Below are 72,089 nucleotides of genomic sequence, written 5' to 3'. Positions count from 1 at the left end.
TAGGGGCAGTGTCATGTCAGGGAAGGGTATTAAAGACAACTTCCCCAAGATATTTTCTGATCTTTCTAGCTTACTCGTGTTCCATTCCTATCCCTGAGGTTTTGGACCTGCCGAGGACGAAACCGTCCTCGGCTGTGTCTTCGGGCCATTTTTTACTTTTCCTAGTTTCGAGCTTGGGCCCTGGCCTCCTTCAGTTTAGGTCCGGTGGGCTTTCCATAAGCGCGTGGGCCGGACCTATAAACTATTGGACCCCACATATACTTTTATTAAAATCAATATACCCCCTTTTTCTGCCGAATAATTTTTTTTTTAAAATTTATAAAAGGTTAGAAAAATCCACCGAATACCCCTTTTGTGTGTGTGTGTGTGTGTGTGTGTGTGTGTGTGTGTGTGTGTGTGTGTGTGTGGATAGAATGCACCGAATACCTTTGTACCTTATTATACTTGTACTTTCATAAAATCAATATTAAGGGTTAGTGTTAGGGGCTTAATTAGGGTGCAACTTTTTGTGCAAATCTTTCATGTTTTTCTTTTTAGGCGAATTACACTTTTACATACTAATTAAACTATCATTCTAATTACACTTAGCCCCCTGAATCATCAAAACGCATGATTGATCCCAATTTAAAAATATATTACACTTAATTCTCTGCCATTTGTTTAGGTGTTGCGTTGGACGGAATTCATTAAAATACCAATTTACCCCATTGTCATATATGTTTTAGAGAGAATGATCAATTAGTCTTTCAATACTAAATTTCATCATACTTAACATCAAAAGAGATGGCAATGAGACATTGAAACAAAATTATAAATTGGGGGGGTCCATCGTGTGTTTTGATAGTTTAGGGAGTTAGTTAAGTGTAATCAAGATAAAAAATTAGGGTGACAAAATTTAATTTGCCCTTCCATTTTTACACTCCAAACCACTTGAATTCCAAAAAGGTAAAAGAACAATACAAAAATAAAATAAATCAATGAATAATAAAAATAATTAACATAAACGTTTCCTTAACACCGATCACATAACTTGCAAGGCCATATAAGCATTTTAGTCATTTTAATTTAATATGTTTTTAATTTAGTCCTTACGTCTAGTTCCATCCAATCTCATTGATAGTTATTATTATTATTATTTACTTTTTAGAAAGATTTTGTTTTGGTGGAATTAACGATACATATTGAACAGAATGACTACATTGAAAATAAAATAAAGTTAAAATATTGAAATAATAAAAAGAGTTGAAACTCCAAGGACTGAATTGAAAATACGTAAAAATTTATATGTAGTTTATAATTAAAAAATTTTACAAGAATTTAACTTTTTTTTAATTACAATATTTTCTTGATTCATTGCCATATGCCAATTGCTTATTGTTTTTGTAATAGTTTTACCAAGATTGAGGATCACACATCACGTTGTTAATAAATTAAATAAAAAACGCTTAATTTCTACACGCAGACACTGGTGACCAAACTAATACCAATATATATAGTTTGTCTGAATCCTGAGTTCTGTTGTATGTCTTTTCATTAGATCCAAAAACTTACTCACAGTAAAGATAATAATTAAAATAGGGAGCACATCAACGTAAAACATACAAAGAATCAAAGATATGTTGTTTTTTTTTTTTTGCTGAATAATCAAAGATATGGTGTTACTTTTAGATAAAGTTAAGTTTTTACATCAACAAAGACTGGACAAATCTTTAAAGGTGATGTCTAAATAATAATAAAAATTATTTTTATTGGTTGCTAGCTGGTATATATTTTGTAAGGGCGGGTTTTGGTTCCTACGCCCAAAAGATGAATAAATTAAGGCCCAAAGAGCCCAATACAATAAATTTGTAAAGAGTGAGCTTAAAATCTAGACTTCAATGGATCAAACAGCACGCACAGTGAATCAAAGATAATAAGAAAGAAAAGAAAAACAAGCTCTGTGCAAAGAAAACCTTCCTCGGCAAAATCCGAAAAGAGTGGGCCTTTTGTATATTTCTTTTAAACTGGGATGCAATTTTAGTTCTTGTTGTTATAGTGTTTTCTCTACAGATTTCATTATCCCCTCTCCCTGGAGGGTCTCTTACATTATATAGCTCCCTCTAGATGATCTTAGCCCTCTATTTGTTGACCGTCCAGGCCACTACTTGAGTGCTTGTCCCATCAGACACATTTCTAAACCCCTTGTGAGTTGTGACAACCAAGACAACACTGTTCAAAGTCTTCTCCACATAAATGCAACCAGGAGGTTTGGTGGGATGAATTAAATGTGGTAGCAGCTACCATCCCTTCAGTCATGTCAAGGCTAATCCCTTCTTCGAAACTCTTTCTCTACAGTATGACCTCCTCTGGTAACGTGCCACTGACTTGGCCTTACTGTCCAAGGGTGTGACCTCCTCGGTACGATAATGGCCCCCTCGGTCATGGGTATGACACATGGTGCAATTACCTTATTTAAATTATTGTACCCCACATATTTAATATTCCCTCCATCCTAATTTGTTTGTCCTCTATTCCATTTTGGAATGTTCCAAAATATTGTCATGTTTCTAAAAATAAAAGTCATTAATTTACTAATGTTCCTATCTTACCCCTACTTTATTTTCAAAACTATTTGAAAATAAAACTAACAAATATTTTAAAATATCAATCTAATTGGGTGATAAGATTCTAGTTCAGTGGAAGAAAGGGAAGAAGAATTGATATTTGGAACAAGGAACAAGGTAGAGAGAAAGAATAAGGAAGAAACAATGGAATTCTTATCTGCATGAGCTTTACAATCCTTACATTCTCCTTATAAGCACTCCTAAGTAACCAACTAACCACTTACTTGACACCCTGGCCTAACCAACTAACAACCCACAATAGCAGTACAATCCATTCTGCAGTACAGTCCAGTCATGTCACCCTCAAGCGCACCCCATGCAGGCACACACGCACCTCTCCGTAGCAACATATGCACCACTTGTGCAAAACACACGCACACTACCTTGCACACCCTTACACACATAGCTATCACACCCACACACACACACCATTTCAGCAATATACACACCACCTGTGGACTCTTACACCTACTTACAAATATCTACAAATATCAAGCCTACAATTGCCACAATGCCTATTTACAAATATCTATAAATATCCCCTTTACAAATATTTGCAAATAAGTCCACAGTGTCACACTACTTATCACACTACAATACCTATCATTGGGGCACGTTTTTAGTTGTCTTATTAAGAATAACTCTTTTTAAAAAAATTGATAAATTTATTTAAGGGTAATTTTGTAAACTTATATATTTTTATAAGACGGGCAAGATAATAAATAATATTCCATTAAAAAAATTGACTTTTCAAACAGGACAAACAAATTAGGATAGAGGGAGTACAATTTAATTTTATTGGGTGTTGATTTGCAGAATAAAAATACAATGATGCCTAACACTTGCAATAATTTTAAATTTTTTTTTTTAATTGAGAGGTAGAGAAGAAAAAGAACAAAAAAAAATATTGATTCTCCAAAATGTTTATACTGTTTTGTTTGTTTGTTTGTTTTTTTTTTTTTTTTTGGATGAAAATCTTGTAACTTTATTAAGAAGAAAATAAATTCATTACATCATAAGTAATAACTGACTTAATCAGGATTGGATTTTCCTCTATCGAAGTTACATAATTACCAAAGCTATCTATTTCGGCATGTTTTGCCAAAAAATGTACAGGTTTGTTTATACTGTTTTGTTAAGAAATGATGAATTCAATTGTTTAACTATAATATAATAATTATAGATTTATATTTTTAAAAATTATATATATAGTAATTGTGGGGGCCCAAGAATCTACGGGCCCGGCTCGCTCACTTATAGGGAATCCACAGGCCCCCAAACTAAAGGAGGCCAGGTCCCAAGCCCGAAAGTAGTGAGCTCGATATGGCTCAAAGACACGTCCGAGGACCACTCCGTCCTCGGAAAGCCCAGAACCCCACTGATGAAAATGGGATACAGGCGAGCTTGAGAGGTCAGAAAATATCTCATGGAAATAGTCCTTAATACCCTTCCTTGACATAACACTGCCCCTAACAGAGCCGGGATTTTAGGCTTTATGGATCATCTACAGCAAATTTGGGACTAGACTGATGGGACGGATATCTGTCCCGGAAAGATCGACCCTACACGTGGACGAAGGACAACTAACGTAGGCTAGTATAAAAGAGAATGTTATGTGACAAAAAAGAGGGGACTCCCATCTGGCTTCTGGAGAAAGACTTGATGAAAGTGAGGGTCTGGATAAGACACGCCGGACATCACCTAAAATCCCACCGATGGGTGACCGGGAACAGCGCCCTCACGCCTCGGATCATATCCGAGGAGCCAAATCCTCCTAGATACAAGATTGAAGGGCCTGAATATCCAGCCCGAAGCTCTTCCTCATGTCGGTATGCCTGTAGTCCGGCCCGAGATGCCGCCCCGCGACCCAACGCTGGCCTTTTGTTAAGCCCACTCTCTACAAATATCATTGTGAGGGATTTTCCTTGCGCGAGCCCAACAACGTTGATGGGCCGCTGAAGATTTTGTGTCCCTACAATTGGCGCCGTCTGTGGGAAAGGGCTTGCGCGTTGGCACGGGTGGCGCACGAGTCAGCTCTCCAGCAAACAGAGGCTCACGGGTTTTTCCCATTCCCGGCGACGTACGGTTGTTACTCCGCCATGAGCCACCGCTAGGAGCTGCGCCGTGCACTGCCAACGGAGTGGACAGCTCTAGGGGCTTGCGGCCTCGAGCCAACTCTTCCCTCTCTGGTCTAGGGGCTGACCTTCAAGGAATAAGTCAGTATAGAGAAAAGACTATCAACAACGAAGAACTCTTATAAGTAATGGACAGAACCAAGGCCTTGCATGGTCCTCGGACCCAAGCCTGTGGGGAAACCAAGTACAACGAAGAACTCTTATAAGTAATGGACAGAACCAAGGCCTTGCATGGTCCTCGGACCCAAGCCTGTGGGGAAACCAAGTACAAAGAGGACATCTTATAAGTAATGGACAGAACCAAGGCCTTGCATGGTCCTCGGACCCAAGCCTGTGGGGAAACCAAGTACAACGAAGAACTCTTATAAGTAATGGACAGAACCAAGGCCTTGCATGGTCCTCGGACCCAAGCCTGTGGGGAAACCAAGTACAAAGAGGACATCTTATAAGTAATGGACAGAACCAAGGCCTTGCATGGTCCTCGGACCCAAGCCTGTGGGGAAACCAAGTACAACGAAGAACTCTTATAAGTAATGGACAGAACCAAGGCCTTGCATGGTCCTCGGACCCAAGCCTGTGGGGAAACCAAGTACAAAGAGGACATCTTATAAGTAATGGACAGAACCAAGGCCTTGCATGGTCCTCGGACCCAAGCCTGTGGGGAAACCAAGTACAACGAAGAACTCTTATAAGTAATGGACAGAACCAAGGCCTTGCATGGTCCTCGGACCCAAGCCTGTGGGGAAACCAAGTACAAAGAGGACATCTTATAAGTAATGGACAGAACCAAGGCCTTGCATGGTCCTCGGACCCAAGCCTATGGGGAAACCAAGTACAACGAAGAACTCTTATAAGTAATGGACAGAACCAAGGCCTTGCATGGTCCTCGGACCCAAGCCTGTGGGGAAACCAAGTACAAAGAGGACATCTTATAAGTAATGGACAGAACCAAGGCCTTGCATGGTCCTCGGACCCAAGCCTGTGGGGAAACCAAGTACAACGAAGAACTCTTATAAGTAATGGACAGAACCAAGGCCTTGCATGGTCCTCGGACCCAAGCCTGTGGGGAAACCAAGTACAAAGAGGACATCTTATAAGTAATGGACAGAACCAAGGCCTTGCATGGTCCTCGGACCCAAGCCTGTGGGGGAAACCAAGTACAACGAAGAACTCTTATAAGTAATGGACAGAACCAAGGCCTTGCATGGTCCTCGGACCCAAGCCTGTGGGGAAACCAAGTACAAAGAGGACATCTTATAAGTAATGGACAGAACCAAGGCCTTGCATGGTCCTCGGACCCAAGCCTGTGGGGAAACCAAGTACAACGAAGAACTCTTATAAGTAATGGACAGAACCAAGGCCTTGCATGGTCCTCGGACCCAAGCCTGTGGGGAAACCAAGTACAAAGAGGACATCTTATAAGTAATGGACAGAACCAAGGCCTTGCATGGTCCTCGGACCCAAGCCTGTGGGGAAACCAAGTACAACGAAGAACTCTTATAAGTAATGGACAGAACCAAGGCCTTGCATGGTCCTCGGACCGAAGCCTATGGGGAAACCGAATACAAGAAAGCGTCATCGGAGTCCCCTATGTCCCAGTCAATTGCTCAGATGGATTGCTTAGAAATCATCAGCCTTGGACGATATTCATGCGCTCATCACAGAATACACAACTGATATCTCGGTCAGTTTCCTAAGTTCGATTTATTACAAATTATCGATGTAATACCTGATAGTACTGGTAGATGAGAGTTGGTTAGATTATACTTCAAAATAGCTTTGTTACAAATATTTTCAAAACAACGCATACATAGAGCACATTCGTTCACAAAGTGGTATTGCCCAATAGATCAACGCTTAAAACATGTAAGTCAATTTCCATTTTTATTACAACGAAGAAATAGTACAGAGTACAATGAAAAGCTGGAATCAGCCTACGTCAAAGCTTACTACAGAAGCAAGAAAAAGAAAAATACAAGAAAGCTGGAGAAAGCCGAGGAGGTATGTCGGAGGAAAGGTTGGCTACAGCTCCGAGACCTTATTCTTCCCCCGCGCTCCTACATGCCCATAACTCAGGCAGCCAAAGAAACCCAACTTGAGCCTGGCACCGTTGAAGGAAAGATGCAGGGAGTGGGAAACTGAGGGGCTTTCTCTAAATATTCGCCTGCTGCTAAGCAGAGGCGCTGATGGCGGAGAATCTTTCTTCTGACATACCAAAGTGCTGGCATGAACAGAGCCTGCTTCGGATTTTGACTAAAAGAGGGAGAGACGCCGTTCCCCCTCGGTGGAGATGGAGTACTCTTCTGAACTTGTGCTTCCTGTGCCCATACCTTACTGTTATAAGCCTCATGAGGACACGGCGCTTCTGCGGCGGAAAAGGTTCTTTCTTCCCAACCCTCGCTTTCCACATGTTATGCCAAGAAAGGAGAGCTACTGATATGGGGAGCGTGATACGAGAGAAAAATAAAAGGATGGGTGTATATATAAAGCAACCCTCTCTCCCTCCTATTTATTTGAAAAGACAAGATGATGGCAGTCAACTCACGCGGTGTCCCAAGGAACACTACAGACAAAGTGGCTTTGGCTCAACTTCCAACGTCAACTGCAGTCTAGAGACTCAAGAAGCCTCGTGAAGGCGCGCCTCGATCCCTGGGGCGTCAGAGAAGTACTGCGTGGCCAGAGTTTGCAGAAATGTATCTTGATCCGCGGGTTCTTGGCGTGAAGGCCTAGGGACACCCTGTTTGGCACCTCGGGAAATGCTCAATGAAAGGGAAGATCTGAACTCAAAGTCTTGGACAGAACCTAAGGCTTGCATGGTCCTCGGACTCAAGCTAAAAGGGAAAACCAAGTACTGATGCAGACATTGGTCTCGGACAGAACCTAAGGCTTGCATGGTCCTCGGACTCAAGCTAAAAGGGAAAACCAAGTACTGATGCAGACATTGGTCTCGGACAGAACCTAAGGCTTGCATGGTCCCCGGACTCAAGCTAAAAGGGAAAACCAAGTACTGATGCAGACATTGGTCTCGGACAGAACCTAAGGCTTGCATGGTCCTCGGACTCAAGCTAAAAGGGAAAACCAAGCACTGATGCGGACATTGATCTTGGACAGAACCTGAGGCTTGCATGGTCCTCGGACTCAAGCTAAAAGGGAAAACCAAGTACTGACGTAGACACAAGTCTCGAACTGAACCTAAGGCTTGCATGGTCCTCGGACTCAAGTTAAAAAGGGAAAACCAAGTACCAATACGGACACAAGTCTCGGATTCAAGCCTAAGAGAAAAGTCAAGTACATAAGACAAAACGCATAAGTCTTGAACAGAACCCAGATTTTGCAAAGTCCTCGGACTCAGGCTTCTTGGGAAATCAACTGCCCGAATGAAGAAATTTCTCGGTTTAAATACTGGAAAAGGTTAAGGCTCGCGTATCATGGAGATGGCGGAATAACCTAATGATCGTCAACCTAAGGAGGCCATTCACCCGGGGGGTAATATGTCCTCGGACAAGTACTTCCTACACCTTATCGAGCATTCAACACACATCACGGCTAACTTTAAGATAAGTCTCATTCTTCACTGGTCGGATTGTTATGTTGAATAGTAATCTCTTTAAAGTTATCGTGGCATCTTTTTATTAAGGATTACTTTGGTCTTAGTCATTATTGATTCAAATGCTATACTATTATGCCGAGCAGCGCTTTTATGCTTATTAAAATATATAAACAAGACACAAGAAGTAGAATAACAATAACTTTTATTAATATAACAAATGGTTACAACATACAAGGAAGGGCTTAAACAAGCCTATACAAAAAATGAACTGCTAAAACAATAACAATATCCGTAATACAAGTAAATAAACCATCAGGTGCCTTCTGCATTCGTCTTCAAAGTCTTTCTGAAATCTATGCCTCGGTACTGCTCCTATCAGGGGAAGATCCTTATACAAAAATAATGAAGGAGAAGGAAGAAGAATTGGAACACATGGAAGCACTTCAGCAAGCTCTTGTTACTGAAGAATGCAAGGGCAAAAGAAAATGGAGGATATGAGCGGGAAGGAGGAGAAGAAGAGTGAAGCAATGAAAAGAAAATAAAAGGAGCAAAAGAGGGAGAAGGGGAGCCTTATTAGGTATGCTCGTGAGAGAGCAGATGGAGATGACAAGGGAAGTTTTCGACTCAGTCACACCAGAACTGGGGTGTGACGAGTCCCTGCTTCGGATTTTGGCTAAAAGAATAGGGAAGCCAGTCTTAAGCCTCCGCCATCCTTGCCCAGACCGAGCCATCTCGAGTTTTGTTGGGATATGGCGTTTCTGGGAAAAGAGGGATTTGTTCATGGTGGATTACTGAGAAATAAGTATTATAGAAGAGGGAGCAACCGGAAGGAGAAAATGGACTCTGGGAAGAACGTGAGGGATTCTGATATGAAAAGGTCACCCCCTGTTTTCTCTCTTTATATAGAGGACGAAGAAGAGGGTATGTGACACATTTGGACCCTCAAGGAAATCCAGAGTACGACGCGTCGCTTCGTTCTCCCACACCATCAGTAACCGTTACATCTGAAAGGTCTCGTAAATGGCAAGGGATTAAAGGCACGTTGCGGATAACCACGCGGCATAACGGCAGCGTACGTAAATCTAGGAAAAATGACTCGTAGACCGGCGCATTCCTCGGGGAGGTGAAGAGTCACCAACGTTGATCAAGGGCCGAAATTAAATGAGCCGCAGTTCAGGCTCGGAATTACCGAAACCCACCTCTCCAACCAGGACGTTGGACAGCAGGGTTTCGAGGGGCTATTGTGGGGGCCCAAGAATCTACGGGCCCGGCTCGCTCACTTATAGGGAATCCACAGGCCCCCAAACTAAAGGAGGCCAGGTCCCAAGCCCGAAAGTAGTGAGCTCGATATGGCTCAAAGACACGTCCGAGGACCACTCCGTCCTCGGAAAGCCCAGAACCCCACTGATGAAAATGGGATACAGGCGAGCTTGAGAGGTCAGAAAATATCTCATGGAAATAGTCCTTAATACCCTTCCTTGACATAACACTGCCCCTAACAGAGCCGGGATTTTAGGCTTTATGGATCATCTACAGCAAATTTGGGACTAGACTGATGGGACGGATATCTGTCCCGGAAAGATCGACCCTACACGTGGACGAAGGACAACTAACGTAGGCTAGTATAAAAGAGAATGTTATGTGACAAAAAAGAGGGGACTCCCATCTGGCTTCTGGAGAAAGACTTGATGAAAGTGAGGGTCTGGATAAGACACGCCGGACATCACCTAAAATCCCACCGATGGGTGACCGGGAACAGCGCCCTCACGCCTCGGATCATATCCGAGGAGCCAAATCCTCCTAGATACAAGATTGAAGGGCCTGAATATCCAGCCCGAAGCTCTTCCTCATGTCGGTATGCCTGTAGTCCGGCCCGAGATGCCGCCCCGCGACCCAACGCTGGCCTTTTGTTAAGCCCACTCTCTACAAATATCATTGTGAGGGATTTTCCTTGCGCGAGCCCAACAACGTTGATGGGCCGCTGAAGATTTTGTGTCCCTACAGTAATAATAAAACTAAACTGGCTAATAAACTATATATAAATTAAATTTTCTATGTTTATTTTATGGGTACTGAAAGTAAAACATAAATTCACTAAAAACAAAGTTTTTTTTTTTTTTTTTTGAGAGAATACTAAAAACAAAGTAATAAGTATGCACAGTGAAGTAGTATCAGAAACCTCATTTTGTAATAAACCCCCACCAGAAAAGGCTGAAATCGCTAAATGCCATTTGTGCTAATACTCCTATCCTAAGTTAATAGCCATAGGTCCCCCACTAAATTGTGGACTAATATACGTGGCTTGCACTAAATCATACATATTTGTTTTACATCACGGGGAAGGAAGCAATAAAAGACAAGGCAACATATAATTGAGGAAGCAAATTAATTTAAAAAAAAAAAAAAAAAACATACAAAAAACGTCGGTTGATGGTCAAGTACTAAGAATCTACAAAATAATTAAAAAAGAAAAAAAAGAAAAGGAAAACACTATTTACAGACATTAAAATTATTTGAAAGTGCATCCATTAGGTATTTTTCGGATTTACTCAGAAAAAAAATATTAAAAAAGAAGAAGAAGGAAGCTCCGCACTTGTCCAAATCCGCCCAAATCATGTCTGAAAACTACTAAATACCCTCATTATTAATTTTATTTACACAAAAAAACAAATTAGGATTTTTATAACAAAATTAATTTGTTTCTCTATTTTTTAATTTACAAACAAGCTAGATATCCGGATATTTTCGAGTATCTAACTATAAATATAGTATAAAAGTGCTTACTAATAGTTAAATTTAGATAAATACCATTTTAGATGTTCAATTTTATGTTAACGCAACTTGATCCGAACTGATTTATAGTTAGATAAACAATAAGTTTAGAAGGGTTTGTGTTTTTCAAATATAAATGAGATGAATTTAGGATGAAATTTCTAATATTTATCAGGTTTGGTATGTAAAATATTTAGAAGGGTTGAGTCTTTTTTTTTAAGCCAACTCATAGCCATACCGAGAATTAATTAATTGGATAAATTTCATAAACTTACATGAGGTTTGTGATAATACCGACAAGATCCAAAATATTTTAAAATCCACCAATTTGGTCCTCATTAGACAACTTTATCCCTAATAGCCAAAAACCGTTACTTTTATTTACTCTTCTTCCTCTCTCTTTTTTGTCTTGTTCCTTTCCCCTTATTCTCCCTCTGTTCTGCGAGTTCTCTTTCTCAAAAATTAATTTTATTTGAGTAGTTATAATCCCTAACAGCCAATCATCGTTACTTTCTTAATACCCTTTACAAATAATCTTCAAGTACTAGAAAAATCAATCCATAAAAAACAGTATCAAAATCTCTACAAAAAATTATAAAAAAAAAATATCTTTCAAAACCAATAGAAACCCAAAAAAACCAGCAAAAATCCAAGCCAAAAAACACACAAATACCTTTGTAAATTTCTAATGAAATCTCCTAAAAATCCCAACAAAAATCCTAGCCAAACAACACAGAAAACTAGCACAATCCCAACTATCTTCATAAGAGAAACCAGAAAAAATACACCATATCACAAGATAGGCCATGCCGCGATCCACGACTCCGCCACAAGAGTTTATTAAAGGCAAGATCTAGATCGAAGCACCGCCACCTCTACTGCGTAGGTTCCGATCTGAGAGAGAGAGTCCGTTGACGGCATTGATTGCAGTGGGAATCAGGAAGATCCTTGCATGGTAGTGTTGTTGATGCCGGTGACCAAGCCATGAGTTTCACCAGGGCTAAGGTTCAGTTAGAGAGAGTTTTGAGAAAGAGAACTCAGGTCTCAGGTAACAGAGAAAGAAGAAGGGGAAAGGAACAAGACAGAAAAGAGAGAGGAAGATGAGAAAATGAAATTAACGGTGATTGGCTATCAGGGACAAAATTATCATTTAAGTACCAAATTGGTAGATTTTAGAATATTTTAGACCTAGTTGGTATTATCACAAACCTCATGATATATTTGTAAAATTCACCCTAATTAATTATAGACATACTTTTGCTTCTACATCAGTATTCTAGAAATACCATATACGGTAGAAATTGATATATTTCTCTAATACATAGGAATTGATATCGCTTTAATACCAACTAGCGAGTCTAATGACTATTTTGCGGTGATTCTTGACAAGCATAAAAAAATTGCTGTGTGTACTGCACACTTTTTGTGGGAATTGAAAGATGTAATTGGTAGGCAGCTTTATATAATTATATCTAATTTTGAAGTGATTGATTCTCATTATAACAATTTTTGATAATATGGACAACCACACCCATTTTAAAACAATTAAGTAAAAAAAACAATAAAAATATTAGATCTTGGTGCAAGTGCCCTTAGGATAAGGAATGAATTGTGGGTTTGAATTTGAGAATTAGCTTCTCCAAAAATTGGGAATAAGAATAACTACCAACCATCTTTTCAAATTCTATAGTAGTGAAATCTTGTGCACTTGTAATCTTATTATATTACTTTGGATCCTTATATGATTGGATGGTCACTCATTATACTCAAAAAATTAATTCTTCGATCCTTCTTCACAAGTAAAAAAATTGACCGTGTTCACTCATTTAAATAATTTATCAAAATTGTTAATAGCATTAACATTGAGTTTTCACTACTAAATAAATCATAGATTAAAAATAAATAATAAAAAAAACCCGATTTGCCAAAAATTTAACAATATCTAAAACTATTTGTTCGAGGAAAAGGTTAAAAAAATAATTTAGTCTCACTTCTATAACTAGTACCCACTATAAGATATTTAACCTCTCACCTAGCCACTAATATGTAAACTACTCCAACAGATTTTTTTCCTCATCTTAGTATAGGCTTACTATCATTTTGCCAGAGAATTCCACTAGTACCAACACATATGCCGACACCAATGACCAAACATTGTATATAAGGTTCTAAAACCAAAATTATTTAATTTTGGGTGCGCATAATTGTTAACTCAAGCTTACCTCTATGTGGGTGACAAGTGCCAAGACAAGGTCTAGGGAATGGCCAACAAAGCCAGATTAACTGATTCCAAAAAGAACAAAAAGGTGAAAAGAAGATGGATATAAAGAAAGAAAAGGCTCTAATAGTGAGATCCTAGAAATAACAAATCAGCCTTCCCCACCCACCTTCATTTGTCAGGAGTAAAGCATTCTCACTACATTAAGGTGACCAACATCTCGATCTCTTTTCATAAAAATTCTGGAACGATATAAAAATAAAAGGTGGAGATACAATAGATAGTGACTTGCGTCCTTAATCCTTAAAGAATTGAGTTAAAGAAATTGAAGCAAGTCAGCAACAGCAATGCAAATAACCTGATGAATTATGGCATATTTGAAAATTATGCCACTGATATTTCACACTAAAAAAGTGGTTTTTAGGTAAGTTTCTAGTGTCCTTGTGGTGCACCTGAACTAGCCAGTGCAACCCACAATCGAATGTTGAAAGAAAACTTGCCTTCAATATTGTGCTGGAGAGATTGATGGGCAAGAAACATGAACATGAAGGAGAGTTTTGGATAGGGAACATTTAAACAGAAGTTGCCGCCTTTTGTTACATTGTTTAATAAGAAATGAACTACATAACTTATCATGTTACAGCTTTTGTGATATGCATCTTTGACAAATCAAGACAGATTTTAATTTCTTGATTTTGATTCCCCTCTTTCGATTCTCCAGATCCTCCATGTTTGACGATAGAGATGTGGCAACACACATTAAAATTAAAAAAGAACAAAAAATAGTAATTTAATTGATATGACCCACAGCTTTAATTTTTAACATAAATTATAAAGTACCACAAATTTTGAGAATCAACGAGTTAAATTTCAATATGGAATGACTTAGTTTTTCTTCATTCATTCCCATCCAATCAACAAGGCTTTTTTTTTTTTTTTTTTCATCCAAAAAAAAAAGGCTTTTTTATTTTTTATTTTATACTTTTAATTGGATTGGTTAACTTTCTAAACTTAATGAATTGTGAGGAAAAAAAAGAATTATTTTGTTGATTGGTTAAAGAGACACTAGGGTACCTGAAAGAAACAACTGAACATAAAGAAATAATAAAGAATGACCAAAGTTCAAAATTGAGCTTGTGCTTTCCCTAAAGATTTTGGTAAACTTCCACTCACTATTTAACAAGAATAAAACCTATACAAAATTCTGAAATAATGTTGTTGGTAGTTCAATTTGGTGGGTTTTTTTTTTTTTTTTTTTTTAAAGGTTAAGAAGGAATTTAAACTTTAGATGTCTTTCTTAAAAAGACAAAGAGATACCAACTAATTGAGCTACAAGTTTATATCGCTTTTGGCTTTATTTTGATTATTTTGACTATTTATTTATCTCGTAAAGTTTTCAAATATTATTTTAAATACATATACAATCAAATAAAGCCTACCATCCCATGTCTCAAACCCCACTTGCTTTGAAGTTGAAAGAATTCATTTCATGGAAAAGATATAGTTCTTCACACATCTAAAGATTTACACCTATATCATATCAATTAAAATCTCATCCAACCATATAAGATATAATAATCAATATTAAATAATTTGATAACATATTCATTATTCATCCATGAAATATTTAAAATATTCGCTATAAAATGGACCATCTCCAATTCAGAACCAAATAAATAGGATATTTAATGATAAGTCCCTTTTTATGTCAAGTATGAGGCTGAAAAATCAATTAAGGCTAAATCGACCTTTGCACCAATCAAAACAATTTGATAAATCTACAACAGCCTGGAAGATACCCCATCTAAACAGATATTAATTTGAAGCCTAGGTACTGCAGTCCTCACCTGTAAATTAGAACATGATTCTATCTTCCAATAACATAGATGATAGCCCGTGGTATATTGGCCGATTGACCCAAATGGCTAGGATTTGAGTCCCCGGGCCCAACTGATAAGTCGGTTTGGGGATAAGAATTGAGTTGTGAAGAAAAGAAGATAAAATATTTTTAAAAAAATGCATAAATGATGACAATGACATGACCCATTGATAAATAGATAACGAGGAGAAGGAAAGGGATAGGAATGATGGGGATGTTTATGAAGAATTGGGCCAAAACCAGGCTTTGCATCTAATTAAAAAAAAAAAATCTCTAGGAGTAAATTCTATCTTTTTTTCTGTATTAATTGAACGAGAGTAGGCTACACAAAGGAGGGTAGCCTTCCCCCTTTCCCAAAACCTTTGAGCTCACATTGAAGAGCTACCACTTGCCTACCTAACGCATACCTAAGTCAGAAACTAGGAAACATGACGAAGAAGTTCCGTGTATGATATGCAGGATTCTTGAGCGTCGCTGTTGAATTATTCATATCTGGGACAAAGCTTGGCTTCTGAACAATGCCATTTCATCACCAGGGGTGATGCATGCAAGCGAACACTTCAGCTGGCAACTTGTGTTTATGCGCTTATTTTCATTTCTTTAATCCCTCTTTTTCGCAGTTTACTTCCTTTGGAATTGACTCGGCCTTCTCAAAGCAGATATAGAAAAGTTTCCAAGGCATCACTATACAAGGCCACATAATGTATAAAATGGAGATGCTACATACATCATCATGCGAGTAAGTAGAAGACTTGCGCTTATCAAAAATAAAGTCGGATTAACCCAAATTAAAAATAAAAATAAAAAGAAAGAGGGAAATTTGTGCTAGGAGAAGTGACTTAACTATTCAATAGGTCAGTTTGTTCTTTTAGTTATTATCAAATGCATTGATTGAGTCTTTAATTTCAAGGAGCACTGGAAATCTCATTAGCCAACCCAACACAAACAATCTAAGACTTAGCTGAGCAAGGCATTCATTAATGAAAACTGTTATTCACAATAATGGAAAAAAGGGGAAAAATACAATGAAAGATGTAGGGAAAGTCCGTCAGTTTCAGCCAAATGATTTCTTCCAACAACATTCTTTTGTTGTTGAAAATTGTAAGCCTCCCAAAATTTTCTCTGAAGGAGCTCAAAACTCACTCTAGCCGATCAACCAACCAAAGTTCCGCAGATATCAAAGATGCATGATATGAAACAATCAAAGAACGTGTAGAAAAGGGGGTAAGCAGGAAAATAAAAGTGAGAATTCTCGTTACTTTCCACTAGAATTTGCATGCTTATGGAAAGGCCAAAGATTTACCAGGCGCTCAAGCATACTTTTTGCGAAATAGCCAGAGAATCCTGCAGGGGTCGATGGCGGAGGGAAATCTTCTGCTGGCATGGCAAAAGGATGAATCATTTCTTCCATTTTGTCTAATGTGAGGTATGATCCTACTTCTTGCAGCCTTTCTGGACCCATAATTGGTAGTGTGTGCTCCTGGTGCAACGAAGCAGCCTCGCTGTCATTTTTCTGCCAATCAAAAGAGAAACAGCTTGTTAAACAAGCAAAGATCACATATAACTAATTACTGACCTTGATGTCTTAACAAAACCCATCTTGAGGCTTTTTGATATCCCTGGTATCAAACAATGTTTTGAAATAAGGCCAATCAGGCATATAAAAAAAGTTCCATTAATACAGGAAGAAGAAACTCAAACCATTAGTTGAGTGGATGTGTCAGGGAGGTTGGTATATTAATCCAACCTTAAACAAGCTTTTTTCTGATAAAACACTAATATGATTGTCTGGATAGCATATTCAAAGAAAAACCATTTTAATTCTTCTAAGAGAATATTTCCCAGAGCTCAAACCTCTCTCTCTCTCTCTCCACAGCAAGAAAGGAACACAATCAATAGAGGACAACATTTTCAACCCTGCTCGGGATGGACAGGTCCACTATTAAGTATTAACTATTTTTAGATATTCCTTTCATAACAACTTTACCATAATTGAACATGCATTACCTCCAAAGGGGATAGATCTGCACCACGGCTAAAGGTCATCTCTATGCGGAACCTTTTTGGGTCCTCTAACTTAACCTGCAATTGCAATTTCAAGAAACATTTCTCAGTATGATACACCATCAATAATCTAAGAATTCTTGACAAGCAGAAATAAAACATAACAATCTAATAATTATAAATTGCACATCTCATCATTCTAAAGTATTTCATTTGCAGTTTATGTTGCCCTTTAGGTTTAGTATAGTCTTAAGTTGGGTCATCACTTGCTCTAATAACATGACCACTTTCATGAACTGATGGACAAGAAGGATTGCCTGACTAGTCCAGATCAAAACATGGAACACCAGTTTATCAGTCAAACATCTAGTCCACGCAGGATCTATTTACACAGGCTCTAAGAAAATGACTTTTTAGCAAAGAAAGGGTTATATGAACCAAATAGAAATGACCATTCTAGCAAACACACTAAATTACCTACCGCTGTGTTCTCAAACATCCTCAGCACAATATAACTCATGTAGTCAAGCTCCTTTGTTTTATATAGACGCTCCAAACCATTATGGCAAACAAGGCTATCCTCCCCTAGAAGAGATTCATCCAGGTTACAGTAACGGAGAACATTCATGACAGAATGAATATGAGATTCCTGTCATCAAAAAGAGTAAATGGCAAACACTTGATATCAGCTGATGAGAAAGTTAAACTGCACATCAGTACAAGCCTGCACAACACACTTATACAATCCGATTTGGGGAATGACACATTCAGCTTATTATTAATAAATTTTCCAGTTACTCCACATGAAAGAAAGGACATTAAGCTTACAATAAAACCATAAGAGGAAAGAACCTGAAGAGAAATATTTTAGGGAATCCACTAAAGGAATGTCATTCTAAGCTAAATACTTTAAGTTCCATGTTTTTATTGATAATTAAAAGGGTCATATATTTTAAAAGAAAGAAAAGTCCTTGGAAGAAAAATAACTATTCATGTCAATGTATTGATGCAAGTCAAATGAATGAAGGCCAAAGATATTAGAACAGTCAAATAATGAAATTTCATATAACTATAAAATTTTTATTTCAAATTTAGCAGCAAATTTTAGCTACAACTCTCCCCCAAAAGTAAATGGGTTGTGGGCCCATAACCCACAGGTTCCACAATTGGACGCATGGTAGGGCCATAAACCATAGGTCCCAGGATTAGAACACTTAACTTTGATACCATGATAAATTTCCTATTGTCCTAAAAGCTAAAGCTAGTGAATTTAATCATTTAATTAAGATTCTAATAATAAATAAAATCTTATTCGAAATCTCTTCAATCCTTACCTAAATCAAAGTATTCAGTCCAAAAATAGATATAAAGAATTTAAACAGTAGTTGTTTGAATCATAATTTGTAAAAATTATGGAGAGAGAGAGAGAGAGCTTCTTTAGTGCAAGTTATTGTAATAGAGAGAATTGTACTCACTGATGTGAAGTAAAGGCGTGTCCGCACATGGCGTTCAGGTGACTTGACATTGGCATACCTGACAGAAAATAAGGAAATAACTTGACATAATTAGTTGGAGCTTAGAGAACATGTGACAAAAAACAGAGTCATAAATTTACTTTGGATCCAAACGATATTTGGTCTCCTTATCATCATCATCATCTTGATCCAGTGATATATCGCTTGTGCTAGTTCTTCTCATGTCATCATTCTTAATGTAGAGCTTTGATTGATATTCAGTATCTTCCTTTTCAGCTTTTTTGGATGTAGAATCTTGGTCTCGATTACTCTTTAATTCAGCAACACTGATGGCTTCTTCACGAGTATTCCTCAGATCAATCAAAATTTTACCCAACAAACGGCGAGCAATCTGAATTGCCAAAATGTAAAGTTAAGCTGCAGCCAGTGGGTCCACAGAAAATGTAATATATGGGATACAGATATAACTGTACAACAAGCAATATTGACTTCACATGGAGAACCCAAGACGCATGCAAAGGAAAAGGACCATAAGTTAATGTGGAGGTCCAAACTTCGTATAATATTAGTGCCTATGCTCTTTTATTTTTAGTTGATAATATTAGATGGTCCATTGAAGCATTAACGTGACAATCAGATGATGTTCACAAAGACTTCGAACAGTAAGAGGTCAAAACTATAAATTTTCAAGTAATAAGGGCAAAGATCTTGAGCTAGCTCTCATAGAAGTACTTTAGAGTGTCCTAACAAATGTTTTCTTGTGTAAGAGAAAATCTATGAATGATATTGTGATGCCCCAGATCTGATTTGGATATTGATTAAGAGTGTAAATTGTGTGGGTGTGTGATAAGTCCCACATTGGGCATATATTGGGTAGATTTGGGCTTTATTAACAACTACAAGAAGTTTCAAGTGTGACTAGTCATTTTGAGGTATAACGCAAATGTGGCTAGCGCTTTTCATTGGATTGTTACAGATATGTTATTGGGTCAATAAAACCCAAAAAATCTCGGGGATTCAAGTTCCACCTTTAACCCCATTACATTTGTTGGCTGTTTCCTGTTATATTAGAACAACAAATTGTTCAAAGGTGTAAACATGAACCCATCTGCTGCACACAAAAAAAAATAATAATAAAAAGATAATCTTTTTATTGGTGCAAAAATTTAGACTACTTCCTTTTTTTAATCCTTCTTTCATATTTGTTTCCTCTAAAATCTCATCTCAAGTCAAACAATGTATGCAGCAAAGGACAGCATATCTGAACTTTTTGCTGCATTCAGAGCAGTTAACTGAGACTAGGCCTGTATGTGAGATCTGACATATTGGATACACAAAAAACACCCTGATATAGCATTGTAAATTGTCAAGCATATACATTTTTCATTTAAAAAATTTCAAGTACCGATATATACAGTATCCTAGGCAAGGGTTGTGTTTCATAAACCGGACTGGGCTCACTGGTCCCACAGGTTCAACAGAGAGCCAGGACCTATAAGGCTATACCAGTCCAGTCCTAGCTTTATTATAAAAATAAAAATAAAATTTTAAAAAAAAGTCCAGTCCTAGCTTAAAACTGAAAATTCATGAAAATATATTAAAACCAGAAAAACTGGAAGATCAACCATTATAACTGGGAACTGGAACTAGTTTTGACCAGTGAAAATAAATAACAAAGGAAAAAGACTTACACCAAAGGGGTTGGGGGGATGAAATGCACCAAGCAACAAGCCCAACATTGAACAAAATATACTAAGGCTCACACAAGTGTTAGCACACACATTTAATGCTATTTGTTTAAGCATGGTATTTATAGAGGAAAAAATATAACATCCTTCTTTATTTTTCCAATGTGGTACTCCCAACAACTGTATTTACAAAACTGATGCGAGAGATGCAAGAAAATTATTATTTAGTATTATTTATGTTTGCTAGTCAATTGTATTTTTATGTTTTAGGTCCTATTAGTTTATTGGAGTATTAGTATTTTAATTTAGAAGCAAGGGTATTTTTGTAATAAGGCAATTAGGGTTTCCTAGCCAGCAAGGGTATTTTTGTAATAAGACAATTAGGGTTTCCTAGCCAATTAGAACTAGGGTTTAGTAATCCTTTATAAGCAACCTATTGTACTCCTTGAGGAGTTAGTTGATATTTTGATGAATAAAAACAATAGCCGTTTGGTCTTTCTTTGGTCTGGTGCTGACTCCAGGTCTACCCTAGGTGCTGACTCCTAGTGATTTCCCCGCTTGGTGCTGACTCCAAGCAAGGCCTAGATGCTGACTCCTAGGTCATATCTTTTAATTTTTCGTTATTTCAATTTTGTTCTGGTTGTCCTGCGTCAATTTTGGTATCAGAGCAAACACCGATCCGTTTGAAGCATCATCGCAAGTCAATCCAGAACCAGACACAAAAAAAAAAAAAAAAAAAAAAAAAAAAAAAAAAAAAAAACTTTCACCGTATATTTTCCACTACCAGAGAAGCCAGCCACCACAACCCACAGACAACCAAAAAAAAAAAAAAAAAGGCGACCCATCAACCACTAGCCGCCGAAACCCATAAGATCAACACCCACCGCCTCAAAACCCATCAACCACCAGCTGCTGAAACCCACAAGATCAACACCCACCGCCCCAAAACCCAACAGCCACCAGCCGCCGAACCCGTTATCACGTAGACCACCGTCATGTCTCATGCCGCCCCCTTCCCTGTCGGTGCACCGCCACAGTTGTCAACCCCTAGCCCCGCAAGCCCATCGCCGAGCAACCTTCTTTCAATTTAGAGATTCCGCTCTCTTTCATTAGTTTCTGTGGTTTCTTTTTCATAAGTCTGTACTTTGAGTCCGTGTCTTTCAATTTAGAGTCTTTCGTTTGACTTTCTTTTAAAGTCCGTGTCTGTAGCTTCTTCAATTTTAAGTCCGTGTACTGTATTTTATTATTTTGCACAAAAAAAAAAAAAAAAAAAAAAAAAAAAAAAAAAAAAAGAAGAAGAAGAAGAAGTAAAGTCTTGTTGCTGCCAGCCCATTGCACGTATAGGCCCCAAAGTTGTTATCCACAGTTGCTGCCAGCCCGTGACTATAGTACAGTAAGTTGGCTGCTGACAAGGAGAAAATCACAGCAGCTATTTGTTGAAGCACTATTTTAGAGAATCATGGAAATATTAGAAGCACCTTATTTTGATGGTTATGAAACTTATCCACGAGATTTTGTCAACTGGATGAATGGGATGGAGCGATTCTTTGAGCAAGCAAATTTTGCAGATAACAAAAAGGTTAGGTATGCCAAGTCGAAGTTAATAGGTAAAGCACAAAGGTTTTGGGAGAATCTTGAACGTTTCCGCTATATGGATTATGAACCTGCCATTACTGTGTGGGAAGATATGAAAGAAAAACTTTGTGATGAGTATTTGTCACCATACTATCGAGCTAAGTATCTACCCCAAGCTCAGTGTGGTACTTTTCAAGTTGAAGCAAATACGATGAAATCTCATCCTCATCCTATTTCATGTCCTCGGTGCACTTTTGAACACTCTACCAAGGAATTATCTACCAGGAAAGTAAAGAAATTACCTGCAAAGCTCATGAAAGAGATTCACAACAGGATTGCTCAGATGAAGCAAATGAAGACTCAACCCGATTCAATTGGAAAACCAAGGATAATTGATCACAATAAACTTATTGCTGCCCCCATAAAAGACAACATTGATAGTGATATCTTGGTCGTGGAGAATCCTTCAGCAACACCAAATCCTAATGTTGACATAGACGTACATGCCTCGACAAGTGTTGCTTTAACAAGCGTGCAAGGAAATGAATCTATTGAAGAACAGCAAGGTGAAAAGATGGTGCCTAAAGAGAGTATTATGTTAGAGGGTGCACATGATGTGAAAGTTGAAGTTGTTGAATGTGCTTCTGATCAACCCTCCACAATCCTTGAAGATCTACATCTTGGTGAAGTCGAAGAGGTTGTAACCAAAGTGCTTCCTATGGCTCATAAGGTTCAAGAAGAGATTATACTGATTCCACACATTGATTTTGTTATTCCAAATGAGTTTGATGCAGTGGAATTCAAGGTTTTTCTTTTCCCTATACTCCCTAAGGTGATTTCAAACTTGAAGCAAGTGTTGTTTGTCAGCATCCTAATCCTTCAATGCTTTAAAACTCGAGGTCGAGTTTTCTCCAACCAGAAGAGAATGATGCGGGAGATGCAAGAAAATTATTATTTAGTATTATTTTTGTTTGCTAGTCAATTGTATTTTTATATTTTAGGTCCTATTAGTTTATTGGAGTATTAGTATTTTAATTTAGAGGCAAGGGTATTTTTGTAATAAGGCAATTAGGGTTTCCTAGCCAGCAAGGGTATTTTTGTAATAAGGCAATTAGAGTTTCCTAGCCAATTAGAACTAGGGTTTAGTAATCCTTTATAAGCAACCTATTGTACTCCTTGAGGAGTCAGTTGATATTTTGATGAATGAAAACAATGGCCGTTTGGTCTTTCTTTGGTCTGGTGCTGACTCCAGGTCTATCCTAGGTGCTGACTCCTAGTGGTTTCCCCGCTTGGTGCTGACTCCAAGCAAGGCCTAGGTGCTGACTCCTAGGTCATATCTTTTAATTTTCCATTATTTCAATTTTATTCTGGTTGTCCTGCGTCAAAAACAGGAAGCACAGCACTATATTTTTCAACGTGGGACTTCCAACAGGTCTTTCTCACAACCAAACTAATCCCGCATCGAACAAAAATGATGTTACCTTTGAGCCAATCTTCAGCTTCTGCTCTGGATTAATTCCATACTCATTTGGGATCACACCATCTGCAAGGAGCTGCAATGAAAATATACAGAGCACTTTCAGTTGATCTTACCCAATATTCGATACACATACTAGAAAAAGTTGATAAATGCACTTATCAAAAAAAAAAAACAAGTGGATAGGTGCAAGTTCATGAACTCTCTCTGCCATCTATTCTTTCAACTACTGAAGTTCAAAATTTATACTTTGGGACTGCTAGTTTTTTGTTGGAAATAAGGGAGAAATTTCTTTTGAAGGCCGTAATGCAGAGTCCTAAGAAGCAGAAATTCTAGGATTGAAAAGAAAAGGCTGTATGACTTAGTTAACTCAAAATAATGAATTTGACTGTGGCGTTTATAAATTTTTTTCAATATATTATTGAACTTAGTATATGTTTTAAGATATTAGCTTGCAAGATTTTTTTTGATGGGGCCAATTCCTTTTTTTTTTCTTTTTTTTTTTTAGAGGGGGCCAAACTGTTTGTGATTGGGAGGATAAAAAAGATTTGTGTTTGATCTGGAGTATGGAAAAGTAGAAAGATGCAAAATAAACATAAATTTTCTTTGCTTGATTGAGAAGAAAAATGAAGTAAATTTACATTTGGGCCCCATAAGATAAGTAAATTTTCTATTATATATATAGAAAATACTTTTTTTTTTTTTTTTTAAGTTTCACTTTTAAAAAAGAAAATTTGGGCCTTTATTCAATTCAACTTACCCATTCTTGACTTTTCATTCTTTTCCCCTTTCTCTCTCATGAAATTCTCTTTCACAAATTCTAATCTCTTCTTCTCTTTTATTTCTTCCCTCCCTTTCCTTTTCTCTCTTCACAGCTCACTTTCACACCCATGGAACAAACTAATTGATTGCATGTCAACTAAAAGCTCAGCTTTCTAATGTCAGATGCTCATGGAAACCTCCATTATTTTAGTTGTCAACACCTGCTTATGTTGAAACTCTCAGCCAAGTCTATCACCAAGCATATTATGTGATTTTTTTTATTTACTCTCTCTCTCTCTCTCTTCATAATTTAGAATGTATTTTATTTATTTATTTACTTTTCATCAATTTAAGCACTTTGCATTTAATTTTGGTGTTATTTGATGCTGCTTTGAAGGATTGATGGCTTTTGGTACTGTTATGTGTTCCAAAAACTAGTTTTTTGCTTTCTCTACAGTGGCACAAATGTAAGAAGAAATCAGTCTGATTCAGCAGTTAATCGATATTGACTTGGACTGGTACAGAGTCAATACAGAATAAAATTTGTAATTTTATCTATAGGCCTAATTTGGCTTCTTTTCCTCCCAATTTGGAGGAAATGAGATTTGTGAGCCCAGGTGGAAAATCAACCACCCCATTTTCCTCCCCCTCCAACTGTTCATCCGGATATAAGACTGACTAAAGAATTCTGCTACATGAGAAGAAATTAAATTTCTAAATCATAATAAAGTAAATTTTACAACACAAAGACAGACATCTTGCTGGACACACTGAATCACATATCAATAGAGTATACAGTTCTCATGTGGTGACTTTAGTCGTATATCAAAATAACATACAAACTGCAGTGATGTTATGAACATTTGCTATTACATCAATATTAAAATGAAAATCATTTCCCTTCTAAAGATGTATGCATGTAAAAATTGATTTTGTCAATTACCTGAGCTACTTTGAAGAGTTCATCCAACCCTTCTAGATTAAGATGTGCATTGTGCAAGAGATCATACCTGTCAGGCAGTAAGTCAAACATAACATATATTATCATAGCTAGAACACAAGTATACAACTGACATAAGAACATAAACTTCTCTGTTAGTGAAATGCCAAACTTTGAATTAAGATTAAATGATCAACTTGAATTTCAATTACATTTATTAAAGATTGTGATGCAATATAAGATAGATGAACTTGATGGGAACAAAAGACCTTTGTTGAGAATGAAAAAAATCACAGAAAACTCTCTCCAGATTCTACCACAATATTAACATTTGGCCCTTGTATGCTCACTGAAAATTATAAGTGCTTTGTACTCTGTACATATGGTATGGATGCAGGTAAGTGTGTAACATGCATATATCTCTCATCATGTCATGATGTGTCCCCAAACACCTGACCAACCTAGACCAGTGTCACCTATATATATATAATTGAGTGCAAGTTACACCTAGTGTAACTTTAAATAATGTTACACTATTCAATATTTTTTAATTAGATACAAATTTTGACAAATCCACTGTTGGATTACATTACCTTCGTATATTTTCTATGCTTGCAAAATTTCAAGATGATCAGAAATCAATAACCATGTCATCAATCAATTGTTTAAATTCAAGTTTTTGTAATTTAAAATAATGCAAAAAATATGAGATTATGGATCAAATAGTAAATAATATTTGATTGTCATAAAAATTGGCATGCAAGTTAAGAACATATAAACCATGTAATCCAACGGTAAGATTTTCAAAATATGAATCCAATAGCAAGTTATTAGGTGGTGTAATATTGTTTATCGCATCAGGTACAACTTAAACCCAACCCTATATATATATATATATATATAGTGATTAAAGAATGTTACTAAAAATAAAAAAGATCAATCTTACATGGAGTGACTACTCAAAGCAGCCATCCAATCATACATGGAGCGTACTACAAACAGTTTTAACTCCAAAGGCAAATGTTCAATCCCTTCAAAAGTATAATGGTTGCATTTTCTCCAAATAGTCCACGTGATGCATAATGAAATCTCACCCCCCAACCCCCAAAGCTTTTTTTTTTTTGATAAGTAATATAAAAATTTTATTAAAAGAACACAGCCCCGTACATAGGAAATGTACGAAAGAGGCAAAAACATCAAGAAACCAACTTACAAAGATCAAGCAACACAGGAAGGTAAATACAAGAAAAAGATGGTAAAACAAAACACCATTCGAGGAGAGTAAAAAAGACTTAAACTCAAGAATGGACCATTCGCGACCCTCAAAGCTTCTAGAATTCCGTTCCCGCCAGATACACCACATCAAACAGTGTGGCACAATCCTCCATATAACTATATTATGATGTCGCCTGAAATTGCATGACCACCAATCCAACAAATCCACTACCCCTCACGGCATCACCCAACAAATACCAAACAAGCAAAAGATCATACTTCACATCTCATAAGCTATAGGACAGTGAAGTAGGAGATGATCTACAGATTCCCCACACCTTTTTCACATAAAACACCACTCAAGAACAACAAAATGCCTCTTTCGAAGATTATCTATAGTTAGAATCTTGCCTAAAGCCGCAGTCCAAGAGAAGAAAGCTATCCGAGGAGGAACCTTCGATTGCCACACCATTTTCCAAGGGAAGGAAATGACAATAAAGGGGGATAGAGAATGATAATACCCACTCACCTTGAAGCCTCGACTGCTGGCTGGCTTCCAACAAAGCTTGTCAAAACCAACACCCCGCACCTTTGTGGAATAGATCGAAACCATAAACGAATCCAAAGATTGAGACTCTTGATTGTTCGCTAAACGACGAAACTAAATGTCCCAAGAAATTCTCCCATTTGCGTATCGCACAACCTCAAAAACCGAAGCATCCCTTGTCCTACTAATATTATATAAATCTGGAAACGCCTCCTTAAGAGGACGATCCCTACACCACACATCATCCCAAAACTTCACACGAGTACCATCACCCACATCGTACCAAAGGAACTTGGAAAAATTCAACCAACCACTTCTAATAAACTTCTACAAACAAACACCATATGCTCCAGACACAAATTTTGTGCACCAACCACCCCACTCATTCCCATACTTCGCCCAATGACGCTTCTCCAAAGGGCATCATTCTCCAAACCATACCGCCACAACCATTTTGCTAATAAGGCAGAATTAAAGCTTCTTAAACACCGAATGCCTAACCCTCCATTCTTCACTAGCGTACAAACCTTAGACCAATTTACTAAATGAATTTTACGATCGTCCCCAATACCAGTCCAAAGAAAGTCTGTTTGTAGACTCTCCATCCTCTTAGCCACCTTAATTGGAATAGGGAGAATATAAAGGAAAAACGTAGGTAAGCTAGAGAGAGTACTCTTAATAAGGGTAACCTTACCCCCCTTAGATAAATACAACCTCTTCCAACCAGCTAGCCTTCACTCCATCTTCTCCAAAATAGGATTCCAGATCGTCTTATCTTTAAAAGTAGTACCCAACAGAAGCCCTAAATATTTCAGCGAAAGAGCAGACTCCCTACAGCCCAAAATCTCCACTAACTCATGTAGATTAGGCACAACCCCAACTGGAACCAATTCAGACTTTCCTAAATTAATTTTTAGCCCTGACATCTCTCGAATCTAGAGAAAATCCCACATAGCACTGTTAAATGAGTGCTGTCAGCTTCACAGAAAACAGGTGTATCATCCGCAAACAATAAATGAGACACTGTCATCAAGGAACCAGTTGCATTCCCAACTTTGAAGCCCAAAAACTGACCTGCTGCAGTAGCTGCATCCAACATACGGCTCAAGGCCTTCATGACAATATCAAAAAGAAAAGGGGATATAGGATCACCTTGCCGAAGCCCTCTAGAACTCCCAAAAAAGTTAGAAGGGCAACCGTTGATCAAAATTGAGAATTTAACAGTTGATATACAACACCTGATCCACCTTCTCCACTTTTCTGAAAATCCACACTGTTGTAACAAAAACATGAGAAACTCCTAATTCACAAAGTCGTACGCTTTCTCGATATCCGGCTTGCACAACACCCCTAGGACCCTTGCCTTCAATCGGCTGTCTAAGCACTCAGAAGCAATAAGGACAGAATCTAAAATCTACCGACCTTTCACCAAGGCATTCTGAGATTTTGAAATAAGACCGTGAACCACCCTTCGCATTCGATTGGCTAACACCTTAACGATAATCTTGTACAACCCTCTCACCAAAGTAATAGGCCGAAAGTCTTTGACATCCATAGCGTCAGCTTTCTTAGGAATGAGAGCAAGAAAAGTAGCATTAAGGCTTTTTTCAAACACAGCATGGGCATGAAAAGTATGAAACACATTCATAATATCTGTTTTCACCATGCTCCAATAGGATTGAAAAAATGCCATTGTAAAACCATTCGGACCTGGCACTTTATCACCATTGAAATCTTGGACCACTCCAAAAACTTCATCCTCCTCAAAAGGTCTGTCCAACCAAGTGGCATCTTCCTCAAAAATACTAGAAAAAACAACCTCATCCAAAAGAGGTCTGTGAATCTCATTCTCCGAGTATAACTGCCTATAGAAATGAGTAATGCACCCTTCAATGATCCCCTGATCCGTAGATAACTCTTCATCCACCATAAGCCTATCGATAGTATTGCATCTTCTATGGGAATTTGCAATACGATGAAAAACTTTTGTGTTCCTATCTCCCTCTTTAAGAAAAAGAGCCCTAGATTTCCACCTCCAGCAGATTTCTTCCAACAAAATTGATTTTTCTAACTCCTCCACATTCCATCTCTTCAAATCCAATTTCAACATCTTCAGTTTGTTATCCAAATAAAAATTAGGAGATCCATGGAAATGATAGGACTCCCACCAAGAACACACCCTTTCCAAAAAGCCCTCATCCTTTAACCACCTGTTTTCAAACCTAAAAGGTTTTTTGCCTCCATGTAGATTCACACCCTTAAGTAGGATTGAAAAATGATCCGATAGCAATCTAGAGAGTCGGCGTTGACAAATAGACGGAAATTTCTCCTCCCAATTTACTGACAACAGAAACCTATCCAATCTAGATCTTGAAGCAACCTCTCTAAAGTTAGACCAAGTGAAATTCCCCCCAACCAAAGGCAAATCAATAAGGCTTTGCTCGAAAACAAAAGCTAAAAACCGATGCATAGCTAAAGTGAAATTTGTAGAACTAGAACGTTCAGAAGGAAACTGCACCACATTAAAATCACCTGCCACACACCAAGGCACACCCCACCAACTGCATAAGCCAAATAACTCCTCCCATAAGAGACTTCTGTCTCTATCACTATTGGGCCCATAAACACCAGTGAATGCCCAATCACAATGATCCACCACATTTTTGAATTTACAAGAGACAGAGAAACGACCCACTACTTCCTCCACCTTATCCACAACCCTGTTATCCCACATCAATAAAATCCCACTTGAAGCACCCACTGAACCTAAGTAGAGCCAATCCACATGTTGAACCCCCCCCCCCCCCCCCAAAAAAAAAAAAACTACAAATGACACTTCTATTAATTAACTCCATCTTAGTTTCTTGCAAACAAACAATATCTGCTTTCCACTTTCGGATCAAGTTTCTAACCTGTAGCCGCATATCCTGCTCATTCAACCCTCCCACATTCCATGAAACAATTCTCAAATTCATTGAAACACTATAACAACCCGATCCCTAGTAGCACTCCTACTCCTTTCTACCACATTCTCATTAGGGATGGCAATTTTTACCCGATCCGCGGGTACCCGGTTCGGTCCGACCCTAATGGGTCGGATTTTACCCGATCCGAATAAGAATAGGGTCGGGTATGGGTTTTTAAAAAAAAAAAACCCGAAGCGGGTCCGGGTCGGGTCTGGGTTTTATTAAAAAAATCCGAGACCCGACCCGAAACCCAACCCGGATAAAAACCCGATACTGTATATTACAAAAATACCCCTCCTATATATATAACCCTTATAATCTAACCCTAAATCTAATCTTCATTTCTTCTATTCTTCAACACCAACTCAAAGTCAGAAGACTCAAAACCCACGCCTCCCTCCCTCCCTCAATCCTCACCCTCACTCCGACAGTGCGAGATCAGCCAACTCTCTCACCGCCGGTCCAACTCTAGCCGCCGTCCCAAGCCTTCGTCGCCGTTCCAAGCTCTCTGTCAGTGTCACCGGTCCCAAGCTCTCTACTCTCTCAACTCCGTTTCATCCTCACCGTCGCCGATCTCACACTGTCGCACAGTCCTCTGCCCCTCTCATCTCATCTTCCTCGCCCATGGCCACAAGCGTGACACGGCCTCTCGTTCTCCATTTTTTTTTTTTTTTCTGGGTTCAGTTTGCCTCAACCGTGTGAGTTTGTGTTTGTGTTTGTGTTTGTGTTTGAGTTTATGATTTTTGAAAGGGAAAAATGAAAATCATAGATTTGAAAGTTGTGTTTGGTTTGTAATTTTGAAAGTGAAAATCATAGAATTTCTCATCACCCCATGAACTCATTAAACTCTTCAATTCACGATGCCCTTTGTGCCCAGCCTTACCCATCTTCCTCTTTAGATGCTACATCAATCATTCGCTGTTTTCTTTGAGCTTCTAAAGCTAAGAGCAAACCTGTAACTTGTTCTTCGAAACCCTCAAGTGAGGTCCCAACAAATTTCTGGAAAGCTTTAATTCTATTAGTTACCCATTGTGACAACTTGGTGTTATCTACATCCGCCTCACACCCTATTTCCTCAGCCGTAGGAATCTCCGTAACCACTGAATTATCCATCGCTAGAGGTGCCACTTCCAACGGTTCACCTAATTGTTCCCAAGCCAACAACCCTTCATTAGAGTCCCAAACCTCACCCTCTGACCCAACCTCCGAGACAACTGAGCACCCAACACCATCACACTCAGAAACCCAACTAACAATTTGTCCCTCCTTAAAAAGAGAAGCCAAACCAGGATAAACTACACCCTCTAATGCAGGCTGATCTGGCACAGATTCAGGAGAGCAATATGCGGAAAGCGGAATAACTATTTTCCTCCCATCCCGAAGTTCAAGCATCCAATCTTTAGAATTACCCCATGTTTTGCTCAAATCCCCAGCAAAATCATGTGGCGATTTGGTGAAGGTCGGTTTTGTATTCTCCAAACCCTCTGCATGCAGAGATGACACTACCGAAATTCCCTCAATATTCCCCTCTTCTAACCCCATTCCTACCGCGTCACTCATTGGATTGCTAATACCCACCTTAAGTGTGTAGAGTGGCGGCTGATTTGGTAGCTCGCTTGAGAGCAACTGAGGAAGCCCAAAAGCAGTGTCACCAGCAGTGAATGGAGGAGACGCCAGAGACCCAGACCCAGGAACCACCTGATTGGTCACGCCAGCTACAGTGGTGTTCTCACAAGCAAGAGGCGAAGACCCAAACCCCGCCACACTTGACTGTAGCACTGTATCAGTAGAGGCTGAAGCACTAGTCTGAGTTACACCCGATTTGATGAGCAACTCCCAAAGCTAGCATTACAATGTCTGCCAAAACCTCCCTTTCCAACAAGCCAGCATATTAAACACCCTCTTAGGCATAACGCAATAGAGTCTGAACAAGCAAAACACGAACAACCATAGATTGTGTGCAAAATCTGTAGACTCCTTACTGTCACTCATATGTCATTCCCCTAATCTAAAATTTTAATTCACTATTAAATCATACAATTATAGTGCTCTTTCCTTGTAGGAACATGCATAACAAGATTCATTGAAACAATATTTTAGAATAAGTAGCTCATGTATCTTAACCTTAGGTAAGTAGTCTTTTTTATTTTTGATAAGTAACTAAAATTTATTAATTAAATGTTCTGATGACTAGCTCGTGTATCTAAACCTTAGAGGTAAGTAATCTTTTATTATTTTTGATAAGTAACTAAACTTTATTAATTAAAATGTTTTGATGACAACCAAAGTCACCAAACCAACCTTGCCATGAAGCCAACATATCCAGAACTCCCTGCAGCATAACCCATTGAGCTCCAAACAGACCAAATACTATAGTCCATATCTCTATCACTCAACCCTCTAACATTCCATGAACTGATTTTAAGATTTATTAATGCAAAATCATTGACCTCACCCTACTAGCACTCTTGGCTTAGCTGAGATAAATTCCTAATTCAGAGAACTAAACAAAAAAATTCAGCTCCCTGCTACCCTTCATCTCAATCATAGACAAATTTTTTCAGCACCATCACTGATCACCCTCTGCCTCCTCTTTACATCTGTAGCCTTGGTTTTAATAAACCTGTAAACTCTGCTGCAAAGGCCTCCAGGTGCCCAAAAATTTCCTAAAACCTTTAGTTTCCTTGTTACCTAGTCCAATGCATGAGTGGTCTCCCCTGTATCACATCCCTTGGCTTCCCCCACTAAGCTCATCTTCCTCCACAGGAATGGACAGAGCCAGAGGTTCCACCAACAAAGGGTCCTCACCATCCTGCCAACAAAGCAACTCCACATCACATCACATTAAATCCCCCTCTGACCACGATTCTATTTCCAAGTCACCCAAACAATCATCCCCTTCCCACTCATCCAACCCACTACGTAGAGCTGAAATATCCCCTACCATTTATTCTTTACCTTTTGATGCCAATTTCTCTGTAATCTCCTCACTGAATGTAAGTAATCTTTTACATTCCATGTTTTATACAACCCTTCACCCATTTATACAAGTACTTCTAGTAACTGAAAATTTTCCCTTGGAAAAACCCAACATAAGGAGTGAACTCATCAAACCACCAATTACCAGTAAGTTATCACTGGAAGGTCAAGAAACAAGATGCTAAACCAAGAAACAAATATATCATATAGAAAATAACAGTTCAACTTAATACATTCTCCCTTCATCCATAATGATAGTCATCTTTTAACAAAATAGTGAGAAGCATTTAATGCCTTGACAAATCCAGTTTGTGTCTTCCAAAAATCACTCTTGTACTATTGGTGCCATGCACTTTTCATTTGGACACATTCAAGGGGAAGCATAATGAGGGAAAGCAAATATGACTTACTTGCACGAGTCATAAACATCAGGAATTTGTGTTATATCGTACCGCCTGCAAGGGAATCCACAATATCAGTCCATCATAATGAACAATTAGAATACTGATCTCAGCAATCATTTCTCTTTCAACCAAATATAAAATAGTCCAAAATATCTCATTAAAGTGTTAGAGCATTCGAATCGACTTGGGTAGAAATTTCTATCTATTTTAGCATAAGAACCTACTTTTTTTTATTTTACACAACCACTTTTCAAAAACACCCACATCAGATTATTTATTATACGCTGTATTTTATTTAAATAATCATTTTTCAATCTTTTTTTATTATTAATTTCATTCCTTTTCCTGTTATTTCTCTCTTTCCTAGTTTATTTCTCTCAAACATCTCTCTCTCGGTCTCTCCTCTCAGCTCTCTCTCATCCCAAACCCCATCACTCAAAGCAAACCACTCCACATCTCTCACTCTTTCTCTCTCACAAATTCCCTCCACTACTGCAACCACCACCAAGAGCGGCAAAGACCATAAGAAATCTCTCTCTCTCTCTCTCTCTCTCTCTCTCTCTCTCTCTCTCTCTCTCTCTCTCTCTCTCTCTCTCTCTCTCTCTCTCTGTTGGAGCTCGTCAACGGCACCGAGTTCAGACATTCTGCCACTGTTGGGCTGCCATGATGCCAACCAGGTTTGGGTTTGGGTTATGGGTTTTCTGTTGATGGTTTTATTTTGGGTTTTCCAATTCGTTCGATTTAGGTTAATTTTGGTTTTGATATTTCTGGTAATGATTTCCGAGTTTGGGTTTGGCTTGATTTTGGTTTGGGTTTGATTTTGCTGGTAATGATTTTGGGTTTGATTTCCAATTTCCGAGTTGGTATTTTTTGGCTGGGTCAGGCGTTGGCTGAGGCCAGGTCAGGTGGTGGTTTTGTGGTTGGGTTGGGGTGGCTGTCTGCTACAAAGGAGAAGTCGAAGGAGAAGCAGGTCTGGTACGAAGAGAAAGAAGAAAAGAAAAAAAAAAAAAATATATATATATATATATATATATTAGCATGTAAACAATGACCATGGATATTCCATGGTTATTGTAGTAAAAATGAGAATTTACACAATTTTCGCTTAACTAATGAGGGTTTGTTTTGGGGGTTGGATGTGCAAAATTGACTCCTTTCAATTTTACATTGACTAGTGCAAATGCTCTTAGTCATAATTTTTAGATTTTGAATCGTCAAAAATTTAAACGCAGCTCAACTTCCAAGAAATTAAAAAAATTTAAAATATTCACAGAATTCATACCACATAGCAAAAAGAAAATAGTGCAAGCAATCACTTGTCGAATTTACACTCCAAATACAATTACAATAAGTCAGTAATGTCAGATTACTTACTCTTTACGTTCATTATACAAGTCTGTTTCAAGCTTTCTCCAACGGGCATGCATCAAGAGGAATCCCTCGCTACCACAGGGTAACCCAGCAGCAATGCGATCAACATCAATGTTGGTTTTACCAAGTGCCCTTGCTTGGTCATAAGGTGGAATCACTTCATATTCCTCTGTACGTTTTTCGTCACTGGCAAGTAGTCTTACTTGTTCGGTGACCTTCTTAGTCAATTGCACCTATTTGCAAGATATATAATCAAAATATAAGTACAAAATGAATAAAGGCTGTAAATTATTTTCCTTGCAAATGCAAAATTATTACTTGTTGCAAGTTGACAAGAGTTAATAAACTGCACCATAAGCATAAGGGGAAATTGAGGCAGCCACCCTCTACCCTTAGGCCAGCCAACCAACCCCCCCCCTCTACCATTAGGACTGACAACCAGCCACACCCCCTCCCCCCCCCCCCCCCCCCCCACCATTAGGACTAACAACCAGCCACCCTCTACAAGCCAAACAGCCAGCCACCCTTTCTGACCTCTTAGGGCAGCCAGCAGCCCCCTAATTTTGACTTCTCATATCTGCCATGTATCCTATTTAATTACAGTTTTGATTTATGTAACTATTAGCTACTTTATTTCCTAATAGTTAAAGATTATAAATAGGCTTGCTATGTAAGAGTACAATCAGTTTTTGATGTGAATATGATTTAGTTTCAGACCTTGACAGAAACTTGTTTCTCCAGTTTCTCTGTAATTCCAGCTTTAATTCTTAATTTTAATGCAATTCTAGTTCAAGTTCTCAATCAATTGATCTTGATTCCCATCAGAAATATATAAGATTAGTACATTTTGCATAATGTAACTGCATGACTTCTAAAATACAAGCAGAAGACACATTGTTTCTCAAATAGGAATCAACCCGTAAATCTTCCAGCATCCTAGAAAAAGTATTCCATCCTAAGTCACCAATTCCATTTTGTTCTGGCTAGAACGGTCAAACAATTCTGTTCTGATTAATTAACCGGTAGGTACAAATCACCTGTACTCCACCTTGGCCTAAATTCTGGTCCATTCTACCTATTTCAGTCCATTTTGCTAATTTCGGCTGCTATGGTGATTCCAGCCGATATGTGAACAAAATGTTCTTTTATATATATATATATATATATATATACACACAACAAAACCTTCTTAGAATATGAAAATTGAATTTGAATATTTAATTTGAAATTTGAATTTTGGTCCAATTACGCTAAGGTATTGATTTGTCCTAAATTAATGGGCTCCTTGTTATGTAATGACCTTGTATTTAATGGTGATGTTAAGAATCTGTACTATGTTGTTTTGAATTGATACTTTGATATGATCTAACTATATATGATGAAGAATTAGGTGTATTTATTTACCAACACTGATAATATATAATAACCTCTAATAGAAATATTATAACATATAGTGCTAAAAAATAAAAATTCAAAATAGTTATACATTTTACACTATTGTATGAAATTTGTAAGCTCAAATTTTAAGCTATTTCAATTTCATAAGGTTTTTATTAAGTGAATTTAAAAACAGTTAATGAAAAACAAGATAATAATCTAGTCATAGAATGTTTAAACATAACATTTTATACTCTCATACTTTATAAAAATACATCACTTTGATAGTTATGGTCAATAAAGTATATGGTTCAATCAACATATATCTAAAACCTTAAGAATAATGTTTTTATGATAATTCTCTAAATAAAATTTTCATTACTTATCAAAAAAAAAAAAAAGTTCGTATGATAAATCAATAGTCCAAATCATTTTATTCAAGATTAAGCAATTAATTTTAACAATTCATATATTTTTAGCTCCAAAAAATAAAAAACAAACAAACAAATGTGCCTAGGCATGCTTTGTGCTTCTTCAAAAAGTGCCAAAAAGCATGCCAAAGCGCTTAAACCTTAGGGCTTTGAGCTTTGATCTATAAGTGTGCTTTAACAAAATTGATATATATATATATATATATAATTAGCACCAACTACGAAACAATATGCCAAAATACACCGGTACCAAAATAAACAATTAAAATAGACAAGTCCAAATGGTTGCTAGAATGGAATTGACAACTTTGATTTTGTTATTACAAGGTGGATATAGATATTTCATCATTTCTAACAATGCAATATCAAATGAAACATGGATTAAAAATACGCAACAAACAAGCAAATTTTTTTCGATTTAGTAGTTCTAATCTGTAGTGGTGTCAAAATCAAAATGAAATCTATGATTCATCAATGTCCCTATTCCAAGTAGAGAGGCTGCAAACATATTGACATCTTTTGCATCTTAAGTTTATGCAATGCTGAAAATTAAACTAAATAAATAATATAACAAGCAAACTGATGGTGCAACTTGAAATAATGCAATAATGGAAAAACAAGCTTAATAAAACAAAATAAATAATGAACATAAAAGAAAGGTAAAAGCAAAAAAAAAATAATAATAATTAAAAAATAAAATAAATAAAATAAAATTCACCATTAGAGCCTTATTGTCAATAGAGATTATTCCATATACACTAATCCCTAACATAAGTGGGCCCCACATGTGGAGTCCATAGAGGACCCATTAATCATGTTAGAGTGTGAACTGTTATGGTCCGTTTGGAATGAGGGGAGGGAGGGAGAGTAGAGTAGATTTGGCTCAAAATTAGCCTATTTATAGCTAACTCTACTCTACTCCCCTCCACTCTCCCTATTTTCCCCCTCAATCCAAACAGGCCCTTACAGAGTACTGAATAATTTCAACATGGTCAGATAAAGGTGCTTGCAATGAAATCTTTTTATTTCATTCATCTTGGAATATACTTATAGCCCGAAAAAAGAGAAAAATAAAAAGGGGGACTTCGGCATTAATTCACTTAGACCGTGTGATTACCAATTTTGGAAGAAGTTCAGATGCATTAGAAGGAAGTCCGGCTCCATCAACCATCCAGGGATGTTCGGCTGATCCATTGTTTTGCAAAGTCTTTGCAACAGAAGTTATTATATCATGCAACATACCCTGCAAAGAATTAAATGTGAAAAATGGGGGAAGAAATCACTTATAGGTTCAAAACATAGTATAAAAATGGTTAAAGCTTTGAAGATGCCAAAATCCAGAAGCATGGCTTTGCAAAACCAAGTTTGTTCAGCCTGACCCCAACAATAGAAAATAATCACTGTTAGGATCAGTGGCTTAATGAAGTGAGCTTGAGGCTACCTTCTTTCATTAGTGAACCAAAGAAGGTAACCTTAAGCTCATTAATGGAATTCTCTAACCCTTGAAAATGGAGTAAAATAAGTGTTTCTATAAATAGTAATCACTGAACCAATGCTGCTTCTCAAATGCATGGCAAATTTCATAATCTACAACTCGTGGTTAATAGATTTTTTTTTTGGATAGGTAATAAGAGTAGTTTTATTGACAAAAATAATACTCCCTCCATCCCAAATTGTTTGGCTTGTATTCCATTTTGGGATGTCCCAAAATTACGTCCTGTTTGAAAAGTCAAACACCATTAATTTATTAACATTCCCTTTAAGCCCTTGATTTATTTGTAGGAGCATTTTTTTTAATAAAAAAAAAAATTAAAACCTAAATTTTGAAATCCACTATTCATGCCATCTTTATTCAAATTAAATAATTTTTTGATAAATTTGTTTAAGGGTAATTTAGGAAATTTCTAACTTTTTTTTAAAGAGATATGGTAGTTAATGATGCCTCCGTAATAAATTGGGATTTTCTAACTAGGCCAAACAATTTGGGACGGAGGGAGTATTAAAAAAACAATTGAGTTCACGATGATGAACACAAAGGAACAAAAAAGGGCAAATAGGCGAAGAGATCAAGAGGCTATTCTAAGAGAAACAAGGAACTCTATGCTGGAAGAACAGTCTGAGGAAAGAGATGTGTATGATCATAACAAGCCTATTTAACCTTGTAGAGACCAGCTATCCAGGTAATAAAGATTATAGAAGCCCATTTAGAGCTCTCTTATTAATCTAATTATCTTTAAATACTAAATGAAACCAGTAGATGCAGAAGAGACCATCCTTTCCCACAGAAATAATAATGATAATAATATGATATGCAAAAAGTCAAGTGTAACTTAGGTATAGAAGCAAAACAAACCTTCGCTTCTTCCATCTCAATACTGGCATTATCTAGTCCGTCCAACATAGAGGAGTCCTTGCTGACAAGTGAAACCTGAATAGGCGACAAAGTCAGTCATAAAACCTAAACCTCCACAAGCAGTCAAACTCTCTCTAGGAAAAGGCTACAGACCAGGATTGGTGTCAACTCCCCTTCTAGGTCAAGAAGGCCTTTGGCAAATGCAGCTGCAGACATCTGCCAATGAATTCCAAGTAAATAATGTAAATTATAAATGATGCCAAAGTCAAAAGTAGTGATCATAAACACTGGAAAATTAGTCTGAGAAACATGGGAGGACAGGAAAACACTAAAGTAAGTAGACAATAATACAAGCATAGATTTACTATTGATAAATTAACAATTCTCCCAAAAGTTTAAACTGTTAAGAAATGATGAATTTAATCATTTAATCATAGTTCTAACAATTATATAGCCATACGAGCACCAAAATGACTATACCTGCACACGACCCTCATCAGAGCTGTAAATTTTAAGATCATGACGATATGTACTATGGAGGCGAAGTAGGCCGGTCCCTTCACCTGCACTAGTATAAAACTTCATCAAGATACACGCACAAGGACAATAGTACAAAGTTTCTCAACTAAACAAAGACATGTATTCATTGAGACAGAATAATACCCAAAAGTTTATGAAAATGGCACTAGAAAATATGTAGTGACAGGATTGATTGGAGTGGATCATGTCATGGTCACCAACCATGGACAACAAATCAAAGGTGATACGCACCCATGAGAAGTTACAATGAGCTACATCATCATAATTAAGTCATACTCATTGGGAACTAACATGACTGGCTGCAGGGATGAATAGCAAACTCAAACAATTGGTGATCTCATGAATCCAAATCATCTAAAAGTTCTCCAAAATACATGGTCTAGTTTTAACTTATAGGTTATAAGGGCTTCTGCACCACCCTTGAAGGAACAGAATTGGTATGCAAAAAGGTATTAAAAAAACAGTTGAAATGAGTCAACTGCCTCTTCATACATCAATGCAGTTTGAATTAGCTAACGCAAAGTTGAGAAGAATAAGAACAGTTTAAATTAAAATGAGAAAAATCAATGACTATAACCTGGATACATATTATTTCGGAAATATCTGCCCAGTTCTTCAGCCTGCAAAGAAGTGAGACACAAAATTAAATCTAAGAGATTGAACAAATTGTTTATACATGTGTAACAGGAACAATTTTACGTAAGTGTACTTCTTAGCAACAATATCACTGGAGAATTCCTTATATATGCTAAGACTAATCAAAATACAGAAACATATGCATGATGTATTGATTATAATCACCTGCTTTCTGCCAGCATGCGTAAGAACACCCCCATATTTGAGTACCATCAGAGCTTCAACAGGTCGTTCTTCCTCCCCTTCATCATTACTTGTTGTGACTTTAACCCACTTTAGTGGCTTTAGTTGAACCTTCCTATAAATACCGCTAAAATGTCCTTTCTGGACACAAAAAAAAAAAAAATTACAATACTGAAAGCAGAATATAAGGATGATATGAATCTCAGACGGAAGATGATCCAAATATTTAGGCATGTAGTGACTATCCAGTCATTATATCATGTGCAGTGTTGTCACCTCAGCTCAAGTTGAGGAATTATAATCCAACTTCAATTATATAACTAGTTAATCTCTAAAATCAAAATGATTTTTTTACTTTGAGAAAAATGTTGAAAGTTAACTTGAAGTCAAACTGCTGTTATTTTGGTGAAAATTTAAATAAATAAAAAGGTTTTTTTTTCCTAACTTTTAGTTAGTGCATGACAACTAAATCCACTGTAGATGCATTGCATTTATGACTAACATAAGAAAAATGACTATATGTGAATAACTTGAAGTGAAAGAAGAAAACCTCCTCAAGCACGGCTTTGACTTGAAGAAGCTTTTCAGCGTGAGCAAAGTCTTCGGCTTCACTATCACTTTCGCGACCTGGTCTAGATAGTGAAAATAGTCATCATTAATTCAGAACCATTGCTATTTTTTCAAAATAGGAATAAAGTAGCAAATAGGATATTTCCTATCTCAATAATTAAAAAAAAAAAACAAAAACAAAAACAAAAACAAAAACAAAAAAACAAAACAAGAAAAAAACAAGAAAAAAACCAAATAGCCTTTTTGGTACTTTTGGGGAAGTTAACCCGGGAATGGAATCCTTTTCTAGTTTCTGCTCTTATCACTTCTCTAGTAATGCATATGTTTGACACGCTTATGCCAAATATTTATCCAAAACTAGGATACACAATTCCTTTCACAAAAGGTTGAATTGATGCGACCCTTTTAAATTGGTGGAGAGTGGAATCTGTGGGATTCACAAAAGTCTTACTAATGCAGCAAGGATTTGACCACATTCTTATTAATGACACGTCTTTACTCTTAAAAAGATAGAAAAAAATGCTGCCACCTGCCAGGAGTGCTTGACCGCTAACCACTAGGCTGCATCCTTTGTTTGGTATACAGGGTAACAAAATAAAGCATCTACTCTCAAGTCACTCTGGACTTTAATAATTTTCTTCAAAAAGATTGGGGGAGAAACTATATGTTTTTGTGATTTGTGTGCTCACAGGTTAAAATCCCTAAGCTTTAACACCCACTGTTGATCCTGTTCCTATCTGTCACTGTGCTCTGGCATCTTAGTTCCAGAAAGCAGCTTTCCTAATGAAAAAATACAATTAAATTGGGGCAGGGCATCAACCCCTCTTAAGAATATGTATTGGTTCATTAATATAGAACCTTCACATCTCAGTATCTAATGAGGTGCAAAATTGGTTACAAGTTTTAAATAGAAATCACATTTACTTATTCTTAACTACAAACTCAAGCCATATCTGAGGTTATGAATGACTTTCTCAATTTTACAAGAATTCACTGCATCAGTTGTAAGCTATTGGCTGACCAAAAAGTAAGAACCTTCATACTTCCAAGCCTCTGACAGTTCCAATAGGAACAGTTCCCTTTGAGGAATGGAATATCATATCTTCATTTACACTCAATTTATGTACTTTGTATGATGGAGAAAATCTCAAGGATCTCTCCCAACCTTATAAATGACAGAAGTAAAACACAAATATGTCTACTCTTATGTTTCCTGTAACCTATTTGAATATATAACAATATGAAGCATTGCATTTATTAAAAATTGTGCCATGAGTTTTGTAGCTCAATTGGTTGGCACCTTTTGGTATGTCCATGACATCCAGAGTTCAAATCCCTCTCCCTTGTTGTAATTATTGAATTATCAAAAAAAATTTCTTAAAATTTGCAAGCATAAGCAGTACAGTTTCCTATCGACTAGAGATTACTATGCTAATAATCACTTTAAAAAATACATACATAATAAAGAACTTTTGCCAAGAGCAGAACACATATTCTGAAGCTACTGAATCATTTCATTTTTGAAAGCAACTACACCATACATTTTAAAAAGTTGTATCAGTGAACATTTCTTTTGGCAGGAGCACAGGAACAGGTGAGTTTCATCCATCAATTACAAAAAATTCAACTAGAGAAACTTCTAAATGCAGAATGATACCTATTGCGAGGTACAAGCATTCGTGTGGCATCCAACAAATCTTGCAACTGGACAGCACTTTTAAGTTTTGTCTGCAGAATAAGTAATCCATAAGCATTTTAAGTTATCCAATATAAAGCATAACAAAATAAAAGGATGTAAAAATAATTACCTCAGCCCTAGGCCGTCCCCCATTGTATTTCAGCATCAAGTTTAACAGCTTTTCCTCAGTAACCTTCAACTTCACCTTCTGTTTGGGAGTTCTATCACCACTACAAAATTTAAACAGAGATCAGAAGGAAAACAAAGAATCAACTAATCCAAGTAATGATACTGAGGAAAATGCAACATACTGACGAATAATGGCAATCACACAACGTAGCTCCTCAGATTGCCCGAATGTGCCAATAATCCCACTTCCCTGACGAGTTAATCCCTCAGAAGGCTGGACTTGTTCAGTGACTTTCCATGGTAAAGTTGGTGGAATTGTTGTAGAAAGATGAGGAGCTTTGGCATCTAAAAACATCTTCCTCAACACACAAGCAGTATCATCATAATACCTGTATGTGGAAGGTGAAACCAAGTGTACTTTTCACAACAAAGAAACGAAAGCAATTTCCGCAGTTAAGAAGATAACTCAGTAAAAACAAAAATGACTTAGTTGAACTATTCAGCATGTGCTTGTGAATAAAAGCAAATGCAGATGAATTCTTTCAAATTATTTCAAAAACATATCTTACAATGGGTGGGACAAGCGATGTTCTCCTATTGCATGTGGTGGGTTGGGGATTAGGAAAATCACTACCTTAAATAAAGCTCTACTGGGAAAGTGGTTGTGGCAGTATGGGGTTGAGGAGACACATTTGTGGAGGCGTGTGATAGTGTTGAAATTTGGGAGGAATGGGGGGGCTGGTAGGGGTTCATATGGTTGTGGTTAATGGCAGAGTATTCAGATGGGTGGGAGAGTTTTATTAAGTTTATACATTTTGAGATTGGATTAGGGAATAGGGTCCAGTTTTGGCATGATAGCTAGTGTGGGGATCAGCCGCTGAAAGTAACTTTCCCAATTTTACTTGAGAATGCTACGAATAGGGAGGTGTTCGTGACAAATTTGTTGGTGAGTCAGATTGTGGAGGAAAGGTGGAGTTGGGATGTAAGGTTTTGACGTGATTTTAATGATTGGGAGATGAAGTTAGTGGGGGCCTTTCTTCACTTTTTGGAGTCACGGATTCCTCCAAATGAGGTTGGGGATAAGCTATGGTGGAGATTGAAGAAGAATGGAGATTTTGACATATGCTCTTTTTATGGTGTGCTGAGGGGATCTAGCTCTACTACTTTTCCATGGAAAAGCATTTGGGGTGTGAAGGCTCCACGTCAACTGTTTTTCTGTGTTTGGACAGCCGCATGGGGAACAATTCTCATAGGTGATGATTTGAGGAGAATGGGTGTCATAATTGTGGATTGGTGCTGCTTATGCTGGTGTAGTGGGGGGAATGTTATCATCTCTTGCTTCATTGTGGGGCGGTTTCCCAGTTATGGAGTTTTGCTCTCAGATCGTTTGGCATTGCTTGGGTTCTACCCAAGAGGGTTATTGATCTATTGGCCGGATGGAGGAACTGCATAGGGAAGCACTGATCAAATATTTGGAATTTGGTACCACAATGTGTCTTGTGGATTATTTGGAGAGAGTGTAATGCTTGTAAATTCAAAGATATGGAGCACACTAGGGATCAGCTCATAGCTATATTTGCAGGGGCTCTATTTGATTGGTCTTGTGTATGGGGATTCAATTCTAGGGATTCCATTCAGATGTTTATAGATTCTATTTTTTCTTGTACACAATTTCTTTTTTCCTTTGTTGTTTGTACATACTTTTTTGGCGGCTACATCCTTTCAATGAAGTAGTCTTTTCTCAATAAAATGTTTTCTTACTTATCAAAAAATATCTTACAATGGTATACTACAAGTGAGATAGAAGTCAACTATACTTGATGTAAGAATTGTTATTAGATTAGGAGAATGTTTCATACAGATATTTACCATTAAAAAAATAAATAAATAATTCATGTTGGAATCATGCTGGCAATAAAGAACTGAGTGCCCCCTTAAATCATTATGATATTTGAGGGGGGGAGGAGGAAAAGAAGGATTACTTGTGAGAGTTTTTAACAAAGCTCCACCCATTCACATCACAAACGTATGAACGTCCCTCGCAACGCAAGAGATCAAACCCACAAACCTGCAAGTAACAAGAACGACTTATAAATTCACCCAAGGTATAAATCATTTAACAAGAAAGTGATTTCTCAATACAGTGTGTATGTGTGTTTGCATTTGTGCATTTCATATTGAACCATGAAATTTTAAGGATTAATGATTCTTATACATGATTTGAACTGGATGTAAATTGGTTTTCTGTAAATTCATAGTAACATGGTACACTAGAATAACCATGTAAAGTTCTGTTATATTCATAGAACCCGCTCACATACAGCCGGTTGAAACCAAAGACATCTTATCATCCCAACTTTTAGAACTCAAAAGAGCCCAACAAATCTAGAGAGTTCAAAAGATAAGACTTTAAAATAGGATAGTGTTGTGAAATGGCACTCCCAAGATTCAAACCTATAATAGAAACAAAAACAAATTAACAAGCACACTCGTAAAGAACATACTAAATTTACGTGATTCAGAAAATTGTTTACATCCACGGGCTATGCCGAGGAGAATGTTTTCACTAAGAAAATAAGGAGATTACAATGGTAGCACAAATGCTCTCTCAAGAAACCAAAACCCAAATACACCCAAACTATCTCTCACAAATACTAGAGAAATTATCTCTTTTTTTTTTTTTTTCAAAAATAACATGGCAGGATGCCCACACAAAACAATTAAGCAAGTGAAGCACATACATGGGTGAACAAAGAAAGTCAACTAGGGTTTAAAAGAGGTGCCACACATGAAAAAGGAGTCAAAAGCCAAACCAAGTTCAACAAATAAGCTCCACCTCCTATCAATGTTACATTCCAAAATCCAGATATGATAAATAGTTAGCAATTTTACATCCTAAATAAAAATTAATAAATCCAAGATCTGGCTAATAAATTGAGCCTGTCAATTTGGAAAAATTCATTAGCAAAGTTGAATGACTAATTATCCATATAACAATTTAACAGCAACTACTATTTCTTGGGATCATCATGGCATGACCAGATAAATATATATACTGGCAATCACAAACAATTAAAAAGAAAAAAGGAAACCAGCCTTTAGTGAATGTCTCAAAAATAAAAATGATCATAAATAAAAAAATAACAACAATGCCTTGGAACAAGGTACTAATTACTTGTTACCACATCCACACATCATACCGCTTGCCTAAATGCAATGCAAACATCTCTTGCCATTTGCTTCTCAGTAGGTGTCAATAACACGGGATACCTCACCTGTCAAACAAAATAATAAACATATGTTTCAAAAATCACTCTTTTACTAGTATTAAAATAAACCACAAAAAAGTAGCAGGTTCTTAGTAGGTTTCAGTAACTGGGCAATGGGCATGCACTTCAGATACTTCGATTCTGAAATTTGGAATGCCAATCATTCACAACACAAATTTCTTTCAAATTTACATAATCCATTTGAAGATATAATTCTAGATAGAGTTTGTGAACAGGATAAAATATAAAATTGAGACAAGGCTATATATTTATGATGACAGAAAGAACAGGTTCCCTTAAGAATAAGATGTGCACTAAAACAAAATAGCTAGTTTAAAATGATATGTAGGTGTCAATAGAGTACAAAGAAAGAGTCAACTTTGGAATCAGAAGCACTTAATCTAGTGACAACACCTAGAAAAAGTGAAAGATTGAACATTTCATGAGAACACAATGAGGATCATATGAAAGGCTGCTTGACTCAGAATGCAGTATGATAAATCTAAATTTTTTTTGTGGCTACAAAATATAGCATTCTTTTTTTTATTATTTGATAGTTGCAACTGAGGAGGGAGGATTTGAACCCTAGATGTCTCTATTGGAAACACTAGGAGGCGGCAACTAGTTGAGCTACAAAGGCTCTTAACCGCAATATATAATAAGGAAAAAAAGTATACCTTTTGGATTGTATAACATGATATGAAGATTGTAAGGGTAACACCAAATTGCAGTTAGATTCGGCCAATCTATATATGTACATAGTACAGTATTTTGTACATGGAGATTATACATTACGGTAAACAATTAAAGATTTAAATTCAATTGAACAACTAAAGTTAAATGAAACAGTATGTTTTCTAATTTAGGCAAACATTAATAGTGAATACGTGCATACTATGTTCATTATATGAATAACACCATGCAAACTCATAAAGGACACCAAAATCAATTAAGTGAGATGGCAAGAAATTTAAATTTAATATAATGGTCGGGACAAGGTTTATTCTCCTATAAAGGCTGTTGGTTTGGACGTAAGGAAGTTATGTCCAAACCTTATTAGGGAAATGGCTTTAAAGAGATGGGGTTGAACAAGATCAGCCATGGAGACAAGTAATCATGCTTATTAGAAAGGTAATAGATGTGGTTGGGATTTATCAAATTGTGCTCGAGTTCGATTTTGGATTTGAAATGTGAAGATTCTCCTTTGTGAAACCAATTTCCCAATTGGTTTTCCATAGCTGTAAAGCTTCTATTGCATCATATTTGCGTAAGCTGGAGGAGCAGGAAACACGGTATTGGAATCCCCAATACCCCCCCCCCCCCCCGACCCCCTCCAGCCTTTTTATTTTCACCTTTTCCTGCTTTCCAAGAAGGGGAGTTAGAATCTGTTTCAACATTTTTTTAATCTTTTGAACAGCTTCCATCCAGGATCAAGTAAATTTGGTGTTTTTTCTTACTAGGAAGCATTAAAAGTAAAAGGGAATATTGGGTTCCCACGATAGAATGTTTGAAGGACAAAGATTCCACAAAAGTTGCATTTTTTGTTGGACTTGGACAGTTGTATGGGATATTGAGTGGACAATCTTTAAAAAATGGGCATAACCACTGAGGATTTGTGTTACACATGTAAGGAAAGTGGAGAAGTGGTAGATCACCTTTTACTTCATTGTTTAGTAGCAAGAGAGATTTTGTCATTAGTCTTTTTCTCTTTTTAGATGCTAAGGATGATTATTGATTTGTTTGCTTCTTGTTGGCACAAATATATGAGCACTATGAGAGTAGTAAAATCGACCTCACCCTCCACCTAGCACTTGCAAGGGGAGGAAGTGCCAGTTGAGTTACAGCTCATTGGTTTGAAAATTTACTTATCAAATAAGATTTCTATTCTTTATAGTTTTGTATGATTGGATGTTTGTTTTGTATGATTGGATGTTTGTGTCAAGAAGTATTCATTCCACTTTTGTTTTTTGTATAATTTGTTCTTTTAAATTTAATATTGTAATTTGCAGGTGCTCTACTATACTTCATACATTGGAGTATTCTCTTTTTTACTTTATTAAATTATTTACTTATATTTTAGTATTTCCCCATGGTAACTATCAAATTATCAAAAGACAAAAATACCATTTGGTTGGGTCACAGTCAATTTGGTCCTGACATTTTGGTAATAGTTAACTTGGTCTCTATTATTTACAACTTACAGTCAATTTGGTCCCTACATTTTGGTAGCACTTAAATTGGTCCCTATTATTTTCAACTTACAATCAATTTGATCTATGTTATTTCAGTTTGCAATCATTCTAGGTCCAAATCTGGGTTCGTTTTAGTTGCTAAATTGATATGTGTCTACCGGACTTGGAGATTGGTAAATTTGATGTGTGTGGTTGCCAAAAAGTGCAAGAAAATGCAAGAAAAGTTATGATTTGATGATAGAAACCAAATTGACTGTAAGTGGAAAATAACAAGGACCAAATTAACTGCTACCAAAATAGTATTTTTGTCAATATCAAAAAAACACAAGGTACCACTTTATCAAGTTGTTTTGTTGCTAGCATTTTTACTTATAAAAAAAAATACTAAAAAACAAAAAGGAAAGCAAGAACTTCACCAAATTATAAATGTTTTTCTCCTCAACTTTTTGATAATTTAATTGTTACAAGTGGAGGAGGATTCGAACCTTGATTCTCCTCATAAAGGAAACCAGGTAATACCACTGAGTTACAAGGCTCTTGACATTTTTTCAGCTTAACTTAATTAATTCTTAAACATCAAGTTTTATCTTCTAGCTAGCCTTTTTTTCCCCCCAAATATAGTCTTTCTTGTGACCTTAACTGGAACCATATCATTGCTCATTGGGGAAACCACTTGAATTAGTTGCAATTGGCCAAAACATCTCAAGCTCTTCTTTTATTTTTTTTATAGATAAGTTAAGTGCCCAGTGGATCTTGAACCACAACCTCACCTTCCACTGCCTAAATCATTTGACTTATGAAATCGAAAGTTTATTGATAATGTTAACCTAAATATGATTCCTCTAATATGAACAACCTCAACTGAACCATTCTTCTATTAAGGTGGGGCTGCCTGCAAAAATATTATCTGCTGGTCCGGTTCTAAGCTAAAAAACTACCAGCATTCATGTTTTTACAAATTCGACTGATATATTAAGTGGCACCAGACATGAATGCCTCCTAGATGCAAGAAATTTGACTGCAAATATTAAGGCGGGGCTGCCTGCAAAAATATTTTCTGCTGGTCCGGTTGTAAGCTAAAAAATTAGCAGCATTCATGTTTTTACAGATTCGACTGAAATATTAAGTGGCACCAGACATGAATGCCTCCTAGATGAAAGAAATTTGACTGTCGGAAGAATTAAAAAGATAGAAAGAACTTGATAGACAATGATTAGGTTAACATGCAAATGACAGTAATAGTTGCAACAGAAAACAAAGAAGGGTACAAATTACATGCAAGATGTACAGGTAATCAAAAATGTGTTATATGTACAACTTACTTCCTTCCCATCAGGATTTCTCATGACAACACCATCGACAACGGGAGACTTCCTTGCCTCTGCATGTGCATATTCAGTGCCAACAGTATACACCTACAATCACTAGCATTACTCGAGCAACCATTTGTAAAAAGAAAAATTAAAAAAATAATAATAATAACTCAACAAATAAATGGTAGAGAATAGACTCTAGCATTGGAAAAAATAAATGCTAGAATTAAACAGGACGTAGCAGATTCATTTTGTGAAAAAAAAAAAAAAAAAATCATTTAAAACCAACTAATTGGATCTTCTTCTTTTTTTTAGAAACATCGTACAAACAAACAAAAACAAAGATTCAAGCAATGGCAAATTGAGGCCAGCAAGGGTCAACAGAAAGCCATGTGGCAAGGGAAAAAACCATTTCCTAATTTATTAATATTTGGAATCATATGCTGGATGTGGATAAATTCTAAGGCCTACTGGTTGTAACTGCCTACCTTTGCAACAAACTTATCAGAGCATCAAACTAGATGTAAAGAGAGTATATACAAGCGTTCAAAGCGTGAAAGAGCACCTGGTAGGCTATTCCAATCTTCCTCCAGATAATTTGGACCACATGCATGTAAATGCATGTATTTACATAGATAGTCACACACGCACACATATGTATAAACATTTAAAAAAAGAAGCTACCATTAAGAGTAAAACTTTTTTTTTTTGTTTGGGGGGGGAGGGGGGGGATAAATTACCATTAAGAGTAAAAAATTTTGCAAATGTGAAAGTTTTATTTAGTCATTATATTTGGGTTTTTTGGGCCTTCTCTTACATGTATTAAACAAGTTTCATGCTGCATTAGAATAGATTAAGATCCACAACCTTGACATCTGTTCCTCCGGTAGGCATAAATTCCTCATAAATATACGAGCCTTCACGCCTCACTCTTCTAAGGTCTGGATGGAACTCACTGGATCGATTACCAACCTAAAATCAAATAATGATCACATATGTGACTATATATGAATAATAAATATAGAAGCCAGAAAAAAAATTATAAACCATCACATAAACAATGGGTGATCCACTAGACACATTCATATGTGAGAACAACTGTTAGTATGCATGAGTACATAATATTATTCACAATTATGTCATAAATGATGATGGGAATATCTTATTGGACCTACCAAACTACTCACATGCCAGAAGAACTTGAGAAAACTATATCCTACTGAACCCATTCTAGAGAAGATGGGAACATCAGTTAGCTGGATAGAAAATGTTACACTTATCAAAAGGGGGGCGACTAACACTATTGAAGAGTACTTTGTCGAACTTACCCTCCAATCACCTTTGTTTATTCATTCCCATCTAGTGTGGCCGACAGGATTGAGAGGTTACAGAGTAATTTTTTATGGGGTGGCATGGGTGATGAGTTTAAACATCATTTGGTGGGATGGGATGCAATCTATGGCCCTAATGCTAATGGGCTTTGGTGTTAGGAAGGTTGCCTTTTACAACCAAGCTCTTTTAGGAAAATGGTTATTGTGTTTTGGGATGGGGGGGACACATTAATAAAGGAAGGTAATATGAAGCATGGTGAGGAATGGGATAGATGGAGTACAGAACAAGAATGTATGGTTGTGGTTTATCGAAAAGCAATAGAATGAGGTTGGATAGGTTCTTACAGTAAACTCGGTTTGATGTTGGTATTAATAGTCAGTTTCAATTCTAACATGACAGATGGTGTGGTGATCAACATTTGAAGGTGGCTTTTATATTTTTGCAGTATTGCTCTGTAGCAAGAGAAGAGTGGGAAGAATCCATGTTGGTTAGACAAAATAAGGAGGAGAGAAGGAGTTGAAATGTGAGATTTCTTCTAGATTTTTATGACTGGGAGGTAGAATTGGTAGCCTCCTTAATCAATCTTCTTGACTCCAATCAACCAATCAAAGAAGGCTGTGACATATTGAGCTGGCGATTGAAAATAAATATTTCAATTTTCATTCATTTTGTAGTACCCTAAAGGGCCGATATGACCCAGCCTTCCTCTGGAGGAGTATCTATAGAGAGTTAAGGCCCCACAACAAATCTTTTTTTTTTCTTGGATTGCAGTGGAAAGATCCTCACATATGACAATCTCCTTAATTGAGGTTAAATGATATTAGGGTGGTGTTATATGTGTCGATGTAGTGGAAAGACAGTGTCATGGTGGATCATCTATTACTACAGTACAATGTTGCATTCAAGTTGTGGAGTTTTTCCTTTCAAATTTTTAGCCTTTTGGAATTTCGATAGGTGTTATAAAGGAAAGGTAATTGACCTCTAGTTTGGTCAAAGGAATTGGGTTGATAAGCATTTTTCCAACATTTGGAATTAAGTGTTGTTATGTTTGATGTGGACAATCTAGAGGGAACATATCTGACGTACATTTGAGGTTTTGGAAAGTACAGGGACTCAATTGTCAGCTATGTTTATAGGTTCTTTACTTATTTGGCCTCGTATAGAGGGGCTCACCAATACAACCTCCATTCCAAAGTTCTTAGAGTCTTGTCTTTTTGTACCTAATTATGTTCTTTGTAGTTCTTTAGACTTCTTTGAGTTCCTGGTACATGAAATAGTCTCTTTGCAAAAAACTTATTTCTTTACCTATAAAAAAGAGACTAAATCATAAATCCTACTGAGTACAAACTGGTTAGTTTTTACTTAGGCAGCAAGAGCCAACCAACCTACATTCTACATAAACACAATTTGTTTATATTTACTTTTTGCAAATTTATTATCCATTTGATAGAAGTATCATTTACACTTATGAACCACCTATATCGTTATATATACAACACCAAAAATAATAATAATAATGACTTAGAATGTTTTGAATCCATATAAAGTAGACAAAGTGCTGTCAAAAAATCGCTCACCTTCCTAAATAATTCCTTCATGCCTCCACCTGCGGAACTAGGGTAATATATCATAATCCTATGATCATCCCCTTCACAGAAACACAAAATTGGAGTCAGTACCATATATGCTCATTGAGAAAGAAAATATTTAAATTAATGCACATCTTAAAAGCAATCAATTTGAGAACTTGGATCTAAAGAGAACAAAATTATACGTAATAGCCCACTTGGTCCACAAGCCCATCAGACCACTTATCCCCACTACTTGAATTTATAAACCCTTATTTTGACAACATCATATTTTGGGCTTCATTGTCGTAATTTTCAAAAAAAAAAAAAAAAAAAACCTAGGCAAATTACAATCTACAAACAATAGAGTCAATTTAAATTAAAATGCTAAAATCAAAAGTAATATTATGTGAGATTTTACATGTTTTGTATGATGACAATCTGCTGTTCGCCAAGAGCCCACCAACAAAAGTGCATTCCATATTCCATTTTTTTTTTTTTTCAATTTATTGTTGCTATCATTGCTACCTCAAAAGTTTTGTTCTTACTAATGTTTGCTTTTACAAATTATGGAAGGCATGGTATTAACATTTTATGATAGTAACCAATCTCCAAAAAATAATCTACTGAAAGAAAATGAACAAACAGATAAACAATAATTAAAACTTTTATGATGCAATTATGCTGCCAATAATTTTGGTTCAACAATGCCACAGTATACTTTTAAATAATATATAATGAAGCTATCAGATCAAATGGAGCGTGCAAATAGCAATTTCAAGCCACAAATTAGTAGATGTTCTTTTGTAACAAGGTAAAAGTATCAAGCAACAAGAAGAAATAACCAAAAAGAATCATATCAGATTAAATGGTATAAATGTCAACAACAAGAAGCAGCATAGATAAAACAACTTCTTTAATAATATATGAATCAAACTCACCATCAACAGGCTTTTCCACAAATGGCTTCCAAAAACGATTACCATGAACCTCAACAAAATCTTCTTGCTCAACAAAATAGTCCAGCTCTTGATATGGTACTTCTCTATTTACAAGGGCATATCTTGGAACATGGATTCCATACCTTTGTAGTTGCTTAAATCCAGAAAAATAACATATTAATTTTATATCATTCAATATTATTAACAACCAAAACATTTAAAAAAATAAAAAATAAAATTAATAGGCATGAGATAGTTCAGTTATAATCAGGTTCATGCATGAAGTACTTCATATACATACTCCAGGACTGGGTTATACTTAAATACCCTTAGAAGGTGCTTGGTTCACCGTGATATGCATCACATTAAGGTCACATTACCGTAATGTGAACATTACAGTGTTTGGTTCATTTTGTTGTGCATAGGATTGCGGTAATCTAAGATTACAAAATATTTCACATTACCTTAATCTCATTACCTTACTAAATGAGGTAATCTTACATTACTTATTTGTTGGAGTGTTATAATTTATCAAATTGACAAAATTGCCCATACTAATAAATTTTAATTACAAAATTGTCCCTTACATATATTATTTTCACAAACTGATAATTAAACATAGCCATCTCTCTCTCTCTCTCTCTCTCTCTCTCTCTCTCTCTCTCTCTCAAATCAAACCCTAGCCTAGCTCAAATCTCAGAGCTACAATGGCGTCATCAAATCCTAGGGTTTTCTTCGGCGAACCTCAAAGCCATTGGTGGTGGTGGTTTTGGCGGCATCGTCTTCTAGTTCTTTAGCCACAAAGCCAATGGTACTAGTGGCAGAGAAGCTCGGCAAGGCTGGGCTTAAGCTCGGCCACAACATTGGAGGCTATGGAACTCGAGATTTCCATTCTGTTTTGTAGAGTTTGGAATTGATTTGGTTTGTGTAGAGTTTGGGGTGTGTATGGGTCTTTGGCTCACTTTTCTTTTCTTTACTTATTTTCCCTTTTTTTTTATAGGTAAGAAAGGAAATATTATTGAAAAAGGAACTGAAGTAAAGATAGAGTTCACGATAGTGAACAAAGAGCAAACAAAAACAAATAGGAACAAACAGTCATTAAACCATTCTAAGAGACAAAAGAAAATCCAAAGGAGCAGAACAATCCAAGAGACCCCAACACTGAGACCAATCAAAGAGAGTCCATTGGCACAAATCTAACAACTGAGCTAGAGATTTCTTAGTATCCTCAAAAAAACGCCGATTACGTTCAATCCAAATAGTCCACATCAAACAGCCTAGAACCTAATTCCAATTATCCGAATTATAATTCCCAAGCCAATTATACCAACAAAATCATAAGCCTGCAACTAAACCTAGCATGACCCAATCAATCCCAAATAACTAAAGCATATACATCCACATAGAAATTCCTTCTTATTTGAATATTTCAGTTCTCCAACTTTGTAGCTTTAGATTCGAGAGATACATGGTTGTATCTTTTGTGCGTTGCTTGTGATGTACAAAATTTGAAATCTAATTGTAAGAGACATTTGTGAAATTGGATAGGAAATTTTGTTGGATCTAAGTTGTTTGGTTGGTGAGAAAGTACAAGCAAGTGAAATATTGTTTAGTTATTTTGTGATTTTTTATTAAAAATATAATTTTACTTGGTAATTTCAAATGGAAATTTGTGGAAATTCATTCTAAAATTTTAATGATTGCAATGTTACATTTTTGGAATATCATGGGAATGTAACCAGTGAACCAATCAAGGTCATGTCATATTGCTATAATGTGATTACAAAAAGCTAACATTACATTGTGATGTGACATTAAGTGAACCAAACGCCCCAGTAACTAATCCATGGTCAAGCACTTGCCTGTGATCCCATTGTGACTCAATTAAAAATGAGTACTTTATAGGGATGGCCTAACAGTACCATGGGCAGCCGTTACCAGAAGAAGTGAAGAACTCAAATAAGTACTTCATAAAGCAACTAAAACTTGAAATTATGGAAGTAAACAGTTAGTACGTTAGGATGTTGATTAGTAACAGAATTTGTTGTGAAGGCTGTTAAGTAGTTGTAGAGGTCTGTTAGGAAGTCAAGGAGGTTTATAAGTTAGGAGCAGCTAGAGCTCAACTTCATCAGGTGCTCTATCTACCGCTATAAATGCTGATGCATTACATTTACACTTTCTTCTTCTTGATAAATCACGCTTCTCCATTTTTCTGTTTGATACAAATTCTTCTTAATAATTCTGAAAAATCTTCTACAGGCTCTTGCCTTGTAAATAATTTATCCCTTAAACATGGAAATTAAGAATGGAAGTGTTTAAGAAAAAAAAAAATATCATACTAACACAAATGATTTAAAGAAAAAATGAACCTCATGCAAAAACCTACCATGAAATGCTAAACCCTGACAAAAGATTTGAGAGCATACCTCATATACCTTCCTTCTGTCATGAAGAAGGTGCTGTGGCTCCAATTCATTTACTAGAAAAGGCCTGGATCACAAAGAGCATGTACGAAACTTATAGTTATAATAACTATTTTGGACTGTTAAAAGAGAACGCTGAGATTGATGACTGCAACATAGTCAATGCAAAAGAAGATGTAAAAGCTTACTTCCTTAAAGCAGCATATGCCTTAGCCTTTTCAAGAGGATAGCCAGAAGAATGGAAGGCAATTAAACAATCACATATTGGCCAGCTGAAATAAGAATACTACAACAAATTAGTCATCATATATCAACAAGAAAAGAAAAGAAACAAAAAAACGAGAAACGAGGAAAAAATATTTTAATAATTTTGGATTGGATTTTTTTTTTTGGATAAGAACTTTTCACTTTATATCAGGAAAAAAAAAAGTTTGCTATAATTTTTTGGGTCAAACAATTTGTTTTAATCAAACTATAATTCAGAAAGGAAACAAATTATAACTCAAAGGAGGGTATCCTTCATCCTCAAGCAGACCTGATTTGGCTTGATCCTCTATTTATAATAGCAATGAAATGTCAAAAAAAGGAATCTCCACTTTTTAGAAATTCGAATTCTTCCTCTTTGAACAGTATTACTTTAAAAAAACACCACCTAGGCACCAAAATTAATGTGATATAATAATCTTTTTTGCTAGGTTGTTTACTGATGTGATATGCATATGCTTTACAAAATATGCATATCAAGTTCAAAGCTTTTGGAAGTAACAAAATAGAATCAACAAATATAAAAACAATATCTTTAAGATATAATGCAACAAATCACACTAAAGTTTCATGTAATCACTTTTAAAAAAAAATTATACCTCTCAATTGGATCATCAATAATGGTCTTGTCCATGAACTCTATGATCTACAACCACACAACGAAAGAAGCAAAACATAAACACTGAAAATTCTTTGCAGATAAAGCAATCATTAGCGTAAAACCTTTCAATCTGCATTCGTTTTCTTTAACAAAAAGAAATACAAGCCAAATCCACAACAGAAGCAAACAAGAAGTACCTCAAATTCACCAAATTTTTGTAACCTATCAAGAATCTGCCGCATCGGCCCAGAATTCGCCTAATGAAAACATCAGATTTCAGATTAATCGCTCAAGATTGAAAAAACAGAGCCATATATAACCTACATTCTGCGATTCACTACAAACTCTGTTTCATATTTATTATGGAATAGGAAAAACAAAAAACAAAAACAATACTGAGCAAAAAGAAAGGAACCTCGGAGCCGCATTTCACCTTCTTTTGCATCACGCAGACTCCAATCTTTATCTTCATTCCAAAATCACCTCCTTCGTCCTTCATCTCTCTTTGTCTCAATAACTCTCTGGAACTTTCTACAACTCTACCTTTTTCAAGAACGCAGAATCCGAATCCGAATCCGAACCGATTCCAACTCAAACTTCTTGTTCCAGCTTCACTGCTCAAATCCAACACAAACACAGAAAGATACGACAAAGAGAATCACCGCCATTAACAAAGAAGCTCGAAGAAAATCGCTCAAACCCAACACAAACACAGAAAGATACGACAAAGAGAATCACCGCCATTAACAAAGAAGCTCGAAGAAAATCGCTCACTCACATACATAGCATAGAGGAAAAAGTGAAAAAAAGGCAATGAGAATGAGAAATAGAAACGCTACTAACCAGAGAAGAAGCGCGGACTCTAACGGAAGTGAGAAAAGTTGAGAGAGAAGCGCTTGCTCTTTTTTTCTTTTCTTTTTTGGGAGAGAAAGTGTGCAACTTGTGAAAAATGAGACGGTGAGAAATATATATCTGAATTATGTAATGGAAAAGGTGTGGTGTGTTTATTTATATATATATGTGTACACACACGGGACAGGTGGGACGTGAGAGTGTTTGGATATGAAGCTCTTTTGGATTCTGGAATATGCAATAAAAAGGTAAGGCCGCGAGTCTACGCTTTTCTGGTTCAGAATAATTATATCTAATCTAAAATAATAATAATAATAATAAAATATTATGGTTTTAAAAATCCGCCCGACATTTATATCATATTAAAAAAATTAAATTTGTCTAGTCAAAAAACCCAACACGTATCTAGCTGCACCTGCTAAAACCTTTGGTTGTTTCTCCAACAAAAAAAGAAAAAAGTTATTTGGTTGATTTTTACTTATTTTAATCATTTTAGAAAAAATTTTAATGTTGATTGATTTATATTAAAAAAATTAAAATTTTCTAGTAAAAAAAAGCCAACAGGTAACTGACCACACCTGCTAAAACCAATTATAAGATAATATAATGATATATATTTTTGACGGTTTAACTGATTTAATTTATTTTAATTATTTTTAGCTTCTTTAATGTAAATTTGATTGGTTTTTATTTTAAAAAATTAAATTTGTTTAGTCAGAGAAATTTTCAAGTAACTGACCGCACTTGTTAGAACCAATTGTAAAATAATATTAATATATAGATATATATTCTTGATAAGTTAAACAATTTATGCTCACGAGCAGGACCAATCAATTTATTTGACCTATTAATTCGATCCTGCTTTTAAAACCATGACGTCGATATGGATGAAAGATGGATACGTGTGTGTTAAGTAGCTGGGATTTGTTGCTAGTCTTTGTCATTGTCGTAGATTTTGATACTAGGGTATGGTTTTCTTTGTTAAAGCATTAAAGGGTGTGGTTAAGAATAGGTCATTGCACAAGTGGGGTATGAATTTGTGATTGGTTTTTTAGGGAGGTAATAGTTAAAAGTACTTAATTCATTTTGGTTGAGGAGGTCCCACGCTTTGAGATCCTTTGAGCAGAACCTAGTGGCTTCTAATGATTTCATACACTTAATTGTGTCATGGCTTTTTGAACCAAAACTCGGTCATCAATACTCACATAATCATTGACTCAAAGCTCCACTAAAACACATTGTTATGGCATAAAGTAAGTCTTGTGCCACGTAACCACGTAAAGTGGCACAATAAATATCACAACTCGTTTATGTGGCGACTTATGACTGATGGAGGGGTGATAATGGGTTCATGTGGCGAGTTGTGACATTTGTTGTACAACTTTATGTGGCACAAGACTTATTCTATTGCATGCTCTATTCTATATGTTCTTTGGTCACCTTATTGGATTAGTTTTTGTAGTCTTTTGGCGTTATTTACTTATATTGGGAAGCGAATGTCCCAAAATTTTTGGGATGTGTGTGAATCCTAATGATTCTTCTTTGGTTAATGACAAAAGATGGAATATATCATTCCTCTTTGTTTGTTTAAAAATCAAAAATTTATCAAAGCATTTCATTGAATCTGGAGGGTTGGACTTACTTTCAGTACTTTTTTAACTGAACATATCATTTTGTTTTAAATATATAATGCTAAGTAGTAGTAAATTTTAATCTTCACCTTTTATTTAGTTAGTGGGTGACGTAACAGTCTCTCATTAAAATAAAATGACATTCCAGTAAAAAAGGTACTAGAGGTAAGCTAAACCCGACTCTGGATATTGGAATGAAAATAATTTGCATGAGTTTTAAAGCACACTAAATCTGCTTTCAAATTGCAAACGGTTGACTTAGGAATCTTTGATTAATTTATTTTACCACTAAATTGGCGTTGGTTAGCGTCATGGACAAGTTCTATAATCTTTACTTTTCACTCCTGCAAATCAATGAGAAGTCCCTGAAATCAGAATTTCTTTTATATGATTGTGTTAGTGATGAATATTCATAGGCATCAAAATTTGCTTGAGTGGTTTGAGCATAATTCTTTAGAACATCCATGTGATACAATAACACAAATTGAGGCCCTTAATTCCCTCCTTTAGGGACCACAGTTTCATAATTAAACAGAATAAAAGTCTTAAAAAACACACAACTAGCTACCCAATCAAAGTGGTTAAAAGATTGATTGGCTGCTTACCTCGGATGGTTGGCTAGCTACCCAATCAAACACACAGCTAATAGTATTTCTGACCTCTGTTTTAACTTTTAACTATTACTTCTTTTTTTTAACGAAAAATTTTAACTATTTAATTTTACTTGGACATATGGAAGACAGTGAAATATCAATCATTTTGCATGGAAAGTTGGTATAAGAGCACTTGCATCAATTTGTGTGTAAATTCTTGTCTATTTTAGCATAACAATTTTTTTTTTTTTACCCACTTTCTAAAAACACCCACATCAATTATCTATTTTACAAATTTATTTAAATATAATATATATATATATATATATTTATTAATTCCTTCAATAGTTCAACATTCTCTCTATCCCTCTCTCTCATAGCTACCATCACAGCTACCACCCATGTTTTGTTGAGGCACACGGCACCGAAAAGTCTAGCCCACATGAAATCCTATTTTTGTGTACCAATTGCACAAGAAGTCAAAGACTTCTATTTCTAATTGAATTAGGAGTGTTAGGCGGCAAAGCTTTTATATAAAGCTTGTGCATGTGGCTTTGGTGAATATAGTGAGAGAGAGATTCAGAAAGAGACTGAAGAGTGAAATATAGTTTTGGATTTGTGCGGCACTGAGTGAAAAAAGAAAATGTGATTTTTTTTTTGCTCAAGGCACACAAGGAAGATAAATTGGGGGTTTTCTTTATGACGATTATTTGGGTGCTACAACCACAAAGAGTTGAAGGAAAAAAGAAAAGCTCAAGACACACAAGGAAGATAAATTGGGAGTTTTCTCTAGGACGATTATTTGGATGCTACAACCACAGAGAGTTGAAGTATTTAAAGTGGAAGATCTTGCTACCGGGTTTTGTGGTGGGGTTGTATTTGTTCCTAGAGATATTATTGTATTTTCCCAATTTATTGTGAACTCAGGTTTTGGATATAACTTGAGTGTTGTAATCTCTATTTTATTATAATGGATTGATCGGATTTGCCCCATGATTTGACCCTCTATACTAGAGGGTTTTCCATATAATTTCTTGGTGTTCTTGTTGGTTGATTTTTTTATCGCTTCCGTTGATTTCTATTTTCTTTATTGCTTAGGTTATATTTAATTTAATTCACACATAGACGGGAATTTATCCCAACATGTTTAGCCATAACCACCACCACCACAACAACCACCAAAATACATACAACATATCTAACCCATGTTGAAGCAAACCCCACACCTGAAACCTCAAACCAAATCCACAGCAAACCCCACGTAGCACAAACAACGAATCCAAAAACACAAATCCAAGGAAATCTCAAACCATATCCACCATACCTGAAACCCCAATCAAATTTTCCTTGAGATGAACCCAAATACATTTGAAATCAAAATCCAATCCAAACCAAGCACATGCAAGCAACATTAGATCTTTAAAAGCCAAGCCAAATCTAAATCCCCAAACCCACAAATCAAACAACCAAAAAATAGAAAGAAAACCTCCACGGAGGTGGCAGTGGTGAGCGGCATGGGTTGCTTGGGTTTAGGTCTGGTTAAGGTAAGGGTGAGATCGAAGAGGGCTTTGCGAGGTGGAAGCAGTGAGCGGTGAGCAGCGGTGAGTGGTAGTGAGATGTATGACCATGCAACTTTGAGATAGAGAGAGAGGGTTTTAGTGAGAGATTTTGAAATGGAAAAAGAGAGAGTGAAAATGAGAGGGTACAACTAAGAGAGAAAAAAAAATATTAAAATACAAAGTTACAGTAATCGTGTAAATTTACACAGTTACTGTAGCAATAATGGATAGCTACAGTAATATAGAAGAGCTGATGTGGGTAAATTTTGAGCAAAAATATGTAAAAATGTGTAAATTATGCACTTTTTCTATTTTGCGCCTACTGGTGCAAGTACTCTAAGAGATGCACACTTTGAATGTGACTCACAACTAGTTGCAGATGCAATGCTAGGTGTAAGCAACCCTCAAGTGACCATTTCTAACATCATTGCAGGAATTTGTCAAAAACTACAAGTCTTCAAGACTATGCAACTTTCAAATGTTAAGTGAAAGGGTAACCAGCCACCACACGTCCTGGCTTAATATGTTAAGGGTCTTGATAATTTGATAGTTATGAAAAATTCAAATATTATTAAGTTTGTTTTAGTTCAAGATGTACTGAATTTACCTTCATCCTAATATAGTTGCAATCTTTTCATAAAAAAAAGAAAGAAAGAAAAAACAATCATTTTCACCGTTTGAAATGGTTGTACTAATCCAATGACTAAACATTCATTACTCAAGTCTGATATGATATCCAACAAGTCTTGGTCTTAGAATCTACAACTTTATGCCCTTGGAGATGGATCAAACATTGGGTATCATTATATTCTCTGAGGAAAATACATTTTGGTCGTTTTCTAAGTTCTTTCCTATTTTCCTTCATGAGTTTCATATGTTTTTGTTTTTTTTTACAATTCTCCTTATGGATTGGTTAGGATGGCCTGCATTTCACATCTCGGTGACAATTGAGTAACATCAATTTTTCTGTTAATTTCGCAAAAAGAAGATAGTCACACTAGTGCATGTCAACTTTACGCGTCAACGGCAGTACCGTGAGGCACAAAACTATGACGCAAGCCATTGCGTCAGACATAAATTATTAATTTTTTATGGTGTTTAACTTGACTCCAAATCACATATATTATTGTCATTAAATATTAAATTATTCTCTCTCAAACAAAAATTTAATTATTAAGGCACTGTTTAGTAAGGTATTTTGAGCAACAGTTTTCAGCATTTAAACAATATTACACGTATTTCTAAAAAATACAAGCAACGTTATTTGAACAATATTATCAAACAACACGTTTTCTTATAACTAAGAAAATTAAGGGCTCATTTGTTACCGCTGTTTAAATAACAATTTTCAGTGTTTAAATAATATTACATGTATTTTCACACATTTTTTCACCCACATGTCTTTCCAAAAAATACAAACAACGTTATTAAAACAACATTACTAAACAGGCCCTAAATCTATCCTATTGTTCTGGAAGGGAGGAGGAGAGAGTGACAATAAAAATATTCGTGATAAGTAGCATGCATATATATATATATATATATATATATATTAGACAAGATCAACTCTTCTTTTTTTTTGACAAACTAAAGTATTGAGACTTCTTTCGAGTCTTTGACAATTCCCTTGAGTATATGCAATCCCTTATCTCATATACACTAAGTTATTACAGGAAGGAATCCCTTAAAGGTGGTTCCAAAATGTCGGCAAAAGATTTCGAACCGAGAATTTCATGAATATCAACTTATAATTGGTATAATTATTTGCCAATTATACTACACCAATAAATAACTTCATATCTATAAATACAAGTGAGTTTTAATTAGCTCAATTCATAAAGTCTCTGATGGTTGAATAAAAAATCTAGGGTTCAATCTCCGCTTACACCAAAAACTAATTAGCGTCTTAATCTGATGATAAAAAGCTATTATCAGGAGTAGACGTCATAAATTGAAATTCTCTAAAAATAATAATAATAATAATAATAGAAGCTTTATAATAAATTTGGCAAAACTCTTGTAGCATTGCGCATCTCATTGTCAATGGGGTTACATCATACATGAACGATGAGCTTTCAAAAAGTTATCTTAATAAAATTTTGGGAAACACTATGTATTATTATTTAATAGGAGGAAACAATTGTAATTAATCATACGTAAGACATTATTTATTTGCCTTTGCACCCTACTGATCACATGGTTCATTATTTTAAAAGGTATTTCTATCATCTCTGCCAAAATTGTAAGGTTGTTTAAAGTGGTCTTAACGTTTAAAGTTTGAACCGTATGGTTGCATCTTTTGGCTATTAGTTCATGCCTCTCGACTTATTTAAATGAGCATATAGTTTACCTTACACACAAATATATACACAATATGTGTGTGTGTGAAGTGTGAACACGAGAAAATTTACATTATGCTTAGATGTGACAAAAACAAATAATTTCTTATTACGTGCTTCCTTTAGCATTTAGCGGGTATTGGTAAAGTTTCTTATGTTTGTATTTGTCTGTGTATGCATATTAAGTTAAGCGTAATTTAACAAAGCAGTAGTTGAATTTGTGAATAAAGAGAAGTTGCTTTTTGGTTTTGGTGAGTTTCTTAAAAGCTTTTAAATCTCTTTGCTAGATTTAAAATATTATTTGGTTAATTACAACTTAATCACTTGTGGTTTGACCAAAATTTAAGTTATCTATTTGGGGTTTAAAATTTGACACTTTACATACCTGAAGTTAGCTTAATTAGGGTTTTGTAACCCACCTCTGTTAAAAAATAGGATTAAACATGTATTTTTGCTCTCTTTTATTTCTCTCTCCTTTCAAAACATACAAAACATAAAAGAGTAACGCTTTGTTTGTTTTCATGGAAAACTTTGTGTAAAGATAGTTTTTTATGTTTTCCAGTGTTTGGTAGCATAAAAATAGATGAGTCAAATGAATACTTTCTTCGGTTAACATAAAAAGTATGACTTATTTTTAAAGTTTGTTTTCCACTAATTTTTTTGGAAAACAACTCTATCTCACAGCAAGCTAAATAAGGGAAGTTAAAAAATTGTTTTTCAACTTATTTAAAATTGCTACCAAACATTGAAAAATGAGATAGTTTTATAGAAAATGCTTCTTAAAAAATGACTAATTTTCTAGAAAACATCATCGCTAAAACAAATAAAGCGAGAAAATATAGGATCAAAAGTTGAGGGTTTTGCAATGAAAGCTTCTATGGTTGTGGTAATGTTTGTTCTTAATTTTTACAAAACTTTCACTTTTTGATCTTATTTTCTCTTGTTCTTTTGTGTTTTGTACGTTTTGAGAGGAGAGAAACATAAAAGAGAGCAAAATTCATATTTAGCTCCATTTTTAACTGAGGTTGGTTATGAAACTCTAACTAAACTAACCTCAGGTGGGTAAAGTGTTAAATTTCAAATAACAGGTAGGCAACTTAAATTTAGGCCAAATCACAAGTGGATAAGTTATAATTAGCCTAATATTATTTTATTCTAGGTTTGGAACTATAGTTTATGTTGGGGAAATAAATATCTTGGGGAGATTCCTTGAGTAATTAATATAATAGAGTAAAATTAGTCAAAAATTAACCTATTTCTAGCTAACTCTACTCTACTCCCCCTCCCTCTCCCCTCAATCCAAATGAACCCTTAATGTTTCGAGGAGAAAAAAGAGAGTGTGGATTCAAGCTATGAGCATCAAGGACAACATATTTAGGATGTAAGTATTTCTAACCGTCTCAAAAGTTTATAAAGTATAACTATACATTATTATTAAAGGGTTGTTTGGTTTTTAAAATTTCATCGCTCATCACTCCTCACTCAATTTTCATCACTCATCACTTAAAATATCCCAATTTCCTAAACCCCACCTGTTTGGCACACTATTTTCAGCTTCTCTTCACTCAATTTTTTCTACTTTTTGTGGGACTCATACCTGAGCACCATGTCATAAGTTTTGTTAGCCTACCCGCCTCACCCTCACTCTTTTCATTTCATTTTCTTCCCCTTCAGTCACCATTGCCCTATTACTCTCCCAACACAAACCCGAACCCAGCTAAGATAGAAGACAATCGGACTGGCAGCACCGATCTCCACCGTCACTAGGGTTGCTTGATCTCCTCCGATGTGTAGCGGCAACGCCGATCTCCCACCTTCTCAACCCACCGTCACCAAGGCTTGATTTTTCATAGATCCCTTCAGTTTTATCGGTGAAATTTGTAAAGATTTTTTGTGGGTACTATTTTGTTTAAAAAGTTTGTTTCTTGATTTTTTTTAATGGGTCTGAGACTAAGATGATGGTGCCGATGGTGGAAATGGAGAAGAAAAACAGCAATACCCACACACAAACATCCTACCCAATTTGTTTTTTGTGCAATTAGGGTTGTGTTTGTTTTGGGTTGAGGTTTGTTTTGGAGATTGTTTGAATTGAAAAGTTTGTGGATATTGTTTGAATTGAAAAGTTTGTTTCTTGATTTTGGAAGGATGGAGAAGATGGTGGGTCTGAGCTCCGATTGGTGGTGGTATGAAGATGGTGGTATAGTTTACCATAAAAGAAGAAGATGGTGGGTCTGAGCTCTGGTCAGTGGTGGTATGAAGATGCTGGTATAGTTTACCAAAAAAAGAAAAAGAAAAAAAAAGATGGTGGTATGAAGATGGAGGAGTGATCTAGTTCCCATTGATGAAGAGAGCCGTTGCAAGTAGTATCAAAAGGTGCACTGGTGTGATGTTGCTCTGACAGTGGGCCCCATGTATGTGTGTTTAATTACCAAAATGCCATGAAAACTCAGTTTTGATAACTTGAAAACACCTAAAATTTGTTTTCAGTTTCCATAACTCATCACTCAAAAATCAAAGAATTGAGTGATAGAAACAAAAACTGGAAACACATCCAAACACACTACTTAGCCGTGGGACCCACCAATTTTGAGTTATGGGTGATAAAAATAGAGTTATGAGTGATGGAAACTAAAAATCCAAACAGAAACCCAATGAAAAAAAAAAAAAAAGGACTGAAGACTGAACTAGTGAAAGAAGAAGGAAAAAAAAAAAAGGAAGAACTGAAGACCAAACCTAGTGAAAGAAGAAGGAAGAACTGAAGACTGAACCAGTGAAAGAAGAAGGAAAAAAAGAAAAAGAAAAAAGGAAGAACTGAAGACCGAACCTAGGAGAAGAAAGGGGAAAAAAAAAAAGGTCAAAAGTTGTGGCTGTGGGTCCCTCTATGTGTGTTTAATTACAAAAATGTCATTGAGTTATGAGTTATGGAAACTGAAAATAGCTAAAATGAGTTTTCAGTTTCCATAACTCATAACTTAAAAATTAGAGAATTGAGTGATGAAAACAAAAAACTGGAAATAGAGTTATGGTGCTCCCAAACAGACTTCTCACTATGGGTTCCACAATTTTTGAGTTATGAATTATGGAAATTGATGAGCCAAACAGCCTCTAATTATCTATGAGTATATTTGAGCTTTTTTTCCCCATCTTTCAATATGATGAAGCATTGTCAGCATGTACCACTAAGGTAAACACTCTCTGACAAGGAGAAATAAATATTAAAATGCAAATGATTATGCTTAGGTTTAATGAAGTGTGGGATTTATTTGAATATCTTATTTTGACTAAAACAATGGGTGAAAACTCTATTTAAAGTAGTATAAGTTTGAAGATTATGGTAATGCAATTGTTAGACTTTATCCTGTGTCCGCAAGGGGTTAGCTTCTGATTAGAATTCTATTTTTTAGTTCTTTTTCCTTGAAATGACTAATTAGATTAATATTTTTTTTTTTAATTCTAATTAGTTGCTAACCAGTGTGGGATAGAAGACAAAGTATAACAATTACAATAGCATTAGTGCATTACCATTGAATTATATATATTCTCCTTCTTCTTAACCCGCACGCTAAATTAAATTAAAGTGGTATGAGGTTCGTTGATGGTAATGCTATTATTAGACCTTATCTTACATCCCGCATGGGTTAGCAACTAAACGTTTTTTTTTCTTGAAGTAACTAATTAGATTAAGAACAAAGTTTGGTTATAATTTTGTCTATAGTCAATGGCTATAACTCTACTCAATATCTTTTTATTAGATGTGGATTTTGACAAATCCATCATTAAATTTCATTTTCTTTTTATATTTTCCATATTTGCAAAATTTCCAAAAAATTAAAGATAAAATATTTAAATTTCAAGTTTTGTAGTATAAAATTATACATGAAATTTATGCGTGTTAAGTATATGACAAACATACAATCTAACGATTAGATTTTCAAAATAGCCATGTTAAATTTTTAGTGAGAGTTGTAGTCAATGGTTACAACCAAATTTGTAACCAAACTTTTTTCTTAGATTAAGATTTTTTTTTTTTTTTTATATATATATAAAATCTAATTAGTCTCTTATCAGTGCTGGATAGAAGAAAAAGTCTAATAATAGCATTAGCATTGAATTATACACTCTCTTTCTTCTAAACACGCACACCAAATTATATCTCAATAATATTTTATTTAATTTTCAATTAATAAACTCATTTTTTGTGTGTAATTTTAAAATAAAAAAATTTGAAATTCTAACATTTTATAGATGAAATAAGTATTGATCTCTAATTGTCTTAAAATTTTGCAAGTATGGAATATAAAAGAAAAACATGTAATGTAACCATCGGTAGATTTGTCAAAATACACATCTAATAAGAAATTATTGAATGATTTAATATTACCAAAAATTACACCATATATAATTTGAATCCAAACCTATAATATATACTCCTATAAAAATTTCAAAATCAAGACAATTAGAGGTCAATAACTATCTTAACTACAAAATTTATGAATTTCAAGTTTTTTGTATTTTAAAATTATATAAAAACCATGAGTTTGGATCCAAAAGTTATTTTGATAAACTTATGAGATTTAAGAGGATGTGGCTCATAGGATAAGAGTAGAGTGGATGAAGTGGAGAAGTGCATTAGAATTTTTGTGTGATTGTAGATTACTTATTAAATTAAAAGTAAATTTTTATAAGACTACTATACTACTAGTTATACTCTATGGTACTGGATATTGGGTTATTAAAAAGTAACATATTCATAAAATAAGTATAATTCAAATAAGAATGTTAAGATGTATAAATTAATGGAAGCACATAGAACGATAGATTTAAAATGAGAAAATTCACTTCAAGATAGGGGTAATCCCTATTGATGAAAAGATGAAAGAAGATAACTTGAGATGGTTTGGTTATGTTCCGAAAAAAGCAATTAATATAATGGTAAAAAAAAGTGAGTTAATCCAAGTTGAGGGAACAAAAGAAAGTAGAGGAAGAACAAAAATAACACTAGTAGAAGTAATTCAAAATGACATCAATTAAGTAACAAAAGGTATAATTTGAAATATATATATATATATATATATGGGAATTCTAAGTATTTTAATACATACACATGGGGAGAGAGGAGAAGGTCTTAAAAAAACTGACAGTGGTGTATATGAGTTTATTAATTGAATAATACTTGGTGTCTGTTTGGCATGATTAATTTTACCAACTTATTTTTGTTATTATTTATGGGTCTCACTACACTTTTTGATATTATTCATAGGTCTCACTATACTATTTCAGCTAACTTTTACCCTCATCTACAGTACTTTCAGTAAAAAGTTTTCAGTTTTAGTAAAATAAGCGGATCCCAAACAGACATTTAATATGAAATTTGGTACGCGTGTTACAAAAAATGAGAAAGCCTAATCAAATGGTGTTAAAACATTAATCTAAGGACAAAATTTGACTCCAAACTTGTTGTTGATGACTCTTTTTTCGCCCCACATGGCACTACTTCATTGGCAACCCATGCCACATTAACATATTATTGATTTTTTGGGTAAATCTCTTTAAAGCCCAAAATAAGCTTATATCTCATGGATTGAGCTCACATGGCCCACAAGATCCTTACTTCAAAAGGCGGATTCATGGTTCACATTTTCTCTTCATTAATTGTTATCATAACCCTATAACATCATCAATATCAACATATGGATCGGGCTCAAGCAATGAACCAAAGCTCACGGCTCATATTACCTCTCTTACACTTATGGCAAGCGGCTTCTTCGACAAAAGCCCATATTCACACAAAATGATAACAAAACCCAAGGTACGTCATCTCATCTTCGGCTTATGATCCAAGCTCATGAGTCTCTTTGGGAAAATTTTGGGAGTTGTGGTTTAGAGGGCTAAGAGATATGGTTCAGTAAAGCTCTAGCGGTTTAAAGTTGATAAAAGAAATATATTACTTGGCGTGTTTTCTTCAACTCCTTGAACTCTGACGAGTCCATGTGTAGCGAGTAGTATATGGTAAGCATCTCTTATCACATAGCACTTAAGATGATAAAACTCCTCATTGCTCTTTTTCTAAAACTTAATATTCATCATATGACAAATACTTAATATCTCCAACCATCTAAATGCTGAGAAAATAACTATTCATTCAGCCTTCAGCTGTTCCTATACAAATTTAGAAATTTCATTTATTATTCTACATAAACTATATTACTACTTTTAGCTAAAATTCAACTCAAATACATGGCCTAATTTGATTGGTTATCTTTAATCTTCAAATACATAAAATATTCATGATATCTCTAATACCTAGCTGTTGTTTGCCACAATCAAACCAAATATTCCTCTGCCAACTGCTAGAGCAAAGCATTAAATGCTCTTCTTGTTCACCAAGATTAAGTCACAACACAATAAGACCTTGACTAAATTTCTAAAGTTTCATTAACTTTCAACCAATCATTCTATTACTTACTAAAAACGTGTTGTAATAAAACATTGGACCAAAAACACAAACACCCAAAAAAGGAAACATTTCCAGCAGAACTCCAGCAGTGTGATCAGCAGTTCACACTTAGTTGAAAGTGATATCATCAGTCATTTAATGCTGAAATCCTAGCAGCCTGACATCTGACCTCATCTACTTCTGCCCCAAGCAACAGCTGTCTTATGACAGCTGTGATAGCTTTTTTAGAACAAATGTAACAGCTGACCCAACAACCTTGAAATTACTAATTTTCCTTATTTGGCTAAAAATCAAAACCAACTAAAGAAACTATCTTTTTCTTGTTAAAATACTTTTCTTTTCTGCTGCTCTTTCCTCATCAGTTCTTACCCGAAACAACAAGAATACCTTAAAGCTAAACATACCATTTTTGGCCAAATCATAAGATGGATTCTCTGAAAATTTATTGCTGATTGAGACAGATTTTGGCTGATATTATTTGCTAAAAACCCCTTAAACTCAGCTATAAATGGAGCCCCTCATCAACATACCAAAAACACACCAATAGAGAAGAACAATTCTCTCATAAACTTCTTTATTCTCTCTCCCTCTAATTATCTTCTTGAGCTCTTAATGAAGTTCTGAGCTTCTGAGTTTTTAGTTTTCAAATTAGGAACTAAACTCTTTAGCCCTTAGCTCATAAATGTCATTCACAAGCTCTATTCCATCTTCCAGCAGAAAATCTTAGCAGTTTTGCTAAATACACTACAACACTATTACTCTCTTATATTCATTCTCCCATTCTTCATATTCTGAAAATACATCTATCTTGTTGCCCATATTTCTAAACATCTCTTTCTCAACTTTTCTGATATAATCTCATACACATTTACTATACCATTACATATAACACACTACAACTCTTCTAAACTCCACTCTCATACTCTCTCACTCTGAAATTCTACTGTTTTGCTACCCATAAACACATCTCAATACATTTCTCCACCTTTCTTATAAAAACCCTTCTCATGGAAAGCAAAAATTTCTAGTACTAAAGCCCTTCTCTTAGAAGGCACCAAGATCTTGTATCAAAGCACTTTTCATGGAAGGCACAAATCTATCTTACATAAAGCCCTTCTCTTAGAAGGCACAAATACTTTATACAAAAGCTCTTCTCATGGAAGATAACGCTATTCATAACTTCATAACAACTAAAAGAGCATTGTTAAGAGGGAAACTCATTTAAGTGCATGATGAAAGGGACAAGCTTAACCAGCCTCTACACACAGCTGGACATGTTTTCTCTCCCTCCAGTTGCACCCATTTTTCCCCTTCAACATTGAAGTTATCATGGCAAACTGCCTCTTTACCGCTGGAGTCATTCTACTGGAATACTATCAGCTCACTAATGCTACACAGTTGGAGCTACAAACCATACAAAGATAAGTGACTTTACTTCCATGTCTTTAAATTTACATCTTTGAGTACATGATTACTTTACCTTTAAATACATATTACTTTATTCCAACTACTATTCCAACTATTAATCAAAACTTAAACTCATTTAAGCGCGTGATAAGAGGAGCAAGCTTAACTAGTCTCTACACACAGCTGAACATATTCTCTCTCCCTCTAGTTGCACCCATTTTTCCCCTTCAATATTGAAGTTATCATGACAAACTGTCTCTCTACCGTTGGAGTCATTCTACTGGAATCCTATCAACTCACAGATGCTACACAACTAGAGCTACAAACCATATAAAGATAAGTGACTTTGCTTTCATATTCTAAAATTTACATTATTGAGTACATGATTACTTTACATTTAAATACATATTACTTTATCTCAACCACTATTACAACTATTAATCAAAGCTATTATATTAAACATATATTATATATTTATTCAACCATTATCATGATTCTTAGACTTTGACTTTAATGGCTTTGTACGCTTAAAAGTACGCCAGTAGCCATTGGATCACGTGACTTAATGTTGAGTTCCGAACGCAACTCCCCAAACACAACCCGGGCCTAGCAAGGTTACTAATCCAACAGATAACACGTGGCCGAGCAACCAAAAAAGGCCCCCGAACACATGTTTGGAGCCTTGGGCTCCAACCACCATAGAAAGATGACATTAGTTTTTGATATGTGCATTGCATATAACTCACTTAACCTAACCAATCAAATGAGTTATTTGCATTACACATGGACATATGTCATCTTCTTATCAGTGGTTGGAGCCAAACATTTTCCTTAATTTAATATAAAGTTATTTAATGGCATACCTAATCTAATGGTGTTAAAATATTAATC

General features: G+C 35.7%; 1 protein-coding gene across 5 annotated transcripts; it reads right to left on the bottom strand.

The window, feature by feature from the left end:
* Positions 1 to 15,431: 15,431 nt before the first annotated feature.
* Positions 15,432 to 57,365, bottom strand: LOC126715078 (inositol hexakisphosphate and diphosphoinositol-pentakisphosphate kinase VIP1-like). 5 transcript variants are annotated; one of them, XM_050415507.1, is made up of 32 exons: positions 57,204 to 57,365; positions 56,776 to 56,974; positions 56,558 to 56,617; positions 56,359 to 56,405; positions 55,684 to 55,767; positions 55,499 to 55,562; positions 53,073 to 53,226; positions 52,141 to 52,211; positions 50,099 to 50,203; positions 49,241 to 49,333; positions 45,658 to 45,732; positions 44,440 to 44,525; positions 42,640 to 42,846; positions 42,459 to 42,558; positions 42,308 to 42,378; positions 40,631 to 40,712; positions 40,063 to 40,221; positions 39,839 to 39,881; positions 39,202 to 39,284; positions 38,875 to 38,937; positions 38,722 to 38,796; positions 37,486 to 37,611; positions 34,564 to 34,793; positions 33,196 to 33,240; positions 25,082 to 25,148; positions 23,381 to 23,452; positions 18,777 to 19,027; positions 18,637 to 18,694; positions 17,643 to 17,810; positions 17,165 to 17,239; positions 16,461 to 16,670; positions 15,432 to 15,841 (listed from the first exon to the last, which is right to left on the bottom strand). In XM_050415507.1, exons 2-32 carry the CDS (start codon positions 56,857 to 56,859, stop codon positions 15,839 to 15,841), a joined length of 3,111 nt encoding a protein of 1,036 aa, XP_050271464.1. In that variant the 5' UTR covers positions 56,860 to 56,974; positions 57,204 to 57,365; the 3' UTR covers positions 15,432 to 15,838. The 5 variants fall into 5 exon arrangements, with proteins under 5 accessions (XP_050271464.1, XP_050271461.1, XP_050271463.1 ...); XM_050415504.1 differs by having other exon boundaries at positions 15,432 to 15,803; XM_050415506.1 differs by having other exon boundaries at positions 15,432 to 15,803; positions 56,794 to 56,974.
* Positions 57,366 to 72,089: the final 14,724 nt, after the last annotated feature.

Source organism: Quercus robur, chromosome 2 (assembly GCF_932294415.1).
Source record: "Quercus robur chromosome 2, dhQueRobu3.1, whole genome shotgun sequence".
Lineage (NCBI taxonomy): Eukaryota > Viridiplantae > Streptophyta > Magnoliopsida > Fagales > Fagaceae > Quercus > Quercus robur.
This window is presented reverse-complemented; position numbering and strand designations above follow the sequence as displayed.

Bases quoted from the DNA above. Each gene is read 5' to 3' on its own strand.
- LOC126715078 (XM_050415504.1), bottom strand. From the start codon at position 56,859: ATGAAGGACGAAGGAGGTGATTTTGGAATGAAGATAAAGATTGGAGTC. The intron at 55,768-56,358 runs GTATAATTTTTT...TTCTTATTTCAG, and splicing joins ATTGATGATCCAATTGAGAG to CTGGCCAATATGTGATTGTT. The intron at 39,882-40,062 runs GTGATTATAATC...ACTTCTTTGCAG, and splicing joins CGCATGCTGGCAGAAAGCAG to GCTGAAGAACTGGGCAGATA.